This window comes from Phalangium opilio, unplaced genomic scaffold, assembly GCF_054372755.1.
Source record: "Phalangium opilio isolate 3A_F unplaced genomic scaffold, DU_Popi_V2 ptg000041l_1, whole genome shotgun sequence".
Classification (NCBI taxonomy): Eukaryota; Metazoa; Arthropoda; class Arachnida; order Opiliones; family Phalangiidae; genus Phalangium; species Phalangium opilio.
The window spans coordinates 5,649,042-5,721,130 of record NW_028324165.1 but is presented as its reverse complement, the minus strand read 5'-3'; the positions used below and the strand labels follow the sequence as shown (position 1 = coordinate 5,721,130).

Here is a 72,089-nt window from a genome sequence, read left to right as displayed (position 1 = left end):
CGCCTTGATTATATAGTTTGAATTTAAACTCTATTTTGTCTCTCTTCCGTCTCTGATGTAGTTTTTGGGAGGCGAGGTTTTATTTTTAGAACATTTTAGTCGTACCGTGTTGAACTATCGCGGTTACGAGTCTGTAGCGCATCTCACTTGTCTGTAGGTTTAACTTATAAATTGGCACTGTTTACTACACGTACTTATGGACAAAAAATGCGGGAAGATCTATGTAGCGTAGTTAGCATTCTACAAGAAGTACTGATTTAGGGGGTGAAGGGAGTATAAAGTGACAAATTAGTGAAGATGTTTGAACTTCTACGCTATTATTCACTTTATTACGTTTAAATGTTAATGTTTCGCTAAAAGGGCTTATCCATCTTTTAGCTGATTGATACTCCCTTTAATAAGTAGGATTTGAGCCTTTTTGAAAAATGACGATTTAGACCTTTGAGTTAATTTTAATTAATATCTTATATACTGCCTGATTCTGCGAACAATTCTTTAGAACAGAAAACGTAGAATAATTAAGGGCTAACCCTTACAAAAATTATTGGCTGATTTTAAAACGCAGCTGAGCTGTTTTTAGGCTGCCTGGCTAGACGTAAGCTGTTAGGGAACTGTATTGCGCTGCAAGCAATTTACAGCCAAAATTCAGCCTTTTTTGTTTTCTGTAATTTGACTACAAAGGCTGATCGGGCAAAAATTTGTCTGTAAATGTAGCTGAAACTAAGCTGGGTTACAGCCTGCAAATTATTTTTAAATTAAGCCGGCTGGTATTTGACTGTAATGTCTTTGCATTGCAGCCGACTGCAAAAGCTGCAACAGTAACCTTTTGCTGTAGGCTGATTCGTGGCTGGTGGGACGTTGTTTCTTAGCCCAAAAGCGTAGGCTACCAAAGCTGAAACTATAGCCTTTTGCTGTAGGCTAATTCGTGGCTGGTGGGACGCTGTTTTGTAGCCCAAAAGCGTAGGCTGCCAAAGCTGAAACCATAGCCTTTTGCTGTAGGCTAATTCGTGGCTGGTAGGTCGCTGTTTCGAAGCCCAAGAGCGTAGGCTGCCAAAGCTGAAACTATAGCCTTTTGCTGTAGGCTAATTCGTGGCTGGTAGGTCGCTGTTTCGAAGCCCAAAAGCGTAGGCTGGCAAAGCTGAAACTATAGCCTTTTGCTGTAGGCTAATTCGTGGCTGGTAGGTCGCTGTTTCGAAGCCCAAGAGCGTAGGCTGCCAAAGCTGAAACTATAGCCTTTTGCTGTAGGCTAATTCGTGGCTGGTAGGTCGCTGTTTCGAAGCCCAAAAGCGTAGGCTGGCAAAGCTGAAACTATAGCCTTTTGCTGTAGGCTAATTCGTGGCTGGTAGGTCGCTGTTTCGAAGCCCAAGAGCGTAGGCTGCCAAAGCTGAAACTATAGCCTTTTGCTGTAGGCTAATTCGTGGCTGGTAGGTCGCTGTTTCGAAGCCCAAAAGCGTAGGCTGCCAAAGCTGAAACTATAGCCTTTTGCTGTAGGCTAATTCGTGGCTGGTAGGTCGCTGTTTCGAAGCCCAAAAGCGTAGGCTGCCAAAGCTGAAACTATAGCCTTTTGCTGTAGGCTAATTCGTGGCTGGTAGGTCGCTGTTTCGAAGCCCAAAAGCGTAGGCTGGCAAAGCTGAAACTATAGCCTTTTGCTGTAGGCTGATTCGTGGCTGTTGGGACGCTGTTTCGTAGCCCAAAGCCTAGGCTGCCAAAGCTGAAACTATAGCCTTTTGCTGTAGGCTAATTCGTGGCTGGTAGGTCTCTGTTTCGAAGCCCAAAGCCTAGGTTGCCAAAGCTGAAACTGCCAACGCTGAAATGGGGTGGCGTAGCGGTTAGCGCTTTCGCCTCGCAGCAAGAGGATCCCGGGTTCGATCTCGGACTGTGGCACCGGGTGAAAATCTGGGAACAAATCCTTCAGCGTAGAGTTTCCAAGTTCTCTCCCCGCTTGTTAAAAGGAGTTCTCCTCCGCGGTCTAACCCGGTTTCTCCTTTCCATCAAAACTTGCAGAGGTTAACGGTAATAGTTAGTATAGGGCGCTGTAGGTTAGCTGTGGCATAGGGGCTAGCCATCACCCCTCTATGCAATATAAAGGGACCCACCTGTAAACAAGCCACAGGCTTAGTGTGGACTTCCCTTCGTAGAAGAAGCCTAGATTATTATTATTATTATTATTATAGCCTTTTGCTGTAGGCTAACTCGTGGCTGTTGGGACGCTGTTTCGTAGCCCAAAAGCGTAGGCTGGGATGGTCTGAAATAGCACTGGAAGTAGGCTGTATTGGGCTAGACTGAAATAGTGCTGCATGTGGGCTGTATTGGGCTGGACTGAAATAGCGCTGGAAGTGCGCTGTATTGGAATGGACTGGAACAGAGCTAGAAATGGACTGTAAAGCAATTAACTGAAATAGCGCTGGAAATAGTCTGTATTGGGCTGGACTGAACTAGTGCTGAAAATGGGCCGTAATGGGCTGGACTGAAAGCCCTGAATAGGAGCTGGATGTAGGCTGGAAAAGCCAGGCTGAATTGGCTGAAAATGAAACATTTTCAGTCGAATTCCAACCCTAAAGCAGTCAATTTGTAGCATTATAATTTTGGCTGTATTGCAGCCAAAAAACAGACAAACAATTTTTGTAAGGGAAGTGTAAACAACATGGCCCTGTCAATAAATACGTATAATCACTTTAAAGAGACATTATTGAAAGACACAATTACAATCGTCCTCAATCTTTAGCAGACGACGGGTCTCGGGGAGTTAATGGTGAGTTGGTGACGAGGCCACTCTAAAAAAATCCTTATTTCCCGCCCTTGGAAATTCAGCTTTTCCTACAGCATACGACTAAATATTCTCTAAACCACACGGGATTGGCTGATTTGTCTCTATCCCAAAAGAGGTTCTTATTGGCCGGTAGGTAAGCTTGCTAAAATCGCAACCCATTGCTAAGCCTAACAAATTTAAAAAAAATTAATTTTCATTGAAAAAAATGTTTGAAAAATCAAAAAAAAAAAATAGAGACTTCATATTTAATTAAAACAAACTAGCAAAAAATAAAACACGGCACTAAAATTTTCAGCTGAGAGTATCCCTTTAATTGATACAAAGGTGTAACGTGTTCATGTATTATGCTGAGTGACCAGTCTCATCACGACTCCACGAGGTTAGGTCAAACCAGGAATCCATAAGAAAATAGGGAATCATTGCTCCCCCATATCTTCCATGTTAATCTGTGGGCGGGGCCTAAGTGCTCTCCGTGACGCGTCATAATTCTGACGTCTGTGATTTCATTGGTTGGTCGTCTGCTTGCATTCCTGGCGCATGGGAAATAAAATCGTGAGCCCAAGTGACCGTCACGTACTAGCAACTCGTGGTCAGGAACGAACGAAATGCTCAACGCTAAGCGAGAAAAAATGTTTCGTGACGCAAAATTTATCATACATAATGATTAGTCTAGCTCCTCCCTCAAAGCCCACCTAGATACGTTAAGAAAATGGCTACACAAAGATTCTTATTAGCTGGTCAAACTGATAGATATGGTGAAAAACAAGCTAAAAGTCTGAGAAGAGATGTTTACTCAGGGGCGTTGCTATAAAATACTCAAATAAGAATAAATTCAAAGATCCTGCCACACTTACTAGTAGTTATCTTACTTGCTCTTTCAGCGACCGCAAATAAGGTCATTCCGTAATGTCTACACTTCCTGACGCCGATTCCAAAATAGTTTGGCAATTCTGTCCCCAGTATCATGATCTGTCACAGCTACACCTGTCTGTCTCCCAAAACATTTGTAACTTTTGGAGTCATCAAATAAGTAGTGAGAATTCCAGATCGGTTAGCTAGTTCCATGGGGCTAATCACTGTAAAATCCAGTTTACGCGTAATCGTATTTTAGAGTATTACTTTTAAAAGTTACACCAGAAGTAAACAGAGGAAAGTACTTATGAAAGGGAGTTTAACGAGGCGTCGAGTTATGGTTTTTTTATTGGCGAGTTCCCTGAATTTTGGCCGGAAGTCGCGGAAGAATACACTTCCTCTTCGTCTGTCTAGGTTGAACGATTTTAGTTAGTTTTAGGACCGTTTGATGGCGCGTGTAAGAAAATTTCTCTGGATAACTTGTCTCTCTCTGATTGGATGAATTCAAATTTTGCGCCGTGTTTTTTATGGGACAGGAACGCCTTACACTACACTAGCTTAAGCTGAAGATGCCTACTTCCCCTATTTACATCTGGTTCCCTTTAGTTCCGACTGCGATGAGTGACAGACTGACAGTCCCATTGGCTAGTACACACCCTCACTTCCTGAAAGTCGATGAATGTAATTAGACCGTAAATGCAAATATTGCGAGTCCAAGATATTTTAATTTTGAGAGAAAATATTGACCTAGACACGGGGAGTCTGGGGCAAGAAAAGTCCCCATGAATGAAGACTGCTTTATCAATTTTAAATCTTGGTATGCCTACTCTAATACAAGTTTTCAAGTAAGCAGACGATGAAAATGGATCCCAGGCTTTGTTAACTCGATAAGAGTCACAGTACGCTATTCCAAAGATTCGTGAAATAACTTTGGGTTCCCATTAATGAACCACTTGATAGATAGGGCTGTAGACGAAAGACAGTCAGAGCCTAAAGTTCGTACATCCCACGTTAATTAAGTTGGACAATGAACCTAATTTTAGGAATCCATACCCACGTGATATAAACCATCTTTGGTTTCCCCTTTCGTGAACTTGGTCCTTTCATAGTGCAACCATGAGTGTCTGTCACATTCAAAATTTGTTCAGAAGCAGTTCTCCGCCCAATTCAGTGTGTCCTTCAATACGGAATTATCAATGTCCCTATTCATGCTCATGGTCCATGGCTTCGGTTATTGTCTTCTGGACTCTGCAAGTACCAGGGCATTGATAAAGTTAAGTATACAATTCAAATATTCTTCATATGAAGTTAAGCAGACGACGAATTAGTACTTTTGGTGTAAATATTTTATAATCGTTGCTGTTTAGAGACAAAGGCCAAAAAGGTTCTCCTATTCTTTAATGGCTCCTGCAAGGTTGTAGATTCTTCCTTGTGGTCCTATGTCTTTGAAACTTCTCGCGTATGTTGCGAGAGACGGGAAATTGCGACTTCAGGAAGCTAAAAGTTCCAACTTTCGAAGAATTTCTGTCTTGGTACCTCCATAAGAAGCGCAACTATCCTAAGCCTAACTTTCCCCCTCGTGAGATTATTTTTAGATCCACGTTTTTCCAAGTTAAAGATGAGTCTAAGTCTAGTTTCTTGAAAAATTCTGTCTTTGATCTTAGAAGGTTGCGCCTACGTAGTACTAAGTACATGTACTTATAGTAACGCAATGTCTTTGAGGTTTAGGATGCAGGTACCTTGTTGTAGGTGGTCTTTTAAATTGTAGGTTACCTGGCAATGTTTAGTGTAATATTAGTAAACACTTTCAACTTATGTGGGTCAGATTCCAGCGTAAGTAGCGTCATCACAATAAGTGTGACACGATTTTCCAGGAAATTGAAGGTAACACGGAATGTTTATCTCAATGTCTCACCTTCGCTTGGATGGTAGTTAAATATCTGGGCTTGGTGATTTTTGACAGTTATGAAGGGGTATGATACTAATATAAGTATGTTATCTCGTCAAAATAACATTCCCACATGCCACCTCTTTACTTTCTTCTTTTTACAATGATTCAATGTTGGATTTCTTAAAGGGGTAGTCGCAAATGATTTTATGCTATGCTTTTATTTATAGTAGCATGATTTACATCTTTATTGGTCATTAATTGGTTGTCTCACAAGATCTTACTACTTGCCAAAATGCACTTTATTAACGATTATCTTATGAGATATTAGGTGAATATCCGGGTCTACGACAACTGGGTGACGACGACTGGGTGTCTGAAAATTGGGTGGAAATGAAATTGGGTGAATAGAAATTTGATTTTTTTAAAATACAAATTTGTTGAAAAACCAAAACGTTTGGTACTGCACCAAACCAAACCTGACCCAAACCTAACCTGTAATCACCCACCAGGACCAAACCTAACCTACCTGACTCAAGCCAAACCTAACCTAACTGAACCAAACCTAACCTAACTGAACCAAACCTAACCTACCTGACTCAAACCAAACCTAACCCAACTGAACCAAACCTAATCCAACTGAACCAAACCTAACCCAACAGAACTAAATATAACCAAAAATAACCAAACCTAACCCAACTGAACCAAATATAACCAAAAATAACCAAACCTAACCCAACTGAACCAAATATAACCAAAAAAAAAACCTAACCTGACCTAACTAAACCAAGCGAAAAATTAGCCGACCTCACAAAACATCCAAATTTTATGATTTTTAAACAAATTAGTTATTTTAAAATAAGTAGAAATTATATTCACCCTTTGTCGGTTTCATTGCCACCCAATTGTTAAATCTCCGAAATTTTGGACGCCCAATTTTCAATCCTCCAATTTGTCGGGCTCCGAATTGTCGGACACCAGAGGGAGGCCAGGAATACGCAGTTTACCGCCACGAGTCCCTACCGTTCCCGATGAATATTGCAAAGAGTGGCAGAGGTAAAATGGAATTACGTATTTTTCGCCGTCCCCGTCAGCAACGTCATCAAAACGTAGTTTAAGTGAGCCAATAAGATAATTTAAACTTTTCGTTACGTGTTGGAGGGAGGGGCTCTATACTGGGCTATGAGTCGGACTGAAGAAAATACGAACCGTTCTACATTCCTAGTACTTCTAAAATTAAATCTATCCCTTGTTATATAATAATATTAATTTTTCCGCGAGACATCAAACGGAAATTCAATTATACACGTGCATACTGTACACTGTACAGGTGCATATAATCCGAATAAACGAAACTTTTCCACGGTGTCGACGGTGGAAACGACTATTTTGGCAATATTTTTAGTCGCTCAATGGATGGATAAAAGTTTAAAACTATTTTTGATGTTCGATCAAAATGGAAAAGTGCTTTTACTTACACACGTAAGTGTATAAACTTTTTGAATAGTAAACAACTAATAACAAAATCAATATGACGAGTTATAATTACGATTACAATTACATTTATTAAATTTCAAATTACAAAGTTGAAATTAATTTTGGTTTAAAATTGCATGAATAAATTTTAATAACACAAAAAATCAAGGAAAATTCCCTAGCCCTGTTGCTGTTAATAGAGTAGATTTGACGGATTATTCGGGTTTGATTTTCGAAGTTTCAGAGCGGATCCAACTCCCAATTTCATATCCATTCTCTCATTTACCTTTTGAAAGGCCTGTTTTGCCATCTTCTTATTCGATTTCAAACTCACAGCATTTTCTATAAATAAAAATGAGTTGTATACACCTTGTTTTTTTATAGAATATTCTGTATGTGTTCAACAAAGACGTTAGAAATGACTTGCCACTTGAATAAAAAGTAAATTGCTGGACTAGTAACTTTGAAACCCTATTTTAACGTCTTTGCGTCCACATACCGGATGTTCGATTTAACCCCTAATCAAGCAGATGAAGCAGCGCCCTTTTGAAAATAGTCGATTCTACGTACAGTAGGTTTTCAATTTAGCATTATCATGTCTATTGCACGTTGGTATGTAACTATTATCACTGCACAATAAAGATCGAACCAAATAATATACTAGTTTCAAATACCGCAAATGCCACGTACTTATTCAAAGTAATTAAGTAAAATTGGCTTTTCAAAAGAGCATCGAGAGGGTGCAAAAAAAAGCTGATCAATTTGTGCGAGGTGCATAACATAGCTTTCAGACTATGAGGATTCGTATCTTTTACAGAAGGACACCAGGTTACGAGCACGACAATAGTGAAGGTTTCTTTTTACTCCAAGTAGCCTGGTCTCCTTGTGTAAATGGTATCAATCCTCCTCGTCAGAGAACTATGTATTATTTATTTAATGAAATACTATATCCACTTTAATTTGTTCAAAACGCTAAAATAAGAGAACTAAATATGTTTTAAAATGAATTTACATACTGAGGTTTGATTCAGCTGCATTCATGTTTAATACAAGTGACATAAACATGAGGCATAGAAATATTAGAAGTTTCATTTGCATGATGAATTTTTGAGTGTACTGATCAGCTAGAGGCGAGAAACTAAAGTTATAAATCGACTTTATTCTGCAAGTATATCTGTAAAATAACTTGTTTTTCTCGAATATTCCTATGAAAAATATTTTTCCAAATTTAGTTAAAATTACAGCTGGTGGGTTAAACGTCTATAGCGAAGGTTTTCATATATTTTTACACTTTCACGAAGCCCTGTTTACGTACTATAATGTTTTTCTCGATTCACTTCTTCTTCCCCTGGCTACATTTTTACTCCGATTTTTATAACCACACGGAGTTATGTTACCACATTAATATGTAATTACCAACGGAGTTGTGCACTGATACCCTGCCAGTTAGTTAGTTAGTTAGTTATTTAAATATTTGTGTCGTGGACTTTTAAAAAAGGTCTATTGCACTTTAACATAATTAAATTGTATTTAAAATGAACACTTTCTATAATCGTCAGAAATAACCTTGCAAGTATTTATTTGGTGGAAATTCAAGGAAATTACCGTCTCGGTGGTGGTTTAGTTTAGAGAAAACCACTGGATGCCCCCATAGTCGAGGGGTGGAGTTGACTGGCCCGATAATTTTAGCAATGGCTAGTTAATGCAGACTTATCAGAAACACCCAGTATATCGAAAGTAAATAATTTCCCCCAAAATGGTGTCAACGGTGAAATGATTCATAGCGGTGAAGTTTACAATAAAATGTTTTTCATGTCCTTCATGGTAGTGACGAGTTTGAAGTAATAATTCGCAAATAAACATTTTCGATGCTTTAATAATGAAATATTTACATTGTCTACAATGTCTTTTATTACCTCTCTGAGTGACGTATGTCACGGAGAGGTTCTAATTTCGACGTGTCTGTCTGTTGTTATTGACTTACACCCCAGGGGACCGCGTTCGCAGTTTTCAAATCGGAGCAAACGTTTTCCCAAATTCCGGACCGCATTTACAGTTCCCGGAAATTTGTATTCCACTTACCATAGCTATTATCCATTACCTGTCTAACAACACCATCCTCTGGCCATTTGTCCATCTCATATGGACACCAGTCTTTACCCACTGGCTTCTATAGTCCACCCTTATTTTGGCTCTTTTTCCATGCCACATGGACACCAGTCTGTACACAGTGGCTTCTACACACCACCATCTTCCAGTCTTTGTCCATCCCACATGGAACACCAGTCTGTAAACACTGGCTTCTAATCCCCACCATTTTCTAGTCTTTGTCCATCCCACATGGACACCAGTCTGTACACACTGGTTTCTACACACTACCATCTTCTGGTCATTGTCTTTGTCCATCCCACATGGACACCAGTCTGCACACCTGGCTTCTACTCCATCATCATCCTTAAGGTTAAGACATAGGCGGCGATCGGCCAGGGTTACGAGAAACGTCCGGCCTCCCTAAGGTGGGGCTTCCAACAACACGCAATTGCTCTGTTCTTATCCATAGCTGCGATTCGAAACCGTTATATACTACCTATTTTAGTAAGGCGAAGCAACCGGCATTTGCTTCATTTCAAACGCCAATATTAGTCAAGTCTCTCAAGAATGTTTAATTGTTCTTTTTTTAAAACGATGTAACGTTCAATAAGGCGAATAACTAACGAAGAAAATAATAAATATTAATTATATTTATTTTAATATTTAAGATTATCTTGTTTCTCAATTCAAAATTAATACGGAAAGGGTTAAAAAGCAGTCTATGTTATTGTCTGTGTGTGTCCGTCCGTTATTACACTAGTGCCGCAGTGCGCTGCGTTAGAAGTTCGTTTTGTTTTGATGTGTAAAGAAATCCTACAGAACCATAATATTCCCTTTATCCTTAATATAAAGTGAATATGATGAAATATGTTTCGTAATTATGATGCATTTAGTGCTTTTGTAGCTTTAAAGCTCTGTTTCATTCTGATATTCCAAAGACTTTTTTAATATTATTATTTGGAATGGCTGTTTATACAGGGTGTTTGTGAAAGGTCCATCAATAATGAAAGGGCGTATTTATTGGGCCATTTTGAGTCGAAAATGTTCTATGACATTTTTCCGTTCGGGCCACTGTTTTCAAGTTATGATTGGAGTAATTTACGGATGACCCCTTAAATTTAATTAAGAAATTGAAAGACAGCGCTAATTTAATGAAGGGGTCATCCCTAAAATATTCAAATCATAACTCGAAAACCGTGGCTCGGACGGCAAAATGTCATAGAACATTTTCGACTCAAAATGGCCCAATAAATACGCCCTTTCATTATTGATGGACTTTTCACAAACACCCTGTATATTACTTAAGCCATACTACATCTGTATATAGAATAATTCTTGGTTTAGTAATTTCATGAAGAAAGCTAAGATCTAGACTCCGGCGGGTACATCTAGTATTACTTGCAATAAGCTTAGTGAAATAAGAGCAAATAATTGAGGCCTGAGGTGAAGTAAACTTTCGGTTTTGATTTTCGTGTCTGAATTGAAGAGACATCAACGGTTCAGAGTGAGCCGAAAGTTAAATACACTCTTAAATAATAAGGTTAAGGTTTTATAATAGAAGAAAAGATCATGGTGGCAATTAGATTAGTAGGGCTCAGCTACAGAGTTTTTATTCTCTTTATGGTGCGCATTGACTATCAGTGCGTCTAGCTACAATTTAGCTTTGGTATTAATTAACGTTAACACTCATGTTGGCAAACTAAGAATATTGTTGAGGTGAGACGAGACGATAGTGTTTACACTGCTAACCAGTTGTGAATGTAGCTATCAGAATATAGGGTAAACAGCTGAAGCGTAGACTTCATTTCCTGTTCTTTTTGCCATTAACTGATTTCCATGTGTCCAAGATTTATCCTTATTGGATGTAAAATGTCGTCTGCTTTACTGTATATTCGCTATGCTTGGAATACTGATTCAATATTTCGTAAATTTTTACTTCAAAAAAGAGAAATAATTCCATATCTAGGTAAATAACTTTGTAGTAGTAGACCTCTTGACTCGGAGAGGTAATATTTTGGTTTTCCCAACCTGTTGCTATTATTACAGTAGATTAGACCAAATTTATTGCATTTTCAAATTACTTAACACATACATATAATACAGACTTGGAATTAATTTTGATTTAAAATACAACTTAGAATATATTTGAAAATTGAAGAGGATATCATAATAAAAATAGTAATTAAAATACCGATCCCTTGTCAGTTTAATAGATACGATTTGATGGATTGTTCGGGTTTGATTTTCGAAGTTTCAGAGCGGATCCCATTCCCAATTTCATCAGCCTTCTCACAGTTAGCTTTTGAATGGCGTGTTTTCCCCTCTGCTTATTCAAACTCACAGCATTTTCTATATGTAAAAAGAAGTTGTATAGAACATTTTTCAAATTTAGGGGTAAAATAGAGTCAGGTTGTTTGACTATTTTATTTTCTTAAGACAGAACATCCTATATGTTTACGTTAGAAATGGTTTCAATCATGTGTAAATTGCTGGACTGGTAACTTGAAAGCCCTATCTAACGTCTTTGCGTCCACATACCGGATGTTCCGTTTTAACCCCTAATCAAGCAGACGAAACAGCGCCCCTCCCCTCTAAGTCTACTGTATGATATAAGTTTAGCATTTCAAAGTCTGTTGCTCAGTGCACTGAGCACGTGTAAGAAGGAGAGTCAGTTAGGGAAGCTAAGTATAACGGCACAGTCCGATCTCTCCCTCACCCGCAGCTACCTCGGCGCACAGCCGAGGAGCCAGTCGTCACGTGATCCGTACTGGCCGTAAACAAACATCTCTGAATTTCTTTCCCTCTCTTTTGCGCCGACTGCGCATGTGCGGAACCGGTTTAGAAAGGTATGGGGGAGGGGGTGACTTAGCATTGGGACTCTCCGAGCCTCCTCCTAGTACGTCCTCACTGCTCAATGGTATCTAGCTATGATTGGACAATAAAGAACCAAATATTTCTTACAAAGACCGCAAACGCTATGCACTTATTCAAAGTATTTCTGTACACATCGAGACTCGAGAGGGTGCAAGAAAAGATTATCAATTCGTGCGAGGTTTTTATTTGCTTAAAACATTACAATGCGAGAGCTATATATGTTGGAAATTAATTTACATACCGCGATTTAATTTGGCAGCGTTCATGTTTAATACGAGTGAAATAAACATGATAGACAGAAATGCTAGATGTTTTATTCGCATGATGAATTTTGGAGTGTACTCAGGATGTGAGAAACTAAAGTTATATAACTCGACTTTATTCTGCAAGTATATCTGTAAAATGACTTGTTTTTCTCGAATATTCCTATGGAAAATGTATTTCCAAATTTCGATGAAAATACAGCTGGTGAGTTAAACGTCTATAGCGAAGGTTTTCATATATTTTTACACTCTCACGAAGCCCTGTTTACGTACTATCATATTTTTCTCGATTCGCTTTTACCTTGAAATATAAATGTATAGTTTAGTGCAAGCGCACTTAGCAAATAGAGGAATAACGCACATTAAATCTCAGAAGAAAATAATTTGGATCAATAGGCGATTTTAAAAATGACGTTTAAACGCGGGAGGGAAGAATGCCTTCCATCTCTGCTTCTTTTCCCTGGCTACATTTTCACTCCGCTGGTTATAACCACACGGAGTTATGTTACCACATTCGTATGTAATAACGAACGGAGTTACGCACTGATACCCTGCCAGTTAGTTAGTTAGTTATTTAGATATTTCTGTCGTGGACTTTTTAAAAAGGTCTATTGCACTTTAACATAATTAAATTGTATCAAAATGAACAATTGCTATAACTGTCAGAAATAATATTTTAATCTTGCAAGTATTTATTTGGTGGAAATTCAAGGAAATTAGCATATTTTTTGTAGATCTAAAGCGAGTCTCGATTGTGGTTCAGTTTGAGGAAATGCGACTAGACGATCCCATAGTCGAGGGGTGGAGTTGACTGGCCTGCTAATTTTATCAATTGCTAGTTAATGCAGACTTATCTGAAACACCCTTTATATCGAAAGCCAATCATTTCATAGCGGTAAAGTTAACAATGAAAAAAATGCAATCCCTCCATGCATTGACATGTTTGAAATAACCGTTATCAAACAAACATTTTAGGTGCTTTAATTTATATAGTTTACCATGTATTTTTTTGTTATTATTACAATAGATTAAATCAAAGTATTTAAATTTTCAAATCACGTAACATATGTATGCAGACCTGGGATTAAATTTGAATTAAAACACAACTTGGAATATTTTTGACAATAGAATAACATATGAAAATAAAAATAGTAACTGAAAATACCGATCCCTTCTCACTTTAATAGATATGATTTGATGGATTTTTCATGTTTGATTTCCGAAGTTTCAAAGCGGATCCTAAAAAGCCTGTTTTCATAAATTTATTGCCAGTTAACTTTTGAAAGACGCGTTTTCCACTCTGTTTATCCGATTTCAAACTGACACTCTTTTCTGCGTGCTCGACTCGGAGAGGTTTATTTGGGTTTCCCAACTTGTTTAAATGAAACCCGGGTGTTTTGGAGCCCTACAAGGTATCATATTGGAAACCATAATTTGGTAATGGCACGTTTGAAATAATAGTTGACAATTTCTTTTGGATGCTTTAATATGTGAAAATAGTTTCCCTTACACAAGTGTAAAAATAGCAACATTTGTGTTGTATATATTATGCGAATATGCAGAACCAAACACATTTACAATTCAATTACTGACATTTTTAACCCTTCAAAAAAAGTGCTCATATACAAAGTTCTATAGAAATTTAATTTACAATTCAGTTTTTCTGCATAATTTTTGAATCATAAAATAGAGAGTTTAAGAGATTTAACGAAAAATCTGAACGAAAACGCGTACCATCTTTGATGTTCTTGCATTCTAATTTAATTAATTTTAAATTTCACGGGAAGTTATATTAGTTTAATCTAATTTAAAATTGGAAACCATTAATTTTACTGGCTAAATATAGACGTCGCAGATATTTCGTCTGTGCCAAACTTTTCGGTACAAGTTTTTCTGTTGATTTCTTAAACTCTAATATTGTTAATAATCAATTGGGAATTCCAAGATTTTCTGACTGTAAATGTATAATGCCGTTGATCATCGATTTTATTGCTTTCTTGAGGAATTCAGCAGTAGCAAGAATTTCTGGTGGAAACCACGATTTAAGCTGTATACCGCTAGTTACTTTTTGAAAGTCTTGTTCTCCATTCTGTTCTTCCGATTTCAAACTGCCGCTGTTTTCTATATATAAACAAGAAGTTATATCAGTATCTCAGAGAGAAGGTATAAGATGCCTTTGTATTCGCGCGCCATAGTCCCATTCCCCCTTTCAAAATACAAGGGGGGACGTAAAAGGAGGTGCCGGGCTATTTCGCCTCTCCTCAGTCGGAAAATATGACTAATTTTCGTCACTTGCGTCGTCGCGCTGACGTGAGTTTTCAAGAACCAATGAAATGCTGGTTGTAATTTAGAGACGGGGATTGGCTCCGGACCTACATTTGGACTGGAGATAAAGCTGGAAATCTGGCGAATTTATACCTTCTCTCTGAGATACTAGATATAACTTCTTGATATAAACAAAGAATTCAAGTACAGCGTGTGTTTTCCATCTATCTGCTGAATATGCCCGCATTTATAAAGAGTAAATTATCTACCAAGTATATATAAATAGACTAGCTGTTACCCGCGGCGTCGCTCGCGTGAAATAAGAACTTCCATCAAAATAAATAAAGAATGGGTTAATTTTACTGATAATTAATACTTTTTAGCACTCTAGGAGCGAAGGCACTCGGCATTTCCTGTCATAAAGAAGGGTTTTTAAATTTCTGGCTGCCATTTAAAAAGATGGCAACAAATCGAACCCATATGACCATTCAGTCTGTCTATAGGTTAAAGGAAACCAGTGTACTAAATATTAGTGAAATCGGTTGAAACGCGCGGACTTTGTTGTATAGAGAAGATTTTTTACAATTCTGGGCACCATTTATTAAGATGACGGCGGATTAGAAAAACCTTTCTTAGTACGCGCCTACTACTTTAATATGAGTAACGTTCCTGCAAATTTCAGCTTTCTAGGGCAAGCGGTTTTGGCTGAGCGTTGATTATCAGTCAGTCTGTCAGTCAGGACTTTGATTTATATAGATAAAGATTTACTGGTTGTTTCTGATAAGTATGTCTTCAATTAAAGTGTGTGTTCTTTCGGTGAGACTGAGTGAATAGTGTCAAAGAACATGGGGTTCAAAACATTGACATTTGCCCCCTAAGTCAAGGAAATTGGCACAGATTCGGAGTAAGACATAAAGTCTGCCCACCTTGTTTAGACAATTTCAATAGCATCCAATCTTAGAATGTTCGCGAGGGCTTTAAGGAAAGCACTACTATACTTTTAAAGGTAGCAGTGTGCCAAGCTGTTATGTAAAAGCATGGAAGAAGAAGGGTGTAATGGAATGGTGAGGTGAATAGGCCGACGGCTACGCGAAATGTAGGGTCACGTGGGAAAACTCTCCTCTCCTCTCGGCACTAGCTGTAACTCGATTACTGCTCTGCGCAATATTGGCGCGCAAGCCACCTCCTTGCGCGTACAGAGAGAGGGATACACTGTTTAGATCCGCTCTCTACCGCCTCTACTACTGCGCAGAAGCTTTCAACGTTGGCGATAAACTCGGGAAGGAGGGGATGAAAAGGGGGAAGTTACGATTTTTCAACGCGCTCTCTTTAACACTATAGGACCCTTCCATACACCCTTCTTCCATCGTAAAAGTTGTTCAAAATGTAACAGCGCAAGAGTGGACATTTTGTACAACACCTCTAAATAACGATGTTAACTTGATACGAATTAAAGAAACATTAACTGGAAACACTTGTGCTATTACACTTTGAAATATTTTTACATTACCATCTTGGCACACTTGTACCTTTTTTAACTCTACATTTTAAGGAATTCCTAATGCTAATTTAAACTTCTTGGAGAAATTTTAGATAAAAACATTGTTATTTGAGAAATGAATATGTTCGGATAATGAATCTACATACCGGGATTTAATGTAGCAGCGTTGATATTTATTGCAAGCGATATAACCATGAGACATAGAAGTACTACTTTCATTTTCATTTGCATGATGAATCACAGACAAGCGAAAAACTTTCGTTACAATTCGATTTTCCAGCGTATCTTACAGCGTTAGATATACGTTGACGCACTTTCAGTTACTTTTCAGGAGTAAGCCTTTTTATACCAAATATGTAGCCGGGAGGGGGAAGCAGAGATGGAAGATTATTTTACATCCCTTGGTTTTGCGCAAGGTGAAAAGTCATTTTTAATATCACCTCTTGTCCAAGCAACAATATGCCATTAGAAATTTTGAAAGAAATATAGTTGCAGCTGGTGGGTGCAACTTCTATAGCGAAAAATATCTTCTGTTCTAGGAAGGCTCGTTTCGTTTCAGCCCTGTCACATTTCTCTCGGTTGACAATGAAACTATTATATTAAAATATAAATGTGGTAGGAGAAAAGTTCTTTATGGTTAGTACGACGTGCGCTAGCAAATAACTTAGCCGACTCTGAAGGTCAAACTTGGCTGGTGAAGGCAAGAAGTGATATCTAGTTTAGAAGGTATAAGATTCCTAAGTATTCGCCCAGTCCCCTTTTCAAAATACAAGGGGGGACGTAAAAGGAGGCCGGGCTATTTCGCCTCTCCTCAGTCGGAAAATACGGAATTTTCGTCATTCGCGTCGCGCTGACGTGAGTTTTCAAGAACCAATGAGATGCTGGTTGTAATTTAGACGTGGGGATTAACTCCTGACCTACGTTTGGACTGGAGATAATGCTGGAAATGTGGCGAATTTATACCTTCTCCCTAATAAACTAGATATCCCCTCTTATGAAGACTTGAAGGAGAGAGGGATGGAGTGGTTACCCCCTTACCAATAACGTTGCAGTCTCTACCCCCATCTACGGCAACGAAGTCCTCCCAGCATCCTCAGCGTTTTTGTAGGGTCATAGGCCTATACGGTTCGGAAACGTAAATGATGCCCCCTGCCCCTTAACAATTGAAGCTAGTTAGTTCTCATTAAAATATAATGGCGCTACGCGGCACCACTTAACAATTTTGATTTTAACACCAATTAAGTTTGATCCATATTTCATATTTTTCCGTGCCTTAATTATTTAGCGATAAATTAATACATTACTTATATATATTTTTTTAGGTTTTTAATGCGTGAACCTACTTCGTACAGAAGTATAATTAAAGATACATTGGTGTTGCGCATATTTTGTATTTATAACCAAATACACTAGAAATTATTATAATTAGGTGAACATTTAGAACAGAAACCATTTGAGAAATTATTACAATTCAATTATTAACATATTAACCGTTAAAAAAGTGTTCATATACAAAGTTCTATAGAAATTTCATTTACAATAAAAATTTTCCGCGTAGTTTTTGAATAATTATAAGACATTCAATGAAAAACTTGTACGAAAACGCGTAGCATTCTTGATGCTCTTGAATTTTGAATATCGCGAGAAATTGCTCTAATCTAACCTAATTTGAAACCTATTAGTTTTACTTGCTAAAGACGTCGAAGATACTTCGTCCAGAGTGCTAAACGTTTTAGTACAGGTTTTTCTGTTGATTTCTTAAACTCTAATATTGCTAATAATAAATTGAGAACTCTGAGGCTTTGTTACTTTAATAGACGTGAGCTGATACCGCATTTTTTGGGGTACCTTTTCGAAGTTTCATGCCGGATCCGATAACAACAACAAGGTTCCGAAACGGATCATACACCCCTCCTCGTTTTATCTTTTTACCGCTGGTTAACTTTTGAAAGACACGTTTCTGTTCATCCGATTTTAAGCTTGCGCTGTTTTCTATGTAAACAAAAAAAAATGTTAGCCAAGCGTGTGTTTTTGGATGTTATCAATCTATCTGCTGCATATGCCTGCATTTATAATTAGTAAATTTTCTGCAAAGTATGTGTATTCATTTTCAGGTTGTTCTGATAAGTATGTCTTTAAGTAAAGTGTATGTTCTATGGATGAAAATGAGTGGAAAGTGTCGAAGAACAAGGGGTTTGAAACATTTAGTTTCGGAAGTACGGGCCCCCAAACATTTTAACTTATAACAAGGAATGTAGCATAAATGAGGAGTAAGACATACAGCCTGCCCACCTTGTTATCACAATTTTAATAGCTCACAATCTAAGAATGTTAATTAGGGCTGTATGTCTTACTCCTCATTTGTGCCACATTCCTTGACGAAGTGTACTTTAAATGTAGAAGTGTGCCTAACCTTTTTATGTAAAAGTTGTTCAATGTGTAATAGTAGAAGAGTGGACATTTTTAACAACACCTCTAAATAACGTTTTTAACTTGGTACGAATTATAAAAACATATACTGGAAGCTCCTGTGCTATTACACTTTGATCTATTTTACATTACCAGCTTAGACACACTTCTGCCTTTAAATTTAATATTAAAATTTAATTCTACATTTTAAGGAATTTTTACTTATTGGTGAGATTTTAGATAAAACGTTGTTATTTGTGAAATTAATATGTTCCGATAATGAATCAACATACCAGGAGTTAAGTTAGCAGCGTTGATATTTACTGCCAGCGATAAAACCATAAGACATAGAAGTACTAGCATTTTAGTTTGCATGATGAATTATGGAGATGCGAAAAACTTTAGATACAATTCGATTTTCTTGCGAATGTTGTAGCGTTAGCTCTCTAGATATTCGTTGACGTACTTCTAGCTAAACTTGCTGTAACATGACTCGCTTTTCAAGAATAAGCCTTTTTATACAAAATATGTGGCCGAAAAAAAAACAGTGATGCAAGGAATTTTTTAAATCACCCATTGTCCTAGCAACAATATACCATTAGCAATTTTGAATAAAATATAATTGCAGCTGGTGGGTGCAACTTCTACAGCGAAAATGATCATCTGTTCTTGTAAGGGTACTATGGAAGGCTCGTTTCGTTTCAGCACCATCATATTTTTCTCGGTTTGAAAATGAAATTACTACATTAAAAAATACATGTGGTACTGATAGTAGAAAAATTCTTTATGGTTATGGTTAGTACCACAGGCGCTAGCAAATAACATAGCTGACTCTGAAGGTCAAGCTTGGCTGTTCAAGACTTGAAGGAGAGAGGGATGGAGAGGTTATCAATCCCGTAGGGGTAAGAGGTTCGGGCTAGCAGACGCCACTAAATCAATGGCCGCGTACTAGTAGTTCTCGTTTTCAAGACTAGTTAATTTCTAGATATTTTTTTAATAAGAGATCATTTATTTTTTTGATATTTTTCCTTTTAGATTTTGGAACGGGCCGTTCTTATACAAAATACCTTCGCTCACATAGTGACGGTGTAGAATTGATTAGAAACCATTAATTACAAAATTCTATGAGAGCGGTAGCTCTCTTAGATAAGACTTCATACCGACTTTAATGCATAAGGATGGTTTTTTGATTGGTTATAACTTTTTTTGTATCGTATTAACTGCTTTGAAAAAATTCCACAGAACTACAATTCGGGCCCTAAATATGTGGTTAAAATTTCAAAGAGATCCATTTAATAGTTTATTTTATAAAAAATAAAGTTGCTAAGGGTGGTTTTCATTTCCATAAAAATAATCATAGATTTTGACAAAAACCTCGAAATTTTCCCATAGAAATAACATGGGAAAATATTTTACAGATAACCATCTTGTTGTAGCCGTCATGATATAACTATACGTTTGTTTGATTTGAAAACGGTTTTAAACGAAAGCCTCATATTTAGTATTTGTGCTTTCCAGCTTTCATTGATTAATTTTAAGTTTAAGTATGTTTAATTTAAATTTTCAAAATTACCCCAATCTGCGTTATTTAAGCATGGATAATAGTCAGTTTATGATGTTAGCACGGTTAAGGCTATTTGGTCCAATTTTCGTAGTGGTAAAAAAACAAGAGAACCTAAGCTTGTGTTAGCTAACAAGTTAAGTTGGAAAAGGACCCCACACATGTATATTAAGTTAACAAGATAACCTACGACTGGTAATTAAGCTAGATTACCTACGACTGGAAATTAAGCTAGATTACCGACGACTGGTAATTAAGCTAGATTACCGAAGACTGGTAATTAAGCTAGATTACCGACGACTGGTAATTAAGCTAGATTACCGACGACTGGTAATTAAGCTAGATTACCGAAGACTGGTAATTAAGCTAGATCAGCGACGACTGGTAATTAAGCTAGATCAGCGACGACTGGTAATTAAGCTAGATTACCGACGACTGGTAATTAAGCTAGATTACCGAAGACTGGTAATTAAGCTAGATCAGCGACGACTGGTAATTAAGCTAGATCAGCGACGACTGGTAATTAAGCTAGATTACCGACGACTGGTAATTAAGCTAGATTACCGATGGCAGGTAATTAAGCTAGATTACCGACGGCAGGTAATTAAGCTAGATTACCGACGACTGGTAATTAAGCTAGATTACCGACGACTGGTAATTAAGCTAGATTACCGACGACTGGTAATTAAGCTAGATTACCGAAGACTGGTAATTAAGCTAGATCAGCGACGACTGGTAATTAAGCTAGATCAGCGACGACTGGTAATTAAGCTAGATTACCGAAGACTGGTAATTAAGCTAGATTACCGACGACTGGTAATTAAGCTAGATTACCGACGACTGGTAATTAAGCTAGATTACCGACGACTGGTAATTAAGCTAGATTACCGACGACTGGTAATTAAGCTAGATTACCGACGACTGGTAATAAAGCTAGATTACCGACGACTGGTAATTAAGCTAGATTACAGATGACTGGTAATTGAACTTGATAAGTATATGACATGTGTTGGTGCTCAGGTGTACGGAATCTTTTTATGGTATAACTATGTACAGCTTCCTCTGTATTTGCATGTGAAAATGACGGGAAAGCAATTTGAGTTTGATCGGACGTTCATTGTCAAGTCAAGCAGTCAGGAATGACAGTTTTATAATAGATGGTTGGCTAGTTCAAACGCGTTTACTAATGTATGCACAATGCCCTAATACTTTTACTCTCCTAAGGTTTCTGAATTTGAATTAATATTAAGACTGAAGTAACAGATATTAATAAAAACTGTCATTGTAGACAAAGACGGGAAAGTGTGAAAGATAAGTGTAGAAAATGAATTGCCAGAAGTAACAGATATTAAAATTTTTACTTTTGAAGACATGATCATAAAACATCGATTATTTTAAAAAATTCTTATCTTAGGTTTTTTCACAAAAATTAGTCAAAATATTTTGTCACGAAACATGTGCATCATTTCAAAACCAGTACGCGTGTACATTTTTTTTTATACCAAAAATTTACAATGAGTTTTGAGTATTCGGTCCTATAAGGAGAATAAAATAGTCAGAAAATGGTTGAAAAAAAACTGTGTGAAAATCGTAGTCGTTATTTTGAAAGTTTTAAAAGTATCAAAATTAACGTGATGTATAGGTCCCAAAATATCTTTTGAACATTAATAACTACATCACAGTCAAACGGCCTTTGTAATTTTCTGCTTGGCAATATTTCCAATTATAAAATATAAAAATTGGAGTATTTGAACTAAAACCTAGTATCAAAAAACTTGAAGATACCATTTTTTTCTGGAACTATTATATAGAGCAAAATCCTTGTGTAAATAATGTAGAAAAATATATTGAGTTTAATGAAAATTTGGTGAAAAAAACTAAGATAAGAATTTTTTAAAATAATCGATGTTTTATGATCATGTCTTCAAAAGTAAAAATTTTAATATCTGTTACTTCTGGCAATTCATTTTCTACACTTATCTTTCACACTTTCCCGTCTTTGTCTACAATGACAGTTTTTATTAATTAAGTATATATGAAGCTATTAAAATCACCTTTTTGATATGTCAAACCAGGGATAGATTTAATTTAAGAAGCATGAATGGAGAAGATTAGTATTTACTTCATTCCGAGTCATAGCCCAGAATAGAGCCCCACCCTCCAACACGTAACGAAAAGCTTAAATTATCTTATTGGCTCACTTAAACCACGTTTTGATGACGTTGCTGACGGGGACTGCGAAAAATACGTAATTCCTTTTTACCTCTGTCGCTATGACCCGCCTCTTCTTTCATTTCCCCTCCCCCCGTCCCGTGGAAGGGGGTCCGGGACTTTGACGCGCGCCCAGATTACTCTGTTCTCCATTCCCAATTCTGAAATTAAATCTATCCCTGGTCAAACAGAATAATATGAAACTTAAAAAAGTGAATCAACTTTAAAAGTTGCGTTTAATTTTGATTTCAAATAAATTGATACAAATTTTGAAGGAAAATACAGAAATCTCGTTGATTTAATAGATACGGTTTAAGTGGTTAATCTGTTTTAAGGATTTTCGAAGTTTCAAAGCTGAACCAGCACCCAATTTCAAGTATTTTCCGCCAGTTAGCTTTTGAAAGACCTGTTTACCACTCCATTCCTCCGATTTCAAACCATCACTGTTTTCTGTGAATAAAAATTTAATCTTATCATTACACGAAATTTGAGAAAGAAATATGAAGCTACATACCGAAATTTAATTCAGCAGCGTTTGTATTTAACGTGAGTGATACCAACACAATGATGCAAAGATATACTTGAAGTTTCGTTTGCATAGTCAATTATTGACTGTACTGAAAAAGAAGCGAAAAGCTCGAGTTACAACTCGATTCTCAGCTAGACTTACTTTTAGCTAGGTATAGAATAAAATGACTTGTTTTTCTCGAACTATATCTCAGTAAATGTTATTTTTGAACGTTTATATAACTTTGTTGCAGCTGTCGCTTTTAACTTCTACCATGAAATACTTGCTGAGAAACCAACGTCATAATAGGCTATGGGCGCGAGGGAAATATCTTCCCCGTTCCTGTGGTGATTGCTTCTCCTACGACATAATTGGAATGGTCTATAAAGACTTGTTTACGTACTATCGTATTTTTATGAAGTCTTGTTTATGTATTATCAGGAATGTATGGAGGGGTTGGAATGGCTTAGGTCAAATCCTAATCGGCGTGAAATGATCTTGGAAACAACTGGCGTGGCTTAATTTACGCTAGTGACGTCATAGCCTGACGTAAAAATCGTATTTACCACTTAAATTATTTTCATTCAATCATTGGCTGCCAAAAAAACTTGTCTGCTATAATTCTCCACCCTCTACCCTAGGTCCTCTGCCTAGGCTGCGAGAATCGAATATGAACGCGAACGGCGGCGAATCAGCGCATTTAACTTTAAAAAATCTAAAAGGTCACTTCTGCCATGCCTTTTTTTTAACAAGTCATGACATTTTTCGCCTTCGGTAGACAGCTAAACAAACTTAGGGGGAGGAGCTACATTTCTAAAAAAAAAAGGACTCTCCTTATGTTTCCACCATCAAGGGTACAACGAGAGCCCCCTTAGCCATTCCAGCTCCTCCATACATTCCTGGTATTATCGTATTTTGGGAACACTTACGATCGTATTTTGGGAAGACTTGTTTAAGTATGCTATCGTATTTTGGGAAGACTTGTTTAAGTATGCTATCGTATCTTGGGAAGACTTGTTTAAGTATGCTATCGTATTTTGGGAAGACTTGTTTAAGTATGCTATCGTATCTTGGGAAGACTTGTTTACGTATTTTTGTAATTTATGGAGACTTGTTTTCGTATCATCGTATTTTTATGAACACTTAATTACGTACTATTGTCGTTTTATGAAGGCTTGATAACATACTATCGTATTTTTCTCGGTGCAAGTTGGAACTTTTATCTCGAATCTATAGTGCTAGCAAAGGCACCGGGCCTTGCCCCATGGAACGTTTTTAATTGTTATTTGGACCGTCAATAGACTAGTGGCGGTAGAGGAGGGGGGTGTTACCCGTGTATCCCTCCCTCTGGTCGCGCTCTTGTAAGAGGGAATACTGTACGCGCCCAGTAGAGGGATGACACTGAGCTAAGATATAGAAGGGTGTGACGTTTGCATACGTAGTATTGCCATTACTCTATTTGAAATATGGCAACAAATGTAACGCCAAACTTTTTAAACAAGATGAGCAGGCTGATATACCTTACTTCTCATGTGTACATACCAATTTCCTTGTCTTAGGAAGTTAGGAGCCAATGTTTGGGGGCCGTAACTTCGAAACTAAATGCTTTAGACCCCGTGTTGTTTGACATTTTTCACTTAGTCTGACCCCAAAAGCACTCCATTTAATTTATGGTAGAAACACCCTGTATACTAAGGGCATACGAGTTTATGAATACCAGAGTTACATACTGAATTACATTTATGATGTTTGAGTACCCAAAATCCGAAATATTCTAACGTCCCAAATTAAACCAAAAACAAAAATAAATCATTGATTTTAAGTCAGTCTGGATTTTTACTTATATCCATTTTTTATGACTATCCATTTTACAGCACAGGTATTTTAATAATTCATCATTTTCCAGATTATTAAGTGTCCTCTTGAATAACATTGACACGCGACAGAAAGTAAAAAATACAATGATTGTTTATTAACCTCTATATTTATTTCTTTAAAGAATTCATATAAGATGTTTCATAATGTCAAATCGAATTCAATCTAAAAATGTCCTCTTACGCAACAATTTATTGAATATAACTCGCCAGTGTTTGGCTATCTTTTATTGTTTAAATCTAATAGAATCTCCTAAAAATTCGGAAGAACATATTTCTGTCTTTTGAACTTAAGCACAAGGAAATAAATCAACCAAGGATCTAGTTTACTTTGTTACGACTAAGGGTCAGGCGATCATTGTATCTCGAGTATGTATAAAGATGCTACAGCTTAAACGCGTGAACGTTTTTTAATAGAGAAGGTTTACATTTCTGACCGCCACTTTTGTAGATGGCGGCGGATTGGAGAACTATTTCATGTTGCGTGCCTACATCACTGCTAAATTTCAGCCTTATAAGTAAATCGGTTTGCGGCTGGGCCAATCTAGACTTTGACATATAAATATGTTTTATCTTACTTAACTTTAACCCCTCAATTACTAAGCCTTCGCATTTTAGGTCTTACTTGAACTAAGACTTTTTTTTTTTAATAATATTGAATATTAAATGTCAAGTGGTATTTCAAGTCCTAAAAAGTACGTTTATAAATCCCTTTCTCGGCCGTGGTTGAATTTTTCAAAAATTTAAAATGTTTTCTGGTGAGCTTCATTGGGAATTAAAACTAGTCTAGGACAAAAAAGAAGGTGCTAATCCCTTGCAGATGAATTATTACCTTGTGGCATTAGAAATTAGAATTGTTTTCTTTTTTAATCGGGATTTACAGACTTGTAGATTAGAGTACATCCTTTTTGGCTCACACTATGGAAGCCTTTTAGGTCTAACAAATTGGTGCCAAACTAGAGAAAAGGGTTGTTTTTGAAGGTCCCTATAATAAAACTCTAGTTAGAAGCTGGGTTAGAATCTGCCCCCTTGACTTAAATGATTGTATAGACTCCCGTGTTCTCATTTTATTGTTATAGGCATGCCTAGCTTGCTTTTGTTTTCGCGTTACTAGCTAAATTTAACCTCGGTTCTAATCGGCAACTTGAAAAGAAATAGGTTCTTGAATGTACCATCGCAAAATATTTAGTTTTAAAAATTTTCCATTCTATGCGTTAGGTTTTGAAAAGGGTTTATGACCTTACAATAATAGCTTAAAGGGACTATGAAGAAGGCATCGGCTTGTGGGTAAAATTATTTGAAATACGTCATAGGCACGTAATTAAAGGGAATGAGAAGCTTCGTTTGAAAAACCTCTGATTTATATAACAAAAGATAAAATTAATTTCTGTGAATTCAAAAATATCAAGCTTTTAATTCTCCGATTTCTGGTTATTTGGCCGCAATATGCATTTGAAAATGCTTCATATGAAATTTTTTGAAATCCACTTTTTATGAAAGTCTAAAACATTTCCCTTACTCCGACGTCACAGATATATTTTTCATGTGAGATGGTACGTGCCACTCTCTCTGCTATCAGACCCAGAGTTTAGACTGTCCAGAAGCTCGAGACACGTATAGGATTCCTCAACGTCATAGTGATGTCAACAAACGTGCAAACAAGCTCGACAAGACAAAATTGTTGATATATCGAAACTGAGTTTTCGTGATTTTTTAATGGATTTTAAAAATAGAAACTTTGGTTCAATTATATTAAAAACTTAATATTTTGAAAGTAGAGACTTGAAAGTGATAAAATATGATATGAAATTGAAAATTCGCATGCCCTTTAAGGAAAGGCGTGGTTCAAAGGAGCTTAGTTCGTTTTATTTCGAAAACTGCTGTATACCACTTCTTGGAATTGGCGCTGATATCTCGCGAAAAACAATTGGTGTCTAGTCACACCCCATGTGCAGTATTTGTGTCTTGGCGTCACGTGATGCCTTAGACTTGACTTGATGTGACAATCGTGGCGCGAGGTTATAGCGTGGTACGGAAATTTTGTTAACAGAAAGGCAGGGCGTTACGCGATTGGTCGGAGGTCCTTATTACAAATTATCCATAAAATCTGAACCTAATTTGAATTTTAAAATCATTCGGAGTCTGTATTTCCTGGATGTTTCACTATGCAGATTGGTCTTATAACTAGTAGAAGAATCGATAGAAAATCACTTGATTTTCCTCTTCACCCTCCCTTTAAAGAGAGCAACCCAATTGTAAAAATTTAAAACTTTCCTTATTTTATTTTTTGAAATAGGTTTATTTTATTTCTCTAAAATTTGTTTAAAGTTTGCACAACACGGTAAACTTCGTATATGTCAATATTTCTGGTAGTTAACCCAAATGTTTAACTCTTTACACCCTCAAATTTGTCGTTTCGGAAGTGTCTTCTTCACAGACAATATTCTTGCACGTAAAATGCTCGGAAAATTCTAAAATATGAACTTAAAATCGGTGCCTTTCCTAGTAATCTGAAAGGAGAGACTTGGCACAATTTCCTGAACGAAAATATATGTTTTTCTCCGCTCAATATTTTTGAAGCTGTGACGTATGATGTGACCTCATTATTGACTCTTGAACCGTTGACTCTTCGACGCAATGTCGACCGGAGTTTTAACTTAATTTATAGTTACCAAATTCTTTTGAAAAATAGTTTCTGTAGATGACATTCACAACGTCATATTTTTGTGGTAGAATGTTTTGTTTGGACTTAGAATTGGTCTAGTTCATATATTGGTCAACTTAATATCGTTTTGGAGAAATACAGATCTATGTCTAACAAATTAGATAATAATAAATGTGTTTGTTAAAGAGAATACTAAAATATCCCTGATTCGAATTCCCTAAACAATGAAGTGTATTGCCCTCATTAGTCGTATTAGTTTATGTTCAAAGTTAACGAAGGTTTTTCATTTCAAACTACCCTGACTACAGATTTTACCATGACCGTTCTAAAATTTTTTTCCACTATTATTTCTATTAAAGTAAGCAAGTTACGATTAAAAGAGACTTTATTAGTTCATACTAGTACTTTAGAAAATATGAAATTCCCTGACTATTTTCACAATTTTAAAATTCCCTGACTATTTTCACAATTTTAAAATTCCCTGACTATTTTCACAATTTTAAAATTCCTGCTGACTATTTTCACAATTTTAAAATTCCCTGACTATTTTCACAATTTTAAAATTCCTGCTGACTATTTTCACAATTTTAAAATTCCCTGACTATTTTCACAATTTTAAAATTCCTGCTGACTATTTTCACAATTTTAAAATTCCTGCTGACTATTTTCACAATTTTAAAATTCCTGCTGACTATTTTCACAATTTTAAAATTCCTGATGACTATTTTCACAATTTCTCTGACTATTTTCACAATTTTAAAATTTCCTGAATATTTTTACAGTATTAAAAATTCACTGACGATTTTGACTATGCATTTTCCCTAATATTGTAGTACTTCACACTCATTTTCCCCTGATATTTGAGTATTTCACACCATTTTTCCTGATATTTTGGTATACCACACCCATTTTCCGTGATATTTGACTATTTTATACCCATTTTCCCTGATAGAGCATTTCACAACCATTTACTCTAATATTTGAGCATTTCACAACCATTTACTCTAATATTTGAGTATTTCACAAATATTTATCCTGATATTTGAGCATTTAACACACATTTTCCCTGATATTATTGTATTTCACACCCATTTTCCCTGATATTTGAGTATTTCACACTGATATTTTCCCTCGTATTTTAAACCCATTTTCAAAATAACTGACTTTACAAGACCCAGGTTATCCAAGTACTGCGGCAACCCCGCGGTAATATACTTGGCACTGGATCCGAATTTGGAAAATTACGTTTGCATTGATTTACCGCACCAAATACTGTATCGTGCTTGACATTGCGGAGAAATTAGATTAGGGTTTGTTTACCACTTAATAACGGAATATTTCCTAATGATCGAACAATAATTAAAACCATTCGAGAAAATAATACTCGATCAGGTAAAATTAAATGAAATTGATTGGCTTCGATGGCCAATCTATTTGGGGAAATTCATTGGCTTCGATTGTCAATCTTTTGAGGACAAATAGTTCATATACTACACAGAGATCTTTGAAGGTTTATGTGTTCCAATATTGGATCTCGAGTAATCACATAAGTTATCTTTAGTTTACCAGTGAAAGGTACTATCCATGACAAATAATTACCATTGTTAAAAATTATTATTTCAGCATATAGGGAGTGAGCAAAGGGGTGAAAATCTTCCCTACTTTATGCCAGACACCCGCTTAGCCAATCAGGGCCATTCCCCCACTTGTCGGCTTCCAATCTGTCAAGTTCACGGCCATTTTGATAGAAAAGGGAGGAGAAATTCTAAGCCACGCCTCTTTGGCCTCTCCCTATTCGGGTATAGAGACTAGCCTAACATTTTATAATTTAAAATAAAACCTTGTCCCTTCACTTTAAATCTTACTTTAACCTTGAAGTCAACGTGTTAAAACTATCGAAAGCGGAGGTGTGTTAACGTACTATTTTTAAACCTTTCTTTTCGGAAAAGTTTTACAAGGCTTAATCCATATTGCATCATCGGCGTTATTTCGTTCTTCTTTACGTATAAACAAGTCAGTAAAAGTCACCATCCTTATACAAACGTTGCAGCTTGTCAAATGGTTGTCCTTTTATCAGACGCGGGACAGACACGGCTCGTTAATCTATCTCGTACAACCCACCCTCGAAAAATTGCGCCAAAACGCTAGACTATAATCCCTAGCGGATGAATGAGAATTTATCTTTTCTCTAATCCAAATTTTGTTAATCCCTTGTTATTAATGTGAAAAACTTTATCGTTGTATTTACAGGTGCGTTTTTGATCCCGTTTGTCATAAGTATTTTCTTTTGCGGAATACCACTTTTTGTGCTAGAAGTTGCTTTGGGACAGTATCTAAGTACAGGTGGTATTGGAATATGGAATTTGGTACCGATACTCAAAGGTAATTTAATTTAAGTTATTCTTAATAAGCGATAACAAACCATCATTTTTCCAAAGGAATAAAAGAATTGAAACTAGACCCCGTCATCTATTGTTGATGACACGTGATATACTAGATTCAAAAAGCCATGAATTGATTTTTAGCAAGGTTTCTTGAATTTAAGTTTGTTCTGTCACGTATGTTTCGTTAAACCAGGGATAGATTTAATTTTAGAAGTAGGAATGGAGAACGGTTAGTATTTACTTCAGTCCGACTCATAGCCCAGTTTAGAGCCCCCTCCTTCCGTCACGTAACGAAAAGTTTAAATTATCTTATTGGCTGACTTAAACTACGTTTTGATGACGTTGCTGATGGGGACGGCAAAAATACGCAATTCCTTTTTACCTCTGTCGCTATGACCCGCCTCTTCTTTCATACCCCCCGTCCCGTTCCGGGGAAGAGGGTCCTGGACTTTGACGTGCGCCCACATTACTCAGTTCTCCATTCTTACTTCTAATATTAAATCTATCCCTGTTTTACCTAATAAAGGAATCTTTGATTTAAATTCCCGGGAAAGACATGGGTTTGTTGCGTTTAGGCGTGCATATTTTCTTGGACTACAATATTGTATTAATCTTTTTGTTTCTGTTTCAGGAATTGGCTACGCGTCTATGACCATGATTGGTTTATGCAATATCTATTACATAATTCTGATTTGTTGGACCTTATTCTATTTTTTCTCATCATTTCAAAAGAACTTACCATGGGCGGAATGTGGTAATTGGTGGAATACCGAAAATTGTCACAGCCCTTATGAAAATGTCACCTATAATAACTCAGTTTCTCCGGTCAAAGAATTTTGGGAGTAGGTTTACACTGTAACATAACCCTATAATACTCTCATTAAGTGTGGGTCTAAAGGATATTTGCTATACGACCTAAGTACCCTCTATTTACGTGGTATAGTATTAGTCCTTGCTGATACTATTATCCCCTATTACAAGACCAACAATTATTGAGAGCATTTACAGGGTTTTGATTATAATGTACTAATACCAAAAGTACATTAAAACAAGAAGTATACGCAAGCTGCAGGCGCAATGTAAAATGAGAAACAAACGACCCTTCTCTCAACCCCCTACACAAACAAACCAATCAGAGGAGAGCCTTTTTTAGATCAAGTTTTATAGAAAATAGAACTCTATGGTAGAGATTCAAACATTAATCCTTGGTACTAGAACTAGCATCTGTTACCCTATGATCCTGTAACATACGCATGTTCTGTGTTACGGTTGTGACGTTAATCATACCGTACGCAGAAAAGGGGTCAACAATATTCTGAGGTTGAGGGGGGTTTCTCATATTGCACGGCACGAGAAAGCTTCAATGAAGTATATTTTTGGCTTTTATCTATGAACTTTTGCTAATTCTTTTGAAATGAACCTTCTTACTCAGGCGTCGAGTTTTGGACGTTTCAACCGGTTTAGAAGTTAGTGGCGTAATTAGGTGGGAGTTGTGCTTGTATCTTATGCTAGCCTGGTTTTTGGTCTACATGGTTATTTGGCGAGGAATTCATCAAAGTGGGAAAGTAAGTATACCAAATATCAAAATAAATTAATTTTTTGGTAATTTTAATTCAATTTTTTTTCCAGATTATATGGTTCACGGCCATTTTTCCATACATTATTTTGGCAATTTTATTTATTCGAGGGGTAACATTGCCTGGTGCGTCCGAGGGTTTGAAGTTGTTCATTACACCAAAATGGGAGAAATTGGCCGAACCACGTGTGAGTAGTTATCTTTACAAAAATAATAGTTTGTTTCACCATTTTGAACTTCATGCACAGGGTGTTTCTAATAAGTCTGCCATATTTTAAAGGGCGTTTTCTTTGTGTCAAACTGAGTATAAGTTGTCAAAGAACATGTGTTCTTTTTCATTTAGTTACGTAGATATGGGCCACCAAGCATTGTCCCCTGAAACAAGGAACTACAAACACACGAAGAGTAAGACATGTCCGCCATCAACACACCCTTTAATTTACGATAAACCTATCAGAAACACTCTGTATATAGAATCAAAACAAACAGACAGTAGTGGCACCCCAAAACATTAACAAATCTGATAAAGTCAAACCTTGGTAGCTGAAGTTACTTTAAACGCAATTTGACCTTTAACGAATGCTTTAAACCGAACAGCGAAGAACCAGTCAATTTCGTGTTCAGTGTTACATGATGCACCTCACACTGTGGTAAAAAGCTTAGGATTACGAGTAATCTATTAAATGTCCTACCCCTGACATAATTATAATAATTGGAGTACAGGGGGAATATGATTTAATAGCCTCTCGTCATTCGCCTAATAGTTTTCAATCAAAAAAAAAAAATTAAAAATAGTTAAGGTTTGAAAACCATTCACAGTTTAGGATCTAATAATAACCATGTTTAACTTTATAAACATAAATAAATCCTACCAGTTACCAGTTTAATTTTTTATGTGAATGGCCAAATAATTAAAGAGAAAAGTCAATTAGAAAAATAATCTTAGTTCTAGGGCTTTTCAAAGTCTTTAAAGGCCGACGTCCAGCGAAAATAGTTCTAGCGAAGTGAAAACCGAGCATCGAGACCGTATTGATTTTTTGGAATCCTAGCTGGGGTAACAGTTGGAAGGGTTTCAGCGAACTGAAAACAGAGCATCGAGACTAACAATGAAGCGGCCGTGCCGATTTTCGAATCCCCGCTGGGGCAAAAGTTGGAAGGGTTCTCGCTAACTGAAAGCCTTGTAATGTGGTTCTAGCAAACTGATGATGAACAACAGAAATCCTTTTAAATTTTTCCTCCCCAATTTTTTATTTCCGCTGAAGGACATTCTCTGTTGTGCATCTTCAGTTCGCTAGAACCACATTGCATGCTCGGTTTTCTATGGAAGTCGGTCTTTAACTGACCATCCTTCTTCGCTATGGGGGATTATAATAATGTATACATCAACCAAGTAACTTTGGGCTAAGGAAAATTTACCAGCGCTCGCTTTTACTGTAGCTAAGCCTAAATATTCCCCTCTCTAATTCTTTCAGGTGTGGGTTTCGGCTGGTACTCAAGTTCTATTTTCGTACGGAGTTGGGATTGGGGCCAATATAGCTTTAGGAAGTTACAACAAATACCGTCATAATTTTTACAAGTAGTTACAGCGGCTTTAATTTTGATTAAGTATAAACTTTTAACACGAAACAATTTTTCCATTTTCCATAGAGATTCAATCATTGTGTGTTTCATCAGTAGTGGAACAAGTATTTTCGCTGGATTGGTCATTTTTTCCGTGTTAGGATTCATGGCTCACGTTCAGAATAAAGATGTATCAACCGTGGCGCAATCTGGTGAGTAACATTCATGGGGTTTACTTGCATGGGGTTTTTTTTTCTCAATTTAAGTAGTTTTTATACAATCTATAATATTAAGCATACATATCGGTAAGTTTAAAATTTTATAAGCAGACGACACAATATTTATGTGTTATAATTACACCGTGGGATTTTGCGTAGTTGTACAGTACCTATTTGGTTTTTGTCTTAATTAAAATATTATAAGTATATTAGTCGTTATTAAGTCTTTAGTACTATAGTATATCCTCGATTTTGGCTTCATAAGTGCTGTATAGTCTGTAGTTTTTCTATAACTTAGAATTATTTTAACTTCATTTTAACTAACAAACATATTTCACTATAGTTCCGCATAACAAGCTTAGCCATCCGTAGAAGCTAATTTTAATTTTCCTTAGTTTTGATTGTTGCAAGCTGTAAACGTAATTTACAATAATAATTAATATAGAAGAAATATGCCTAAATTAAATAAGACTTTGAGTATACGCCTTTAATTTCGACTAATATAGACTATTGAATTAATGCCATAAGAGAAGAAAACACCACAAGCTAGGCCGCCATCGTAGACTATAGACCTTTGCGACGTACAAAAGTGGGTAAGCAACCCTCAGTATCGGGATATACATAGAATCAGAAGTAGGATAAGGGACTAGAAGTATTGAGCTAACCAAATTCTTCACTTGGCGAAAGTGAATATTCTTGATAAGACACCAACGGTTGGCCCTCTGGTAGCGGTTTCTAAATTTTCTCTCCAAAACGTGAGACGCTCGTGGCGGTAGACGGCCGAACTAGATTCAAGCACCCGCGTCCGTGTTCCGGTTGAGGGGAAGGGGGTAGTAAATATTTTTGGAACTCGACCAATTTTTTCCCTCTAGTGTAGGCTCAATGGAAGCGGCATAAAATCTTCAAATTTGTTCACTAGTGCCAGCATCTATTACCAATGCTAGAGCTCTTTAGTTCTAGTCTCTTATCCTATAGAATGGATACATTGCCGTCTCTGTCAACTCTCATGATACAAAAAGAGTGCAGCGCAGAATTGGAAGACGAAGTTTTATCTCCCTGTCTTTTCCTCTTAGTTATATCGAAATGGTCTATTCCCTAGGTAGGGCAAAGAGTTAGCCAGCCTCCCACGTGTAGTGAACGCGGACTCCGTCTGGTGTTGCCTCTTGGCGCAAAGGAAATAGCCTCCGATGACGGCCCCGCTCCTGTGGTGTTTGCTTTCTTTTTGTGACATGAATGGAATGGTCTATAGATTGGTTAGAGTTCGGAAAGGATTATAAATAAATTGAGAGGGTAATTACGTCATAATAGTGTCGCCTTATGGCGGTAAAGGTCGCAACTGGTAAAATTAATTAGAGACAGAACGACTTCATAATAGTCATTTTATGCAAGATATCGCCCTTTACATTAACTGCGATATTTAAACATGGGGAATTTATAAACGATAGGCTTTTTTAATACTCTCTTCGAATTAATGATAGATTAATATGCTACTACATCTTTAAATTAAAATTAATTTTAATTAAAACCGGTTTCGCCCAATAAATTGAATCAAAAGAGTTTTGAATTCGACAAATAGTTGCTAAAACTACAATAAGTTCTAAATTCTATGAACTAGAACCCGTTCCCATGCGCAGCATCCAGAAGCACATCAAAAAGTCATAATTTGGACATAATTTTTCTATTTAAATGTGTACTCGGAATACATACATCTAATAGGAATCATTGTGTAACCATTTTCTCAACGTATCTAAGCGGATTTTGTGAGAAGACACAAATTATATCTCGCGAATAATTAATTTCGCTGCGCACGCCTGACCTCGTGTTGCTACCAACCAATAAAATCACAGTTAGAAAGACGTTAGAGTTACGAGGCGTGACGAATAGAAGGTTCTCAAGCCCGGCCCACAAAAACCGCATTGAAATTAACATGAGAGAAATGGTGACGCAATGACTCCTATTGCTATTATCTGTATGTATTCCAGACAGCACTTAGTGCTGCTATCTATAAATTCCTGTTGAACCTTTTAAGAATCCGAATAACCTTTATAGTTGCATGAAGATATAATAAAACGTTTTAAAAATATTTTGACTGAAAGGGGTTTAAACAAAATGAGGCCACTTTTTAGGGAAGTACGCATACTGGGGAAAGCAAATTAGCATGTTCAAAGGCATGCTTTATATGTTTATTAATATTTATCGTTAGTAATTAGTCGGAAAATGTGTTAGAAAATAGTATTTATTAGCTTCGGCAATTAGCTTTATTGTTGTTGTACAATTATAAAACTCCGCCCACGACTTTCACAAAAATTCAACCGACAAAAACAAAACCACTTCTTCGGCTAAAGTCCATTCCTGATAGGATTTGGGAGGTGAAAATGTGCCGCGCGGAGGTTAAATTGACCACTCTGCGAAATTGGGACGCTTTAGGTCAGCCTTCCACCGTATCTATTTTTTAATCTTATAATTAAATTAAAAAATATCAAATTAATTAAATTTAAAGTTAAAATTTTTGAAAAAAAAATATATTAGATGAAATAACTTCACGAAAGACTAAATTTGTGTTTTCCTCTTCCGATATTTTTCCTCCATAGGACCCGGCCTGGCCTTTTTGGCTTACCCGGAAGTCGTGACGCAACTTCCGATTTCACCATTGTGGGCGGTGCTATTCTTCCTAATGTTAATTACATTGGGCATTGATAGTCAGGTATAACAAATACATTTTAAAATTCAAATGGAAACCTGCTTGGGTTTTTAATTTAAATTAAACCTATTGGTAAAGTTAAACATTCAAACATTCAAGTATTTTGCTGTTGAACCACGGTTTAACAATTTTTTTTTAATTTGAACAGTTTTGCACTGTTGAAGCATTTATTACTGGTGTTGTGGATGAATTTGCCTCAGTACTTCGTCCTCATCGTAAAAAGTTCACTGCTGTAGTGGTAGCCATCCAGTTTCTGCTGGGAATTCCTATGGTAACACAGGTAAGACATAAATCTATTACTCACAAATGGGTTACATTACAAGACACGGTAATTAACATTATAGTTTAAATGAATGGAATTCTTTTACTGTCCACAAAATGGACATACGATTTATTTTTCACATAACTTCTTAATGTGAAATCCAAAATTTATTGATCGATGAATACCTTACTATCCGTTAAAGCAGTAATACATAAACTTCTACTTGCAATCTTTCACGAAATTCACGACCCATTTTTGGGGTCTTTTTGCTTGAACTAAAGGGGAGGAGATGTAAAAACCTTCACTCCAGGCGTCATTCATAATGCATTTAACTTAGAAAACCACATGATATACTGTCGTAGCTAGTGACCTATGAGCGTTGAACCCAAATGTAAACAATTTATCTATGTTTCGTGTGAACGAGTAGACTTAGGGTCGACGGTTTGTCCTATATATGTGAATAGCCAATGAAATTCTTGGTAGGAGGAGTGAGCGGTTAAACCAAATTATAAGCCCTTCCCTTTACCTTCAATCAGATATTAATATGGGGTCTATGGCCTCTCAAAGACTCCAAGTAGAAGAAATCTATTCCTGGTTAAAGAGATGTACAATCCGTTATGTAGGAGCGTGTCTAGAACTATATTTAAAGTAGTGTTACCATTCGTAATCGTGGAACCCCTAGGCGGACAGATACAACGGAAATGCTAGTAATATTCCCAATGCACTCATAACGCAACGAAATTCACGCATGACCAGTAGAGCTCTGGAAAATAAGATTGATATAGTCCCCACCCTTACATAACGCGTTTAACTGTACATCACTTTAAATGATTGCGGAAAGCAACACCAAGAGGCGTTCCTTTCTATAATTTCCGTTTCTTCATTAAGGGTGGTATTTACTTGTTTCAAATCATGGATTTCTACGCGGCAAGCGGGGTTACATTGCTGACTGTTGTTTTCTTCGAGATTATTGGATTGTGCTACGTTTATGGTAAGATTCTCATTAATTATACGAATTTTATATTTCAAAATTTTTGTTATCAACAGGGGCCCGTAGGATATACGACAACATTAAAGACATGATTGGATTCAAACCAAATTTCTTCTTCTTCTTCTGTTGGGTCTGCGGGGCACCAGTAGTCATTATTGTGAGTTATAATTCATTTCAAAACTGTTTTTATACTATTTTTTTCTGACAATTAATGTCAATGGAATGGTTGGCACTAGAATTTTTCCACTTAATTATAAAGTGCATCGAAATAATGAATATATCAAATTAGAACTGTATCTATGGTATCAAGAATATACACAGTTAATAAGAATCGTTGTGCACCCATATCTCCAACATTCATTTCTATGCGGGTTTTGTAGTTGAGAAATGAAAATGTTTTGTCTGTAGGCCTATATTTGTTCTTTTTGCACATTCACAATTTGTTTCGTAATTTGACCAAACTTCATGCTTGTAGATATCAGTAAAATTAAAAACAGATAAAATGTTGATCAGAAGTGGCTTGGTTGAATTTCTCAAGGTTGGGCCAGCGAACCCCTAATTATTAAGCCTGCTAAGAAATACCCGTAACAATTTAGCTTTATGAACAATCAATAAGTTAGCATCGTTTTATTTAATTACGTAGTTACAGAAGTGAGATGAGACCAGAAGTACTGAGCTAACCAAATTCTTCACTCGGCGAAAGTGAATATTTTTGATAACACAAGAACGGTTGGCCCTCTGGTAGCGGTTTCTGAATTTTCCCTCCAAAACGTGAGACGCTCGCGGTGGTAGACGGCCGAACTAGATTCAAGCACCCGCGTCCGTGTTCGGCCGCTTTAGGTTGAGGGGAAGGGGATAGGAAATGTTTTTGGAACTCGACCAATTTTTTTCTCAGTAGTGTAGGCGCGTGGGAAGCGGCATAAAAACCTCAAATTTGTTCACTAGTGCCAGGATCTACTACCAATGCTAGAGCCCTTCACTTCTAGTCTCATCTCACTTCTGGTAGTTATTATCAGCTACTTCATATGGGTAGACCCAAAGACTGTGTGTTTAGTGTCTACACAGACAGAAACTTGCTTGCGGTCTCCAGAACTTTGAAACACTCTGGCAGCACCAGGTAGCTTATCTAGCCCACAATAGTAATCATGAGGAATTTTAGAAAATTACTAGAGTGCATACATTTTGGCTTCTATTCCTAGACTCCATTAAGTTACATAAATTGCGCATTTCTTTCTTAACATTTTGAAGTATTCATTATTTTATCTCTATATTCAATAACAAAATCTAGTGTGATCATTTCCCTTTTTCTAGAAAATCAGAATTTAATGATACATAACCAAGTTAATTATCTTTTAATGTCTCTTCCAGAGCATATTCTTATTCTCGGTTATCAGGTATGAACCACTGACGTATGCCGATAACTACGTTTACCCATGGTGGGGAGAGTTCATGGGATGGGGCATGAGCATGGCTTCCATCGCGTGGATTCCATGCTACGCCATTTACTATCTATCTGTTACACCTGGTACCCTAATGGAGGTAAATAAAGTTAATCAATTTGGGCGAAGTTTTTGGGCGAAGGTGGGGAAAAAGACAAATAGAAATAAAAATATTTGAAGTAGCAAGGAAAGCGTGGGTGACGTGTGATTCACGATGCCTCTGAGCTAACGAAAAAGAGTATTTAGCGCCCTCCGCGGTATGGTAACGGAAAAGTCGCGGATGGATACTATCGCGAGTACACGGGCAAACCGAATTAGACTTACCTCGTTTGAACAACGAAATTTATCATCACCAAGCACCAACGTTATTGTAACGCTTAGTTATGTCAAAGAGAATATACCAAGAGGAGCGGAAAGTTTAGCCTTTCACAAGGCTTTTGAAAAGCCCGGCCACGGTTTCGGAGTAACTAGATCCTGTTTTTGTTGATTGGCTAAGCAGTGACGCCAATTTTTTTTTAAATTATGTCGGCTGCGGGCTGCTTAATTTTGGTGGTGGCAAAGGGTTGATCTCTGGGTTGACCGTTGACATACATAAGGTAATTTTTAAGCAAACAACACTGTCACGTGAACAACCGGAACTAGTTTCTACAAATTCAAAGCCGGTCCCTATTTAAAAAGTTTCTGCTCCTATTGGTATTTTCTCTTCGGTCTAGTACACTTTGTTTCATTCAAAAAGTTTACGACAAAATTTGAGAACTGTTTGGTATTTAATTATATATTTATATGATACCGTGTTTTTACACAGTATCATATAAATATATAATTACGGTGGTATTTGGTAAATGAATTAAATTTATGGACGGTAAAGTACTGACTCACATCTCTAATACCACACTATACGACTTCGGAACGCTACTCGCTGCGCATGTTACTGCGCACAGTTTTAAAGGGAATTAAGTCTCGTTTTCCATCTTCGCGTGATAAAGATCGATGCACTCCACTTACTACTTAGAAACCAGGGATAGATTTAATTTTAGAAGTAGGAATGGAGAACCGTTAGTATTCACTTCTGTCCGACTCATAGCCTAGTACAGAGCCCCTCCCTCCAACAAGTAACGAAAACTTTAAATTATCTTATTGGCTCACTAAAACTACGTTTTCATGACGTTGCTGCTGTGGACGGCCAAAAACATGTAGTTCCTTTTTACCTCTGTCGCTATGACACGCCTCTTCTTTCATAAACCCCCCCCGGCCCGTGTAAGGGGGTTCGGGACTTTGACTCACGCCCACATTACTCTGTTCTCCATTCCTACTTCTAAAATTAATTCTATCCCTGTAGATACCATACTCTAGAATTTTCTTAAAAAATATTAATTATATTTAAAACAGCGACTATCTCGTGGCTTCACATCAGTGGCGAGTCCAGTTAACTCCGAAGACAGGAGTTTATCTCCGGAAGACTGCAAATCAGTTAATCTGAGTACAATGGATACGTACAACCCCTGAGACTGATAAAATTAATACGTTTTTTTTTAAACTGACAAAGGCTTAGCACCCAAACCATTCATTCGTTGATTAATCTTAAGTTCGAATGAAGATATATTGTTTTTATCTGTGATTCATAGAAATTCATGATCACGTGAATATATAAAATACATTAGGCTTATATTTCAAAAATAAAAGTGATACCTATAAATATATATTTTTAAAATAATAAAAGATCATTGACTTAGTGCCATATTTCGAATATTTGAAATTTAGGATGATAAAATTTTGGATTAAAAACAGAACTTGGAAAAGAGGGATTATTTTAATTGAGGCAACGAATTAAAATTTAAGGAGTTTATCATTACCAATAATATACACACGTTCAATTCTGATCTCAAATGTTAAAATCTAATGCAAATTTTAGTCTTACAACAGTGAAACTTAATATTAATAGTTCCTTAAATCAGACTGATTTTTTCCTGAGTTCACTATAATTATGGAGGTGATACTGGGAAATTTATATCCCCGTCTCCACTGTGTTAGGATGTATTTTAAAATAATAATTATTTATTGTTTAATAACATTTAAATAATAACTATTTATTGTTTAATAACATTTAAATAATATTTATGTATTGCTTAATAACATTTAAATAATATTTATTTATTGTTTAATAACCTTTAAATGATATTTATTTATTGTTTAATAACCTTTAAATAATACTTATTTATTGTTTAATAACCTTTGAATAATATTTATTTATTGTTTAATAACCTTTAAATAATATTTATTTATTGTTTAATAACCTTTAAATAATACTTATTTATTGTTTAATAACATTTAAATAATATTTATTTATATTGAATAACATTTAAATAATAATTATTTATTGTTTAATAATATTTAAATAATATTTATTTATTGTTTAATAATATTTAAATAATAAATATTAATTTTTTGATGTTTACCCATAATAATAAAATTTAAAGCTCCAGTAAATAAATCCTTAGATTAAACTTAAGTATTTTAATTTTAAAATAATAAGTATTTATTATTTTAAGTTTTAACCTTAATATGTAACATTTAAACTCTTAAGAACGTGAACTATTTTTTGTTTCACATTTTTTGTGAATACATTTTTTTAATTAAATAAAAATCGATTGTATATTACATAAAGACCATATAATATACATGACCTATCATTCACAAAAACTATCATTCTAATTATTTCTTAAAAAGTTATTATTACTACTTTATTAAATTTAATATTTACAGTTTGGTTTTTGCAAACTTTTTGCTTTCAAATATATCATTAATTTTTAAATTTGAAATTAATAATTAATTTCTTTGTCCGATTTAATGTAGTAAATATCAAACTAAGCTTCAAGGGCTAGAGACACGACACTATTTCTTCTGAACCTCAAAAATACTTTAAACTATACGATATCTCAAATATAATCTTAAGTCTCTCTAAGTGAATGGTTTTCGTCAAAATTACCCTTTAAAATAACATATTTTTCGTCAAAATTATGATTTAAAATAAACATGTTTTTCGTGAAAAGTTCCATTTAAAATAACATGTTTTTCAAGGAAAATTTTGGAGCAAACCATGAAACATTGACTTTAAAAACGATTTAATCTTTTGACAATAGTAATTGCATACAAACCATAGAACTACAGAAATAAAATTTTTTAGTCCTCTGAATGACGTCAGCTTGAGATCTTAGCTCTATAAACAATCTTCTCCATTGGATCCCATTAAATATGAAATTTGGCGATTAACTTGTCCATATTTACGAGGTTTGATAGCCAATAAAAAGTACGAAGAGTGGCTGTAGTCTGCTCGTTGGGCCTTGACCGGTTTGTCTATGGGCTGTACTGTACAGCCCATAGACAGACTAGAAATAATAATTATCATATAAACTAAAAGTGCTGCCAGTCCCTGTGAGCCATGAAAAGGTTTATTAAGTGTGCTGAGTTTGGTTAGTATCTTTAACAATAGAGTGGTACGAACAGAAAAACCTCCAGAAAAATAATGACGTCACTAGGATAATATGGTTCTAAGTAAGAGACCGACGGAAAATTTATTTAAATTCACACTTTAAAATATAGACTCTAACCCTTTAAGTTTAAAATTAAAAATAAATACTTTAGATTAGCCAATGAGATTAGTCATTAGATAAAAAAAATGTTGTAAATATAAAAATTGTTGAAAGTTGAAGTTTAAATACGAAAAAAGTTAGACGTGTTAAATTTAAAAGAATTAGTGAAAAATTATATTGTGGTTTGTAAATAATGAGTCGAAAACTTCAAAAATTTTGGTGTTTCAGGCCCCTTGGAGAAAAAACAAAAAACCCGCCAAAACAATATACGCATTTTTTTATCAAAATATGCCCCAGATAATATCATACAATTACTCATAATATTATAACATAACCAAGGCTTTTTAAAATTTTATCTATTTGAGTTTATATCTCCGATAAATCTAAAGTTTTTTTTTCTAGAATCCCGTTTATTTACATTCCAAAATCATAGGGATATCGAAAAAACATCATATTATTAAACTATACTTATAACCAACCAAATAAAGAAAAAAACCGAAATTCGTGTAAATATTTGCTCAAATTTTGTTTTTAAAAATCTCTATAAATCATTTTGGAAATGAGGAGTGAAATAGTTTGTTAATTTAAAGAATTTTTAGAATGTTGTAGCGGTTAATTTAGCTACGATTTTGTAAAAAAAAATGTTTAACACCAAGATTGTATTTTTGCTCGTTGAATTAGATTGTATAATGAAATAAAAATTAACTAAAAATATGACCTTTATGAATTTTCGTGTCATTGGTGAAATAGGGGAGTGCTTGTTAATCTATTATAAAACATGTTCCTTGGTTCAGTTTGGCAATAATTTTATTTTATTCGTGTTAGTTTAGGTTAGGTATAGTTTTATTTCGTTTCATTAAATTCTTATCACCTTTAAGAATTTTCGAGTCATTAGTGCAATACAGAACTGCTTGTTATTCTACTATAAAACATGTATTAATATTTTCATTGCTTATAAACCTTCATATCGTTTTAAAGCGTGCTTTGGGGTATTTTGTCGAAAACACATTTTGGGGGAATTTGTCCTGTGGCTGGGGGTATTTTGTCCTCTACACCTATTCAGGGGATATTGTCCTCTACACCTATTCAGGGGATATTGTCCTCTACACCTATTCAGGGGATATTGTCCTCTACACCTATTCAGGGGATATTGTCCTCTACACCTATTCAGGGGATATTGTCCTCTACACCTATTCAGGGGATATTGTCCTCTACATCTATTCAGGGGATATTGTCCTCTACATCAATTCAGGGGATATTGTCCTCTACACCTATTCAGGGGAAATTGTCCTCTACACCTATTCAGGGGATATTGTCCTCTACACCTATTCAGGGGATATTGTCCTCTACATCTATTCAGGGGATATTGTCCTCTTCATCAATTCAGGGGATATTGTCCTCTACATCAATTCAGGGGATATTGTCCTCTACATCAATTCAGGGGATATTGTCCTCTACATCTATTCAGGGGATATTTCCTCTACATCTATTCAGGGGATATTGTCCTGTACATCTATTCAGGGAATATTGTCCTCTACATCTATTCAGGGGATATTGTCCTCTACGTCTATTCAGGGGATATTTTGTCCTCTACGTCTATTCAGGGGATATTTTGTCCTCTACGTCTATTCAGGGGATATTTTGTCCTCTACATCTATTCAGGGGATATTGTCCTCTACATCTATTCAGGGGATATTGTCCTCTACATCAATTCAGGGGATATTGTCCTCTACATCAATTCAGGGGATATTGTCCTCTACATCTATTCAGGGGATATTTCCTCTACATCTATTCAGGGGATATTGTCCTGTACATCTATTCAGGGAATATTGTCCTCTACATCTATTCAGGGGATATTGTCCTCTACATCTATTCAGGGGATTTTGTCTCTTATGCAAGGAAAATATGTAATTTTTGACTCTAATGGGGGGATTATGTACTACATTCTATTTTTTAACACATTTTCGTTTTGAAAACTAGCCGGTTTTTGAAAAGGCAGCTGGCAACATTTTACAACTACGAATACGGCACAAAACGAACGGACACAGCATCAGGTAACCGAGCATCACAACCAGACACGTGAGACGACGTTTAGTACAATACCTCTACTTAATAAGCATACGAGTTTTGTCAGGATCATGCTTGTAATAGTCGTACAGTCCAACAAGTCGTTATTCATTGTCGAGAACCTTCTACCCTCACATAAAAAAACGTAATGCGCCGCGATGTTTCTGTTTAAAATCCATTTTCTTTTACAATAATTGTGGTTAGAGATAGTGGCATATCATATGTGGTTGTAACACAGCATTTTAAGGATGCCGAAGGATTATTTCACCACGGCGCAGAGGAAAGGGTAAAACTACAAGATTTTTCTATTAATTTTTATACTTGAATTATCAATATCATTGCACATATTAAGATCTTCATCAATGTAGATTAGATGGACTCAATGAATAGACAACTTCGATGTAAGTAAGAGGGAAAGACACGGGGGTAAAACTTTGTCCTCCATCCCGAGTTTTAGCGCCGGCGCTGTAGGTTTGGGGGCAATAAGGCATCAACCCAGTAACCCACATCAGTCTGGGAAATAGCACACTTACTCTGGTCCAAAACCAGTTTATTAATTGCTTGGACTAGTTTTTTATTTCAAGAAGTGGGGGTTACTGGTCCTCGGGACAAGTTTATTAATTACAAATCTATAAGAGAACAAAGGCTGGGACCACTCCGGAGACCAGTTTATTATTTCGGACGGTGGGGGTCACTGGTCCCAAGGACTAGTTTAAAAAATATCCTTATTTCCCAGACTGACCCATATGTATGTCTCTATAGAGTTATTTCAGTGGGGGAAAGGGGTAAGGAATTTGTCGTCTGCTTATTAAAAAACTAAGGAGCATAGACAAGAAAATGTATTCAGCCACCATGGTGTAATATTTCTGATCGTCGGTCGCCATTTTGTGTTAGAGAGGATCAACAGGGGAGTTGATCTGCTTAGTGAGCACATGCAGATAGGGGCTAGGAAAGACCAAAATCAATGTCAGCCCCCTTTCAAAACGGTACCTAGCACTGCTCAGTGCTCAATCTCCAGATCAAAAACACCCACAGCGCAGATGGAAGGCAGAGTTTCAGCCTCGTGCCTTTCTCTCTTATAACAAAGAGAATATACCAAGAGGAGCAGAAACTTTGTAAATAGGGATAGGCTCTGAATTTGGAGAAACTAGTTCTGGTTGTTCACGTGACCGTGTTGTCTGCTTAGAAATTACCTTTTGCACGTTAACGGCCAACCCAGAGATCAGCCCTTTACCACCACCAAAATTAAGCAGCCGACATATTATAACCAATTAAAAGGCGTCGCTGCTTAGCCAATCAACAAAAACCGGATCTAGTTACTCCAAAACCGTATTCAAAAGCCTTGTGAAAGGCTAAACTTTTTGCTCATCTTGGTATATTCTCTTTGCTTATATTCATCGAAATGGTGTATAAAAATGTTTCCTTGTTTGTAATATCCTCAACCTAAATCTTTTCTTTATGTCACGATGAGAGTATCCTAATGATCTTTCATTGAACATTGAATACTAGAACCATTTGTAAGGCCGAGCTAAGAAATTATTTTTCTGTACCATGGCCAACTTAGATTACCGGTGGTAGAAGGCCTGCCAGCTTTACCCTAGCCCCATGTTAAAAAACGACTAGCAAAATCGGCCCTAGTTCCGACTTTCGCCGTTAGGTGCGCTACCAACCCAGTTTTCCTCATAATGCTTTTTCTATGGAAAAAAAATTCGGAAGTGGACTCGGTTTAAGAGCATTTTTAATATATTTACCGATTTTTTTCGTGGCCGAATTTTAAATGAGAAGTCAAGTAAGTTTAATTTATATTTTGAGACCAATTTCATAATATTCTGTCCGTTATTTGACGAGTAATCAACATTCAAAGTTGGGGTTGTTTTTAAGGCGGAGAAATTAAATTTCTCGGAAAACCTAAGCCTTCGTCCAACTGCGACATTAAATTTTAATGTAAACTTCCTTCAAGACCGAGGCTTGACTCTAAACGGCGCGTTTCTCCGCCTTAAAAACAACCCCAACTTTGAATGTTGATTACTCGTCAAATAACGGACGGAATATTATGAAATTGGTCTCAAAATATAAATTAAAACTTACTTGACTTCTCATTTAAAATTCGGCCACGAAAAAAATCGGTAAATATATTAAAAATGCTCTTAAACCGAGTCCACTTCCGAATTTTTTTCCCATAGAAAAAGCATTATGAGGAAAACTGGGTTGGTAGCGCACCTAACGGCGAATGTCGGAACTAGGACCGATTTTGCTCGTCGTTTTTTAACATGGGGCTCGGGTAAAGCTGGCAGGTCTTCTACCACCGGTAATCTAAGTTGGCCATGACTCGGGCAACGGTTTTCATACGCAACTTTGCCGCCAGGCTCATTTACCCGCCAAATTTTGTTAATCAGTAAAATAGGAACCACGTTTATTCGAAATAATATTGAATATAACTTAAATATTATTACTTACTTGTAAAATATGGGCTTAAATCATGATCGGAGAATTTAACTCGCGCACCTTCGTTCCTTAAACGACATGTAAAACTTCGCTAATGCCCATTTTGGCCACCAGCCGTGCGAATAGTCGGACAAGGAATAAACACATTATACTAGGAATAAATAGCTTTCTCCGTTTCCACGCCGATTTAAACGAAGGCGGAGCTATTGTTGGCGTGTAAAGTAATTATTATTGACGAAAATCAATAGAAATAAGTATTTTTGACAACTTGAAAATGATTTTGTTTTATTTCTGAACAAAATTAGGAATAAAAAAATGGCTTAAAAATAAAAAGACAATACAAAAAAATGTGAAATTCAAATATCTGGCAAAGAAAGAGCGGCACTGGCTAGCCTATCAGCTAACTCATTGCCTAAAATCCCACAATGGGAATTGACATGAACCCATTGTATATTCAATCCCTGTATAACAACCTCTAGAATTTCGTAAGCGTCGCGTTCAGCTACCTCCTTTTGGTTACTATTCCTCCAACCAATGTTTTTCCACATTTTAATATTTCTTTCAACGCCTGAAGGAAATTCAATGTTAAAATAAAATAAAAGAAATTTTATTTTCGGGAAAAAAATAAAAACCAAGTAATTAAAACATTAAAATGATTAAAATGATTAAAATAATTAAAATATATAAATAAATAAATAAATTGGTTTAAGATTATTTACTTTGAATAACAGTTAAACTATCCGTGTGTAAAACTATTCGCTTGTTCATTATTTCGGGAAATGTTTTCACCTGCTCTAAGGCTCTAACAACCGCCTGTATTTAATAAATAAATTAATTAAAAAACCAAAATAATTGGATAAAAAAGAAAACCCAGAGAAAACTTTAAACTAATGAAGATAATTAATTAATTAATTAGGGTTTAACAATGCTATACTAACGATAATTTCAGCTCTCATACTAGTTTGTCGCCCTGGTATTCTTTCACTTAAATTTCTGAAAAAAATAAATAAATAAATAAATAAAAAATGTGTAATTTAATTCAATTGCTAATTAAGAAGCATTTAACATAAGTTAACATAACCTACAACAAATGATTTTCTTCAAAATAAACACCAATACCAGCCTTATTGTCTTTACACGCGCCGTCAGTGTAAATATAAATAGTATCCATTTCTAAAACTTTAATTTTTAATGTTGAATGAAAATTAAACTTTATTTATTTAATTTTAAAAATTAATCATTGGATGTATTAATTTTTTCACCTTCTCCAGAATTAGTTTCGAATTTTTTTCTCGTCAAACTATCATATAATTGAGCCTCTTAAGAATCAAATTAGCAATTAAAAAATTAAATAACTGATGTCCTAGCTAATATCAGGAATTGATAAATATAAAAAATTATACTTACTCCTCTTCCTTTCACGACTGCTCGCAGATTCTCTATTTACATTCAATGTGGAATGTTGGGGAACATCATTTACATTCAATGTGGAATGTTGAGGAACATAGGTCGAATTCACTGTGTTATGTTGAGGAACATAGCTCGAGTGTACAGTGTAATGTTGAGGAACATAGCTCGAATTTACAGTGTAATGTTGAGGAACATAGCTCGAATTTACAGTGTAATGTTGAGGAACATAGGTCCAATTCAGTGTGTTATGTTGAGGAACATAGCTCGAATTCACTGTGTTATGTTGAGGAACATAGCTCGAATTCGCTGTGTTATGTTGAGGAACATAGCTGGAATTCGCTGTGTTATGTTGAGGAACATAGCTGAAATTCAATGTGTTATGTTGAGGAACACAGCTCGAGTTTACAGTGGAACTTTGAGGAACATGTGTTGAGTTCACAGTGGAACTTTGAGGAACATGTGTTGAGTTCACAGTGGAACTTTGAGGAACATGTGTTGAGTTCACAGTGGAACTTTGAAGAAGAAACTTTCAAAATTGTCGGATATCATACCTGATTGATCGCATTCGCTGGTGAACTCTTACTATTAAGGGACCACGGTGTTTGGCAAACGTTAGAAACATCTGTTATAGTAGTATCGACACGATTCAAATTCTCACGGCCTAATCGCCTGACACTTAATATTATTTATAATCCGTGCGAGAATTGAAAATCATCCAAATTTATATAGACAAACCAAGGCTTAGCTTAGGCGGGCAAAAAAAGGCCGCTAAACTCGGGCATGGCCAACTTAGATTACCTGTAATCTGATAAGTTGGCCATGTCTGTACAAATGATCAGTGCTACTTTCATATAGCAGTTAGTTTGGCATCTCTTCCCATTAAAGGCTAGTTCCATTAGTATTAGACAAATTAAACCCTGATTAAATTGTACGAAAGTGATTTGAAATGCAGGATAAGTTCGAGTATCTTAGAAAATCAAATATCAAAATTATTGTGTTTTTGCGTACCATAATGGTACATAGTAGAAATTATGGTACACTGTGAATTTCGAGGTGAAATTATGGTACTGTACCATAATTATGGTACATCTGGCAACGCTGCTCTGAACCGTTAATGTCTCTGCATTACAGAAACGAAAACCAAGCGTTTACTATTTGGTTCACTAGGCCTATTGACAAATGATAGTTCATTTGACCAATATAGTGGCGTTCTTCTTGAAATCACTTTAGAAAGGATTATGCTATAAACAGATGTAGTATAGCTTAAGTAATATATAAACATCGATTTCAAATAATAATATTAAAAAATATTCTTGGGATATCAAAATGAAACAGAGCTTTATAGCTACAAAACCACTAAAGGCATCGAAATTACGAAAAATATTTCCATATATTAATTATACATTATGAGAAAACCAAATTTTAAGGTTTTGTAGGATTTCTTTCCACAAAACAAAGCGAACTGCTAACGCGATGTACTAACGGACGGACATACACAGACTAAAACATAGACTGCTTTTTAACTCTTTCCGTATTAATTTTGAATTGAGAAACAAGATTATCTTAAATATTAAAATAAATATAATTAATATTTAATATTTTCTTCGTTAGTTATTCGCCTTATTGAACGTTACATCGTTTTAAAAAAGAACAATTAAACATTCTTGAGAGACTTGACTAATATTGGCGTTTGAAATGAAGCATACGACGGTTGCTTCCCCTTACTCAAATAGGTAGTATATAAGGGTTTCGAATCGCAGATATGGATAAGAACAGCGCAATTGCGTGAACCTTTGGTGGAAGCCCCACCTTAGGGAGGCCGGACGTTTCTCGTAACCCTGGCCGATCGCCGCGTATGTCTTAACATTAAGGATGATGATGGAGTAGAAGCCAGGTGTACAGACTGGCGTCCATGTGGGATGGACAAAAACTAAGACCAGAAGATAGTGGTGTAGAAGCCAGGTGTACAGACTGGTGTCCATGTGGGATGGACAATAAGAACAGCGCAATTGCGTGAACCTTTGGTGGAAGCCCCACCATTAGGAGGCCGGACGTTTCTCGTAACCCTGGCCGATCGCCGCGTATGTCTTAACCTTAAGGATGATGATGGAGTTGAAGCCAGTGTGTACAGACTGGTGTCCATGTGGGATGGACAAAAACAAAGACCAGAAGATGGTGGTGTTAGAAGCCAGTAAGTACAGACTGGTGTCCATGTGGGATGGACAAAGACCATAAGAGGGTGGTGATTAGAAGCCAGTGTGTACAGACTGGTGTCCATGTGGGATGGACAAAGACCAGAGGCTGGTGGTGTTAGACAGGCAATGGATTAATAGCCTGCAAGTGTAATACAATTTCCGAAATTTCCGGAAATTGAGAACACGTTTGCTCCGATTTTCAAACTGCGAACGCGGTCCCCTGGGGTGTAAGTCAATAACAACAGACAGACAGACAGACAGACAGACAGACACACACACAGACACGTCGAAATTAGAACCTCTCCGTGACATACGTCACTCGGAGAGGTAAAAACGGGTACGGCCAAGGTCTTTTATATTTTTTTGTCAATAGGTTTATGAAGAATCACAAAAGACCGCATGGTCTTGAGTGTTCCCAAATTCACAGCCCCTGTCTCTTCCCCCGATGCTACGCTAGAGAGGGCTCGGTTTATACAGCGGAAGGCGGGCGTTTTCCTGTCCCTTTAGAGATCCAGCTTTCATGGTACAACTTTTCCCCCTCACTGATAATTTTTTTACTTTTGCACGCCAGATGGCGTTCAAAAGTTATATTTTTATAAACGGAAGACTTAAAGCCCGTCGAGCACGCTCGGGTGTCAATTGAAATATACGGGCCCACGAGAGGGAAACGATGAAAAATTCCCCAGTGGAATACCGGCGGTGGTTTGCTGACGTCATGGTGTAACCAAGAATCTGATACGCATGCGCGAGCTTTATAAAAAAATACCCCTAGAATATGAACTTGATTAACTACGCTCGTGGTATGGTGGTTAGAGCCGTTGCCTTTTGCGCGGCAGAACCATGGGTCGCAGTTCGAATCCACACGAGGAAATATTTTTTTTTTTTTAAGTTTTATTTTAATTAAGGATATTTTGAGACGAAATTCATCTTAAAATAACGAGGAAAAAGTTTTAAAGTTTTAACAAAAGTAAATTTATTATTAATACAGGCCTAAGCGCGCTATCTCAGGGAAGGCAGTCAAGGTGTATTTGGTCACCACGCATAGTGGCTTGGATAACTAGGCTAGTGGTATGGTGGTTAGAGCAGTTGCCTTTTGCGCGGCAGAACCATGGGTCGCAGTTCGATTCCACACGACGAAATTTTTTTTTTTTTTTAAGTTTAATTTTAATTAAGGATGTTTTGAGACGAAATTCGTCTTAAATTAACGACGAAAAAGTTTTAAAGTTTTAACAAAAGTAAATTTATTATTAATACAGGCCTAAGCGCGCTATCTCAGGGAAGGCAGTCAAGGTGTATTTGGGCACCACGCATAGATGTCGCTTTTCAAAACCTCAAATCTAGAAAATCCCCGCGAATTTTTAAAACCAGCAAAACTTTGAGATTGAGGAATTTTAAAAATATAAATAAAATATTGCCACATTTTAAAAATTGGAATAAAATGGAGTCATATTTTAAAAATAGGAATAAAATAGAGTCATATTTTAAAAAAAGGAATAAAATAGAGTCATATTTTAAAAATAGGAATAAAATAGAGTCATATTTTAAAAAAAGGAATAAAATAGAGTCATATTTTAAAAAAAGGAATAAAATAGAGTCATATTTTAAAAAAAGGAATAAAATAGAGTCATATTTAAAAAAAAGGAATAAAATAGAGTCATATTTAAAGAAAGGAATAAAATAGAGTCATATTTTAAAAAAAGGAATAAAATAGAGTCATATTTTAAAAAAAGGAATAAAATAGAGTCATATTTAAAAAAAAGGAATAAAATAGAGTCATATTTAAAAAAAGGAATAAAATAGAGTCATATTTTAAAAATAGGAATAAAATAGAGTCATATTTTAAAAATAGGAATAAAATAGAGTCATATTTTAAAAATAGGAATAAAATAGAGTCATATTTTAAAAATAGGAATAAAATAGAGTCATATTTAGAAAAAAGGAATAAAATAGAGTCATATTTTAAAAATAGGAATAAAATAGAGTCATATTTTAAAAATAGGAATAAAATAGTGTCATATTTTAAAAATAGGAATAAAATAGAGTCATATTTTAAAAATAGGAATAAAATAGAGTCATATTTTAAAAATAGGAATAAAATAGAGTCCCATTTTAAAAATAGGAATAAAATAGAGTCCCATTTTAAAAATAGGAATAAAATAGAGTCCCATTTTAAAAATAGGAATAAAATAGAGTCCCATTTTAAAAATAGGAATAAAATAGAGTCCCATTTTAAAAATAGGAATAAAATAGAGTCCCATTTTAAAAATAGGAATAAAATTGTTCACATTTTAAAAATAGGAATATTATTGTTTTAATGTGGCACTATATTAATACTAGTTTTAAAATGTTTTAAAATAATCTGAATCAGTTTTGTTTGACTTACGTAATAAAAATTAATGTTCCGTTTTAACATTCCTGTTTTTAAAATGAGATAAAAAAACTTAGGCATTCGGCGAATTAAAAGGTACCGAAAAAATTCTCGGGGGAGCGCGCTCAGGCTGGGCGCGTGGTATAGGTGGTATATCGGTTAGAAATATTGAGTTTTGCTCGGCAGAACCATGGGTCGCAAGTTCGATTCCACACGAGAAAATAATTTTTTTTTTTCACGTTTTATTTTAATTAAAGATGTTTCGGGACGAAATTCATCTTAAGATAATAAGGAAAAAGTTTGAAAATTATAACTTAAGTAAATTATTTGAATGATTGCGCTGTTAAAGAATTCACAACGAGGGCATACTCACTCACTTCTATTACTGTGTTGCACTATTAGAATAATAATAGAAGTAAATAAATTAACGTTAGAATTACGGGTAATCGTTTTAGCATAGTTACGGCTATTCACGTAAATTTTCTATACGCCTTTTAAGTTCGGTACGCTGTGGCTAATATTATGAGTCCATCCCTGGGCCATTTTTTGATAGTAATAATAGTAATTCGACAGTTGCCGTGCAAAAGTATTCTGTGCCCAGCCGGGCACATCTTGTTTTGTATTGTGGAGGTTTCAATGTAAGTAGGGCACATACGTCCGCGACAAGGATGCGATTAGTCAGGGTTCAGTATGTGTTTAAGCAGTGAAGGAAATGAGGTTTACTTGGGAGGTGACGGAAGGGGTGTGGGGGTCAAGTCACCTCCGGCGGACACGGGGCAGTCGGCACCTATAGGGTAGGATCGCCGACATGTGTCTTATTCCCTCAAACTTTGCCGCCCAGAAGCTTGGCTTACAGGAGTGTGCCACACTCCCGACCACTGATAATTTTGCAAAAAATAAATCTCTCTTCACTATGATTTAACTCTCTTAGAATATTACCAAATAACTTAAAAAGTATTTAGTCTTTAGCTTGGAAATTGTCTACAAAAAACTATAAAAACAAATAGGCTTGGCTACATTGTTCTCTGTTTGTACATAATTTAATCAATTTCCAAGTTAATTCGATGTCCAAGACTTTTTGAGTCCTGATATTTGAGTTTCGACTTTCGAGTTCAGCTTTGAGAAATAAAAATCTGGACTCGGCGATTATAGAGTCTGATTTCCAAATACTGGTTTGAGTCCTCGAGTCCTGTAAAGCCTCAAAACTTGTTTTCGAGTCCGATTTAAACGTCAAGTTCAAAGCTAATAACTCATAGTGTAAAAATGATAGATAACATTATATCAAATTACTTTCAATACGAACAGACCAACTTAGTATCGAACTTTGACCCTGGGTATAGATAACGCGATGCCTAACATGACTATGTCATAGCTGAATAAAAATTTGTTTTACTGAGTTCCAAACAGATATAGAGCTATCTCATAAGCCATAGTGTGACCGTCACCCATGCTAATTGCCCATAGAACAAAGCGGTACCAAACATGGCCGCCCGCTGCCAAAGCTAATCAGGTGTGTCGTTTTACCTGGGCACTGACTTCACAACTGAGATAGCTCTTTATAGGTGTACATTATTTGCAACAGCTGGCACATATCCATCTACTATTACAAATGTATGATAGCAGACGGAATAATTGCACTTAAAATCTCATTATTAATACTTGTTCGCATTGTCGGCAATTATACATCTACGATTACAAATGTATGATAGCAGACAGAATAATTGCACTTAAAATCTCATTTTTAGTTTTTAGCGCCATCTATTGATGGGCTAAAAACTAATGCATTTATACCGAAGATTTACTACCCCCACTTTTACCCCTTTCACCCCCACTAGTTTTTAGCGCCATCTATTGATGGGCTAAAAACTAATGCATTTATACCGAAGATTTACTACCCCCACTTTTACCCCTTTCACCCCCACTTTTTCCCCCTTTCCCCCCTCTTTTCCCCCCATTTCCCCCTTTTTTTAGTGCCTTTCCCCCTATATTACCCCCTTTTTTCCCCCATTATATCCTATGTTACGGCTGGTTGGGCGTCTTAACCCCGCCTTTTCGCGTTAATTTATTCAAATTTATTCATAATTCATAAATAATGCTCTAAAACGCTAACAGACGGACCTAGGGTAGCTAAGCTTCATGTTATTTTATTTCGCAAATTTCCAAATCCCCGACGGGATTCGAACGTACCAACGTTAACGCTACAGTTCGGAAACCCGGTACGCTAGACCTGAGCCACAGAATGCTTATATAAACCTTTGCTTTCATGAGATATAAGCTGGGATAGAAATCCATCTCGAGTCTAGGCGCGTTTGCGGCGTTTCGCGCTAAGAGAGAGAAATTAAATAATCGCCCACTACCACGTTAATATGACGTTAAGTCGGCCTCAAAGTCACGTCTGAAGCTTAGAGTTCTTTTCCTAAAACCTTATCAGTCTTGAATGTAGAGAGAAACGAATTAGCAGGCAAAGTTCACCATGAGTTAACCAATGATATCGTCTCTTGAAAACTCGTCTGCTACTCTACTTAGTTAAGCGAGCAGTCCACGTTTACAAGTGAGATTAATGATAACTTTATAAATAATGATGTAGTTTAATTAAGTTTAAAATTAACCGATTGAGGAAGTTACAATAGTTCAATATATATTATTCTGTAATTTAATTAAGATTAAAATAAATATATATTCACGAGTGAGATTAATGATAATTATAGATAATGATGTTTCAAGTAAGTTAATTGAGGAATTCACTGTAGATTAATTAATATTATACTTTAATTTAATTAATATTATACTTTAATTTAATTAAAATTGAGGAAGTTACAATAGTTCAATATATATTATTCTGTAATTTAATTAAGATTAAAATAAATATAAATTCACGAGTGAGATTAATGATAATTATAAATAATGATGTTTCAAGTAAGTTAATTGAGGAATTTACTTTAATTTAATTAATATTATACTTTAATTTAATTAATATTATACTTTAATTTAATTAATATTATACTTTAATTTAATTAATATTATACTTTAATTTAATTAATATTATACTTTAATTTAATTAATATTATACTTTAATTTAATTAATATTATACTTTAATTTAATTAATATTATACTTTAATTTAATTAATATTATACTTTAATTTAATTAATATTATACTTTAATTTAATTAATATTATACTTTAATTTAATTAATATTATCATGATACTATAGTTTATGATAACTTTACAAATAATGATGTAGTTTAGTTAAGTTTAAAACTAACCGATTGAGGAAGTTACTATAGGGTTGGTACTGGTAATTATGGACACTTTTTGCAAATATTTGAATAACTTCCGTGGAGCTAACGTTAGACACCAGAAACTTTCAGGATATGAAATATGATTCTTTATACACAATTCGCTGTTTTCAGCTTTTTAACTCTCTTAAATTTTGCACAATATCCTATTTCCCAATCCCCTCGGAGGACCCCAATTGTGAACAATCACTGGTAAATGTAAACACCCTGACCCTAAATACTGAAGGAGGTAGTGACTGAACACTGGACCCAAATGTGAACAACAATGATAATCAAATGGGAGGAATAAAAAAGGCCCTAGGAAAGGACAGGGTTGCCACAGTACCTGGAAATCCTGGAAAATCTGGGAAAGTCAGGGAATTTAAAAATGGGCCGAAAAGGTCAGGGAAAAGTCAGGGAATTTGATTTAGTGGGTAAAACTTCTGGGAATAAGTCTTTATTGAAAGAGTAATGAAAGTTTCTCCTCATGCTCTCTCAACAAAGAAAACTCTAGATTAATCCTTAAAAATGTCTAGAATTGTTTTTGTAAAGTAAATGCTCTTTTAGACTGTTATTTATAGTTAAAATGTTTCTTATTTGTATTGGTGCAACAAATACATGGGAAAATTTAATGTTGAGAGTTTATTTAATTATAACCACTTAAAACGTGCAGTAAACATTCACTTTTTCGGCCTAAAAGGTCAGGGAAAATCTGAGAAAAAGGTCAGGGAAAACCTGGAAAAGTCAGGGAATTTGGTTCTGAAAATTCCGTGGCAACCCTGAAGGAGCTACCATTACGTGGGGCCTAAATCCATGCACCTAGATTAAAGTTTACGCAGATGTGATAAGTGATAATAGGATAATATAGTTAAATCAATACCCGAGTCAAAATGTTCAATAATTTGTTGAGAAGTCCTATTTATTTCGATACCTCGCATAACAGCTGTCTCGTTTTCTCGCTTTCCCGCCCAATAAGTAGTCGTAGCTACCGCCCTCTTACCGCTAAATTGATAAACTTACTAATGGCGCGAAATTTGAGTCTTTTTTGGGTCAATGATGTATTTTAAAGTTAATATTATAACTTTTACTTTTATTTTTTAGTAAAATAGCTTAAAAAGGATTCTAATTAACCTTGAAACAATTGAATTTTTACCTGGTTTTTTCCAACTCTAAAATCGAATTCCGAATCGAAACCACAGATATTAATATCAATTTTATAGTGAAAAACGTGATCTATCTAACGATTAAAGGTTTGTTATCGTGGGATTATTTTAACTCTTCCTAGAGCTTATTCCCCGATGGTATTGTATTAAGCAACACCTAAAATTGGCATCAACTTAAGTTGATTAGTCCGAGTTGGTGTGTATATAGGTTCGTATCTTTCATCCACGTATTCCTACAATGTTCATACCATTTTTATCGTAATCCTCAATATTCAATCTACAAATAGAGCCCTTTAAAAGGAATTTAAGCCGCCCAAAAATTAGCTACAAAATGTTAAAGAAAAAATAGAATCGTTCACATTTACCAGTACCGACCCTAGTTTAAAAAATATTATTCTGTAATTTAATTAAGATAAAGTTCTGTAGGTTAAGTTTAAAATGAACCTAATAAGTAAGTTACTGTAGTTTATTACTAGATTGATTTTATTCATAATAGGAATGCTATTTTACAAACAATGAAAAAAAAACCCGAAATGCTAAATTAGCTGGGGTCATCTTATAATGCATATAGTAATACTAATTCTTGTCACTAGAAGGCGGTAAAAACTATATGACTGGGTCATCTTGTTAATACTTGTTCGCATTGTCGGCAATTATACTTAAATAAAGAAGAGAACTCTTCTTGGACATACACAATTTCTCTCTTCGTTCTCATCTGCAGTTCTAAGATACTCGAACTTATCCTGCATTTCAAATCACTTTCGTACAATTTAATCAGGGTTTAATTTGTCTAATACTAATGGAACTAGCCTTTAATGGGAAGAGATGCCAAACTAACTGCTATATGAAAGTAGCACTGATCATTTGTACAGACATGGCCAACTTATCAGATTACAGGTAATCTAAGTTGGCCATGCCCGAGTTTAGCGGCCTTTTTTTGCCCGCCTAAGCTAAGCCTTGGTTTGTCTATATAAATTTGGATGATTTTCAATTCTCGCACGGATTATAAATAATATTAAGTGTCAGGCGATTAGGCCGTGAGAATTTGAATCGTGTCGATACTACTATAACAGATGTTTCTAACGTTTAATTAATTTTGATATTTGGTACCATAAATTCAATAATTTTTTAAATAGTACCATAAATTCAATAATTTTACTGTTAGTACCATATTTTCAATAATTTTTCAAGGTGTACCGTAAATACTATTCCTAGAAATTTATTGTATACTACTTCTTGGAAGCTGCGAGACGAAACCCGATAGAGGTCTCACGGCAAGGATGGATGATAGGGTAGGATAGGAAGGCGGCTAGCACGTCCTTGAACATAGCCCACATGATCACGCTATGCCTAAAATGGCTTTACCAGCCGTACCATAATTTTGCCAAGAATTCAATAATTTTGGAGCGAGAATACCATAATTTGGTTTTTTCAATCTGGCAACGCTGGTTCAGAGTGAGCCGAAAGTTAATTACACTTTTAAATAATCAGGCTTAGATTTTATAATCATGGTGGAAATCTGGGCCGCGTTAAGCAGAGCTCAGCGCTGTTAGCAGTGACCTACAGAACCATAGATAATAATGTGTATATTATCTATGGCAGAACGGGATTTTGGTTTTGAATTTTGACGTCACGGTGCTCAGCGCTGAGCCAGCACGGTCACCAAAGACATTAGTCGGGTTGTTGGATAACGTGTCGTAAAACGCGTAGTTCTCAGCTTGGCGAAAAAAAAACATGGAGGAATTAATACAAATAGCTCTTGCTGATTCTGATGGGGCTATAGCTATTCATTTGACGTGAAACCAGTTGATCACGCGAGAATTTTAAGAGATATGTTAGTTTCTATGTTTAGTTATAAAAGTTGTTCTTATCTATCTCCATAAATATGTTATCATACAATTTTTGTTAAGCCTTTGTACCTTGCACGCTTTATTGCGCTAGCTTATTTTTAAAACACCGATGACCGGAGAAAAGCTATGACGACAGATCTCACCGGTAAACGTTTTCCAAAATCCGCTGTCTTTTTTGGTGAGCTCTGCAGAACGCAGCCCAGATCAGTGAAGGTCTGATCGTTATCGGATTATAGCTTCGTGTTATCATGATTTTAATGGTGCACGTTTACTTTCAGTGTGTGTAGCCACAAATAAGCTTTGGTGTTATGTAACGTTAATCGTCATGTTGACAAACTAAGAAAATTTTTGAGGTGAAACGAGAGGATAGTGTTTACATGGCAACCCTGTTGTGAATATGGCTTTGAACATAGAGGGTATACAGTTGAGGAGTAGCAAATTGGGCCTTTACAAACAGGTAAAGGTAATATCCCTCCAAAGTTTTATCTCTTCATTTCCCGTTTTTCCCCCATCGGATGATTTTAATGTGTACAAGTATATCCTTATTGGATGTAAAATGTCGTCTGATTTACAGTATATTTGCTATGCTTTGTATACTGCTTTAATATTTCATAAATTATAACTTCAGTATTTGTTCATAAAAAAAGAAGAAACATTTCCATATCTGGGTAAATAAGTTTGTAAGTAGTTCTTCTCTTGACTCGGAGAGGTTATATTTTGGTTTTCCCAACTTGTTTTTTAATTTACCAGTCCCTTTAGAGATCCAGTGTTCATGGTTGTTCATTAAACTGGGGAGATTTTGTTCAGATTCAGATATTTCTGGAAAAACGTAAAAATGTCATATTTATTTAACCTTTTATATTTTTTACTAGGGATATGCAATACCAACGCAACACGTCAAACCACAAGATCTTCATAATGAATACGATATTAATGGGATTGTGTTTGATACTTTTTATATATTTCTTCACGATTCAAGACAACTTCAAAATGAAGTATAGTTTCTTTTACAATAACCATTCGATCGAACCGAAAGTTAGTCATCAAGGTTTTCTAGTTGACACATCTGGATGTCAAATGCCAGAAATAGACCCGTTTCACCCGTCGATCAAAAGATTTTACAAACAAGTACCAGAAGAGTACAATTGCTATGGTAAACCATCCTTCATTGGGGTTTCCAACAGTACTTTGTATTTAAACGAAAATATATTCAAATCTTTCTACAAATACCTTAATTCAAGCCAAGTAACTTGCAAGTACAAGTCAATACGTCGAAACCCTGGTACTCGTACCAAACCAAGTGATAACAAAGTTTTTATCAGTACTGAGTGGTCCAACTTAATTTGGGGAAAACGTTTGGATGAAGACGCTATATTAGTGACTTGTGACAGTGGTAATAACAAAAAAGTACACGAGGAATACCTTCCACTTGTTAGGATTAAAAAAGAGGTTGAGGATCGCTGTGCCACGATGGATAGCTTAAATAAACTTAATGTGATATTTATTGGTATCGATTCAATATCGAAACTCAACTTTCAACGTCACTTCCGAAAAACTAGGCAGATTCTGCGTAATCTAAACTTTATGGAATTTCATGGATATTCGAAAGTGGGGGATAACACCTTCCCAAACATATTTCCCATGTTAACTGGCCAGGAACCCGTACTCTTGAAAGCCGAATCTGGCCTATTCTACGACCATTTCGACTTTGTCTTCAAACATTACGCTGAAATGGGATACCGAACTTTAATGGTAGAGGATGCCCCTGAAATAGCTACTTTCAACCTCGAGAAAAATGGTTTTAAAAGACCAATTACGGATTATTACACCCGACCCTTTTCGCTAGCCGTTGAACGTTCAAGATGGTTCAAAAATAGCCAAGCGTTTTGTTTCGGAAGTAAAATGGAAAACAGGGTGTTTTACGATTATTTATTAGACTTCGTTGATACTATGAGTTACCGGCCATTTTTCGCATTTGTCTACATGGCAAGGCTAACACATGATGTTCTGAACAACGCGGGTTACGCGGACCTACCAGTTTACGACTTATTGAACTCTTTGTCAAAACGAAATGCCTTTAACAACAGCATTGTCGCATTCTTCAGCGACCATGGTTTTAGATTCGGTTCAATTCGAAGTACTTACGTTGGAAAATTGGAAGAAAATTGGCCCATAATGCACTTGTCGTTCCCGGAATGGTTTCTAACAAAGTACCCGAAATTTGCTGCTAACTTAAACACCAATACGCGGAGACTAATAACGCCATACGATATACACGCGACATTAGTTCATCATTTAAATCTAATTAATTCCACAGTGAAACTAAATGAACGTGAAGTCGGTATTAGTTTGTTTAACGAAGTCAGAGAAAATAGGACTTGCGAAGACGCCGGCATAGCGAGTCATTGGTGTACTTGTCGAATGTTCGAACGAGTTTCCGTTAATACCTCGATGGTACGACAAGTTGCGTTTGAGTTGGTACGGTTAGTTAACGATATGCTTAAGGTGAACCCTCAGTGTGCGGAACTGAGATTAAAAGAGGTATTCGAGGCCCGTGTTGCTAGAAGTAATAATATTAATAAATCATCGGTTAGTTTTAAAAACCCTGAAGTACTGGTTAGGATAGCGGTGTCTCCCTCTGACGCCCATTTGGAAAGTACTTTAAGAAAGGTTGAAGGTCAATTGGTTATTTTAGGTGATGTGAGCAGGATTAATCGCTACGGTAATCAAGGTGATTGTGTGAATGACGCGGTCTTGAAGAAGTATTGTTATTGTAAATAAATAGGTCTTGGTTGTATTTAGAAATAATGTGCAAATTGAACGAATTTATTGAATGTTTTAGTCCAAATTATTTAGAACCAGTAATTTCTGAATTGGCAAACATATCTAAATATAATTAAAAATGATGTATAACATTTTTAGTCTCTTGTCTGACATTTTTGAGCTGAAAACGAAGTGTGTTGTTAACTTGTTGTTATTCCCGGTATTTGACTCTGGTCAAAAAGCAGCTCTTTCACAGAGGTCTCACCTTGGTTGATTCTGTAAATTTTCTTTTTATTGAAATCGATGGCCCTCGTCATATTCGGGACCCTCGAGTGAATTACAACGGAGGGTTGCTCTGCAATTTCGGGAATGTGTACTGTACTGAAATGTTCTTCGCATAGATCATTCAATTATTGACATGGATGAAGTGAAGAGGGCGTGGGGATACGTCAAAAAGCACCACCAGAGGCCGAAAGAGTTGGCTAGTCTCCCGCGTGTGTTGAACTCTGGCACCATCTGACGTTGCCTCTTGGCGAGTCTGAGGAGACTCCTACGCCCCTGCTTGTTGGTTTCTTTACAAGTAATTACTGGTTTCTTTACAAGCAATTACTGGTTTCTTTACAAGCAACTACTGTTTTCTTTACAAGCAATTACTGGTTTCTTTACAAGTAATTACTGTTTTCTTTACAAGTAATTACTGGTTTCTTTATAAGTAATTACCGGTTTCTTTACAAGTAATTACCGGTTTCTTTACAAGTAATCACCGGTTTCTTTACAAGTAATTACCGGTTTCTTTACAAGTAATTACCGGTTTCTTTACAAGTAATTATCGGTTTCATTACAAGTAATTACTGGTTTCTTTACAAGTAATTACCGGTTTCTTTACAAGTAATTACCGGTTTCTTTACAAGTAATTACCGGTTTCTTTACAAGTAATTATCGGTTTCATTACAAGTAATTACCGGTTTCTTTACAAGTAATTATCGGTTTCATTACAAGTAATTACCGGTTTTGTTACAAGTAATTACTGGTATGGTCTATTGGGGAAGGTTAGTAGGAAACTTTCCTAGCCTTCCGTCAAAGATTTTTGGCGTCATCTAGTGGTAAAAGTTTCGCCACATAGACGCTAATGTTAAAAAGAAAATTTGAAAACGTACTGCAGAAACCCCCAAACGTTTTTTTGCTGAAAACCTTAAAATGTAACGAAAAAATACAATTGCAGTTCTTAAAGTATCCACAGTCTAGCCTACTCAACCAACCCAAAGGAGTCGCCTTTGTTCAAGCCGAAGTTAAAAATCAATATAGAATCTCGCTTGTTCCTATTTTGGTGAAGCCTCGTGGGGAAATATTTCTTTAGGTTTTTAAAACACATATTATTGACATACTTTGATTCAACCGTTTAAACCTGGTTTAAACTAAATAAAATTAGGCTAATAGTATAAAAAAGTCTGGGCCATTTTATCTCAAACAACTGTATGTAATGGAAAACCAAACCAGATGTCGATCGTTTTTCGTTCTTTTTCTAATCAATTCATACGTAAACAGGGTGTTTCTGATGAATCTGCCCTAAATTAAGATGGATGTTCTTTGGGTAATTTTGAGTCGAAAATGTTCTTAGATATTTTGCTGTCCGGGCCACTGTTTTCGAGTTATGATTTAAGTATTTTACGGATGACCCCTTTTAATGAAGAAACTGATTAAGACAATTATTTCTAATTTAATTAAGGAGTCATCCCTAAAACACCCATCAAATCATAACTGGAAAACAGTGTCCCTTGTGGCAAAATGGCGATAGAAGTTGCGACATTTTCGACTCAAAATCGATTTCCCAAACAACATCCCCCTTAATTTATGCCAGACTTATTCGAAACACCCTGTATATTCTATTTTCAAATAGCAACACATAGACCATTTCATTAATCACAGAAGAGAAGCAAACACAGGGGCGGTGTTATTTCTCTGGCGCCATGCAAGAAGCACCACTATATAGAAGGTATAAATTCGCCACATTTCTAGTTTTATCTCCAGTCGAAACGTAGGTCCGGAGTTAATCCCCGCCTCCAAATTAGAACCCCCATCTCATTGGTTCTTGAAAACTCACGTCAGCGCAACGCGAATGACGAAAAATTCGAAAATTACGTCCTCACTTGTATTTGAAAGGGAGACTGGGACTATGGCGCACGAATACCAAAGCATATTATACCTTCTCGCTAATAAAGTAGATATCACTTCTTGGTCCATCCTTGCCTCTTGCACCGCAAGGGAAATAATCTAAGAGGGTGAACTCCGCCTGTGTGTTGGTTTCTCTGTAAGTAATGTATCGAATGGTCTATAGGGCTCAATTTTCACATTTTCAAGCAGTCTATGCTAGACGAAATTAAACGGTACTGTACAAGCCAATTAAAGAAATTAATGCCAGGACACGAAGACGAGAAAACAATGGATCATTTTCTTGTGTATAATTTGCATTCCATATCATTTTCTGTTAATTTCACCGCGACGTGGGAATGACATTTTTTTTAAGATTCCAAAGTTCTTAAATTGAACAGGGAACTTTAAGTATTTATTTTCGTTTGTTTAATATAAATAAAACGGCTTTAAAGACGAGACTAAAAGTTAAATGAAACTCCTTTGTGCGGATGAAGAAAAAATAGGTGGATGTTTGGAAATTTCAAACTCTGCAGGCTTTGGCTAGACCGACAGGCGACATATTGTCAGATGTAAATTTATTTTAATCAGCAGTTACGTAAAATGCGGTAATTATAATTATTTTTTTAAACTATCTATATCTACATAAGTAAAAATCATGACTGACTGATAATCAACACCCAGTCCTATCCTCTACTAAAATTTTGTAGCGAAGTTACTCTGAAATAGAAATTAACACCAAGAAAGATTTTATGAACAAGCGGCCATGTTCAAAAATGGCAACTAAATCCTCAATTCGAGACGGTTTTTAAAGACATCTAGTGTCCAAAGAACAAGTAAAAAACCACCTTCTGAAATATTGGGCTGGTGAATCCAATGACTTTAAGTTATTTTTTTGTTAATTCTCATAGATATTACGTATGTTTTTCAACACAATAATGACAAGTTGGTGTAGAAAATGTTCGGTTCTTGTTTGAAGTGGTTATAGGGATTTAAGGGAGTGGAGATAGCAAGTTCTTCATTGTGCAGGGTAAAAAGCTACTTAGAACGCCCGTTTTCAATCAACATTTTCCAAGCTTTTCGCTGTGGCTTTTTTGGGAACTTTTGACGGGCTTTCGATGATAAAAAAATCTTCAAAAAAATTGAAACGGAAAAGCTGAAATTCGTATCGTTTTCAAACAAGCTTCAAATGAATAAAAAATTACAAGTGGGCGTGTTTTCATGTGTGTAGACGTCATTTTCTTTTCAAAATAAAAAGTCCTAAACCCGTAGCACACGCCAAAACTGTTTGAGCGGCAAAAGCTTGAAGAAAATGAGAAGCAAATATCAAACTCATTTAGATATCTGCTTCTCGAAGGTTTAAAGCCTGAAAAGCCGAAAAGCTGAATTTGAAGCTTGTTTGAAAACACCAAGATTTTTTGTTTGGGCTTTCCGCTGCTACTTTTGAAGCAAAAGCTTAATTTTTGTTCAAAAAAATCTTGATTGAAAACGCGCCTTTACGCTGCCATTTTCAAAATACGTATATAAATCAAAGTACAGCATTCGCTCACTAGATGTTTCTTACCAAAAACTACTAACGTATTATATTGGTTCCCAATATGACAGACTTTGTTAATTTTTGGGGTTGAACAAGGTTATAAAAATGTCCTGATAGTAGAAGAGTTGTGACGTCAGTGCCTTATTTTTGACAGTGGGCGGCCATGTTTGGTACAGCCTTGGTTCTATGGGAAAATAGCATGGGTGACGTCACGCTAAGGCTCCCATATTCTACAGAACGTTTTTAATAGTTTTCGAAATAGACCTGAAGATGTGTATGAAAAAAAAAAACTAGCGCTCTAGACGGATAAATTTTCGAGCTCCGAGAAAATTCACATGTGCATTTCAGTTTTCAATGGTAGTTAAGTTTAACTTTAACTCGTAGAAGCTAAGAAGTTTCTATTAAATTTAAACTGAGTGAAATTAAAGTGGAAAATGTCTAGACGCTACACGTTTAGACTCTACTACTAATATCGGTATTCTAGGAGAGCGGTCGCTCTCTTAGATAAGACTTGATACTCCCTCTAATGCTAAAGGAGGGTTCTTTGATTGGCTGTAACTTTTTTCGTATTGTGTTTGCCGCTTTGAAATTTTGCCAGTGAACTAAAATTTGGGCCCTACTTTTGTGGTTAAAATTTCAAAGAGATCCAACTAATAGTTAATTCTATAATGAAAAAAGTTGTTAAGGGTGGTTTTAGAATCCATAAAATTATTAAGACATTTGGTGAAAGATACTATATTGTTCCATAGAGATAACATGGGATTTTTTTGAAAAATGACCTTAATTGCGATCGTGTATAAAGAAAACTATTCATTCGTTACGTTTGGGAACCATCTTAAATGAAAGATAACAGTCCATAGATGTGCCTTTTCTTAGTTTCATTAAGATAAATTAAGTTTAAGTATTGATTTTTATCATTATTAACACATACTTTGACTTACGTTGTTTTGGGTATTGGAATTACGGCGTTTTACCACTGTAAGAGACACGCATTTTAGCCCTAATTTTTTATGTTGGACTTACGGTGTTTTTGTTGTGATGCACTTCGTCAGAGGGATATTATCAAGAAAAACATGGCGTTTGAGCTCTTGTAGGTGCTTTGCCCGGGTTCTTGTGGGTACTTGTGGGTTCTTGTGGGTACTTGTGGGTTCTTGTGGGTACTTGTGGGTTCTTGTGGGTACTTGTGGGTTCTTGTGGGTACTTGTGGGTGCTTGTAGGTACTTGTGGGTACTTGTGGGTGCTTGTAGGTACTTGTGGGTGCTTGTAGGTACTTGTGGAACATGTGGGTTCTTGTGGGTACATGTGGGTTCTTGTGGGTACATGTGGGTACTTGTGGGTTCTTGAGGGTGCTTGTAGGTACTTGTGGGTTCTTGAGGGTGCTTGTAGGTACTTGTGGGTTCTTGTGGGTACTTGTGGGTTCTTGTGGGTACTTGTGGGTTCTTGTGGGTGCTTGTAGGTACTTGTGGGTTCTTGTGGGTACTTGTGGGTTCTTGTGGGTGCTTGTAGGTACTTGTGTGTTCTTGTGGGTACTTGTGGGTGCTTGTAGGTACTTGTGGGTGGTTGTAGGTGCTTGTGGATACTTGTAGGTACTTGTGGGTGATTGTAGGTACTTGTGGGTACTTGTGGGTGCTTGTAGGTACTTGTGGGTGCTTGTAGGTACTTGTGGGTGCTTGTAGGTACTTGTGGGTGCTTGTAGGTACTTGTGGGTGCTTGTAGGTACTTGTGGGTGCTTGTAGGTACTTGTGGGTGCTTGTAGGTACTTGTGGGTTCTTGTAGGTACTTGTGGGTGCTTGTAGGTACTTGTGGGTTCTTGTAGGTACTTGTGGGTGCTTGTAGGTACGTGTGGGTACTTGTAGGTACTTGTGGGTACTTGTATGTACTTGTGGGTGCTTGTGGGTACTTGTTGGTACTTGTGGGTACTTGTGATACTTGTGGGTACTTGTAGGTACTTGTGGGTGCTTGTAGGTACTTGTGGGTACTTGTGGGTACTTGTGAGTTCTTGTAGGCACTTGTAGGTACTTGTGGGTACTTGAAGGTACTTGTAGGTACTTGTAGGTACTTGTGGGTACTTGTGGGTACTTGTAGGTACTTGTGGGTACTTGTAGGTACTTGTAGGTACTTGTGGGTACTTGTAGGTACTTGTGGGTACTTGTAGGTACTTGTGGGTACTTGTAGGTACTTGTGGGTACTTGTGGGTACTTGTAGGTACTTGTAGGTACTTGTGGGTACTTGTAGGTACTTGTAGGTACTTGTGGGTACTTGTGGGTACTTGTGGGTACTTGTGGGTACTTGTGGGTACTTGTGGGTACTTGTGGGTGCTTGTGGGTACTTGTGGGTGCTTGTCAGGGTTGGCAACTACCTATCCAGTCCGGTTTAAACCACCTGGTTTAATCCGGATTAATCCACTTTAAAAAATCCACCTAAAATATCCGGCTTAATTATGAATGGGGAAAAATCAATTTTGTGCCATAAAAATAAAATAAAACCAGAAACAAGGCAAAAATATATGAAGCGATAACTAAAGATTACTTATTATAAATGATAAAACTAATAGTTATGTTAGCAGTTACTGTCCAGTTACAGCTTACAATATATTACCAGTATTACTCGAACTTAAAGCATAACGTGGTTCCAGTGGATCCCCTACAAGTTGACTTTCCTTACGAACTCCAGTTTTGGCTTGGGAAAGCTAGAGGCATTAGTGGGCGGGATTTATACGTGCATGTATAAATCCCGCCCACTAGCCTTTGCCAAGCCAAACCCGGAGTTTAGAAGGAAAGTCCCCTTGTAAGGGATCCACTGGAGCCGCGCTAGTGTTAGGCTCGTGCACTCAGGAAAGAAAATTAAGAAATAGATTTCATGAAAACATTTTAGCAGAAGACGATTTTGTATTGGAACCTGGGCTAGGGGTCGGGGAGTGCCCCAAAACCCAAATAAGAGCTAAACAGAAGTACTTTGCCTTCAAAAAAACCTAAAATGACTCGTGTTTTTAAATAATCCGGATAAATCCAATAAAATCCGGTTTAATCCAATAAAAACCACTGGTCTGGATTTTATTCAAATTATCCGGATTTTTGCCAACCCTGGTGCTTGTGGGTGCTTGTGGGTGCTTGTGGGTACTTGTTGGTACTTGTGGGTACTTGTGGGTGCTTGTGGGTGCTTGTAGGTACTTGTGGGTGCTTGTGGGTGCTTGTGGGTGCTTGTGGGTACTTGTGGGTACTTGTGGGTACTTGTGGGTACTTGTGGGTACTTGTAGGTACTTGTAGGTACTTGTGGGTACTTGTAGGTACTTGTGGGTACTTGTAGGTACTTGTGGGTACTTGTAGGTACTTGTAGGTACTTGTGGGTACTTGTGGGTACTTGTAGGTACTTGCGGGTACTTGTGGGTACTTGTGGGTACTTGTGGATACTTGTAGGTACTTGTGGGTACTTGTAGGTACTTGTGGGTACTTGTGGGTACTTGTAGGTACTTGTGGGTACTTATGGGTACTTGTGGGTACTTATGGGTACTTGTAGGTACTTGTGGGTGCTTGTAGGTACGTGTGGGTACTTGTAGGTACTTGTGGGTACTTGTATGTACTTGTGGGTGCTTGTGGGTGCTTGTGGGTACTTGTTGGTACTTGTGGGTACTTGTGATAGTTGTGGGTACTTGTAGGTACTTGTGGGTACTTGTAGGTACTTGTGGGTGCTTGTAGGTACTTGTGGGTACTTGTGGGTACTTGTGAGTTCTTGTAGGCACTTGTGAGTTCTTGTAGGCACTTGTGAGTTCTTGTAGGCACTTGTAGGTACTTGTGGGTACTTGTGGGTACTTGTGGGTACTTGTGGATACTTGTAGGTACTTGTGGGTACTTGTAGGTACTTGTGGGTACTTGTGGATACTTGTAGGTACTTGTGGGTACTTGTAGGTACTTGTAGGTACTTGTGGGTACTTGTGGGTACTTGTGGGTACTTGTGGGTACTTGTAGGTACTTGTGGGTACTTGTAGGTACTTGTGGGTACTTGTGGGTACTTGTAGGTACTTGTAGGTACTTGTGGGTACTTGTGGGTGCTTGTGGGTACTTGTTGGTACTTGTGGGTACTTGTAGGTACTTGTGGGTACTTGTAGGTACTTGTGGGTGCTTGTAGGTACTTGTGGGTACTTGTGGGTACTTGTGGGTACTTGTGAGTTCTTGTAGGCACTTGTGAGTTCTTGTAGGCACTTGTGAGTTCTTGTAGGCACTTGTAGGTACTTGTGGGTACTTGTGGGTACTTGTGGGTACTTGTGGATACTTGTAGGTACTTGTGGGTACTTGTAGGTACTTGTGGGTACTTGTGGGTACTTGTGGATACTTGTAGGTACTTGTGGGTACTTGTAGGTACTTGTAGGTACTTGTGGGTACTTGTGGGTACTTGTGGGTACTTGTGGGTACTTGTAGGTACTTGTGGGTACTTGTAGGTACTTGTGGGTACTTGTGGGTACTTGTAGGTACTTGTAGGTACTTGTGGGTACTTGTGGGTGCTTGTGGGTACTTGTGGGTACTTGTAGGTACTTGTGGGTACTTGTGGGTGCTTGTAGGTACTTGTGGGTGCTTGTGGGTACTTGTGGGTGCTTGTGGGTACTTGTGGGTGCTTGTGGGTACTTGTGGGTGCTTGTGGGTGCTTGTGGGTACTTGTGGGTGCTTGTGGGTACTTGTGGGTACTTGTGGGTACTTGTAGGTGCTTGTGGGTACTTGTGGGTACTTGCGGGTACTTGTAGGTACTTGTGGGTACTTGTGGGTACTTGTGGGTACTTGTGGGTACTTGTAGGTACTTGTGGGTACTTGTAGGTACTTGTGGGTACTTGTGGGTACTTGTGGGTACTTTTAGGTACTTGTGGGTACTTGTAGGTACTTGTGGGTACTTGTGGGTGCTTGTAGGTGCTTGTAGGTGCTTGTGGATACTTGTAGGTGCTTGTGGGTGCTTGTAGGTACTTGTGGGTACTTGTATGTACTTGTGGGTACTTGTAGGTACTTGTGGGTGCTTGTGGGTGCTTGTAGGTACTTGTGGGTGCATGTGGGTACTTGTGGGTTCTTGTAGGTACATGTGGGTACTTGTGGGTACATGTGGGTACTTGTGGGTACTTGTGGGTACTTGAGGGTACTTGTGGGTACTTGAGGGTACTTGTAGGTACTTGTGGGTACTTTTGGGTACTTGTGGGTACTTGTGGGCGCTTGAACTTTTAGGGTAGCCCTGACTATATATTGTTTAAGGTTTTAAGCTTAATATTAAACAGACGTTAGTTTATGCTGCAAAAAAGTTTGAAATTGACAATCTCGGATCGTCTTTATGAAGTTTTAAGGATATCCGAATTTCATATTGGGCTTATGACAATTTTGAGCTAAATGTTAAACGGACATAAATCAGCATTTTTAAAAATTTTGTAAAATTGTCAATTTGGTCCTATTTCTGGAATTTTTAGGGGGGGCGCATCGCGTTTCAATAAATGATTGGTAAAAATTGTATTATGTTAATTACAATAAGAATACAAACTTTTATTGATTTACTTTTTTTTTTGAAGTATCATTATAACTAAATGTCTGATTGAGCTAAAGTTATGGTCCCCTTTATATATGTTTCTGCTTAGTGCAGATTTTGAAAATGTAATACAGTTTCTTAACATTCTTAATTAAAATGAAGACTGAAGGAACAGATATTAATCAAAAATGTCTTGATTAGAATCAAGACCTAAAAAGTATCGATAAGACTGAGGGTATCACTTGTCTGAAGGATCAGATATTAATTTTTCTTTTTAATTGAAACTTAAATGCATGCTTAAGAAAAAACAACGTTCCATTACCGTTTTCCGTTGAAATAAATTATTTTACTGGTAATCAATTTCAAAAATTTACTTATCTCGGCTTTTCGACCACAATTCCATTCCCCGAAAACATTTTATCATTACATTAATTACTTTTGGGAGATAACGTGTCAAAAAAACCTTGAAAACAATAAAAAGCTGTAATAGCGGTCTGTTTAGCCATGACAACAACCTTTTAAAAGTTACCAGGGAAAATTGATGTAAACTGAAGTTGAAATTTCATCATGTGCGACCTGCGGCCCAGAAACTCTCCCATAGTTCCAGTGTGTGTAGAACATAATTTTTTCGCTGTTATCTGCCAAAATAGATCTTTCTAGGTAGTGCCGCCTCCTCACTTGAATTTTACATGATATATTAAGGTTTGAACGAACAAAATTCTAGATTACTATTTTCACTACCATGTCCCTCTGCTACCTTGAAGCAAACTTTCCTCTCTTTTTGCTGCTCATTACCGGTGCCATTCTCTTGACTTTCTGTTCGTTATAACTACTATGATGTTACTGTCCCTATTGAATTTGGCGCCATTGGTTTTAGAATAATTATAATGTTCCACTGCGAAGAGTGCCGGTCACGAATGGGGATGTAACGTCTTTAGGAACCTTTTAAAACGCAAAACCATACACGTACTCTCCCAAAAGTAATTAATGTAATGATAAAATGTTTTCGGGGAATGGAATTGTGGTCGAAAAGCCGAGATAAGTAAATTTTTGAAATTGATTACCAGTAAAATAATTTATTTCAACGGAAAACGGTAATGGAACGTTGTTTTTTCTTAAGCATGCATTTAAGTTTCAATTAAAAAGAAAAATTAATATCTGATCCTTCAGACAAGTGATACCCTCAGTCTTATCGATACTTTTTAGGTCTTGATTCTAATCAAGACATTTTTGATTAATATAATTCGGCTTACGCAAGATATCTATGTCTGTCTTGCGTATTTCCGCAGTAGAACATTTAACGCTGTTAAGCATGGTTTTCACTTTTCGTAAATCACGACGTTTTCGCCCGACGTCAAGTGACAACCGAAAAAAAAAACATAGTTACGTTGGACCGAAATTAAGTTTAGTTTGGCGATATTTGCTTTCTATTTTTTCGGTCGCG

At 36.3% G+C, this 72,089-nt stretch overlaps 3 protein-coding genes and 2 long non-coding RNA genes across 8 annotated transcripts; 2 read left to right on the top strand and 3 right to left on the bottom strand.

Annotated features, from left to right (window-relative positions):
* The first annotated feature begins 29,044 nt into the window (after window positions 1-29,044).
* On the top strand, window positions 29,045-40,467 carry LOC149679553 (sodium- and chloride-dependent GABA transporter 1-like). Its single transcript, XM_089835333.1, has 12 exons — window positions 29,045-29,590; window positions 30,224-30,434; window positions 31,025-31,157; window positions 31,222-31,356; window positions 32,641-32,744; window positions 32,816-32,940; window positions 35,538-35,650; window positions 35,796-35,927; window positions 36,798-36,900; window positions 36,957-37,057; window positions 38,269-38,439; window positions 39,729-40,467. Exons 2-12 carry the CDS (start codon window positions 30,241-30,243, stop codon window positions 39,843-39,845), a joined length of 1,428 nt encoding a protein of 475 aa, XP_089691459.1. The 5' UTR covers window positions 29,045-29,590; window positions 30,224-30,240; the 3' UTR covers window positions 39,846-40,467.
* On the bottom strand, window positions 35,479-36,597 carry LOC149679554 (uncharacterized). The gene is made up of 3 exons (XR_016365825.1): window positions 36,568-36,597; window positions 36,436-36,500; window positions 35,479-36,357 (listed from the first exon to the last, which is right to left on the bottom strand). It is a non-coding gene; the product is annotated as an uncharacterized LOC149679554 (long non-coding RNA).
* A 6,230-nt stretch (window positions 40,468-46,697) lies between the features above and the next one.
* LOC149679552 (uncharacterized) lies at window positions 46,698-48,713 on the bottom strand. 4 transcript variants are annotated; one of them, XM_089835329.1, is made up of 7 exons: window positions 48,403-48,713; window positions 47,849-48,363; window positions 47,704-47,760; window positions 47,527-47,620; window positions 47,380-47,434; window positions 47,161-47,254; window positions 46,698-47,009 (listed from the first exon to the last, which is right to left on the bottom strand). In XM_089835329.1, the coding sequence occupies exons 1-7, from the start codon at window positions 48,471-48,473 to the stop codon at window positions 46,798-46,800; spliced, it is 1,098 nt and encodes a 365-aa protein (XP_089691455.1). In that variant the 5' UTR covers window positions 48,474-48,713; the 3' UTR covers window positions 46,698-46,797. The 4 variants fall into 4 exon arrangements, with proteins under 4 accessions (XP_089691455.1, XP_089691456.1, XP_089691457.1 ...); XM_089835330.1 differs by having other exon boundaries at window positions 47,527-47,614; XM_089835331.1 differs by having other exon boundaries at window positions 47,849-48,330.
* A 10,925-nt stretch (window positions 48,714-59,638) lies between these two features.
* Window positions 59,639-61,485, top strand: LOC149679551 (uncharacterized). Its single transcript, XM_089835687.1, has one exon. It carries the CDS (start codon window positions 59,695-59,697, stop codon window positions 61,483-61,485), a length of 1,791 nt encoding a protein of 596 aa, XP_089691813.1. The 5' UTR covers window positions 59,639-59,694.
* A 9,142-nt stretch (window positions 61,486-70,627) lies between these two features.
* Window positions 70,628-71,880, bottom strand: LOC149679550 (uncharacterized). Its single transcript, XR_016365823.1, has 2 exons — window positions 71,387-71,880; window positions 70,628-71,322 (listed from the first exon to the last, which is right to left on the bottom strand). It is a non-coding gene; the product is annotated as an uncharacterized LOC149679550 (long non-coding RNA).
* Between the last annotated feature and the right edge of the window lie 209 nt (window positions 71,881-72,089).

What these genes read in the sequence shown, in the direction of transcription:
- LOC149679553 (XM_089835333.1), top strand. Translation starts at nt 30,241, where the DNA reads ATGACCATGATTGGTTTATGCAATATCTATTACATAATTCTGATTTGT. An exon ending in CCGGTCAAAGAATTTTGGGA is followed by an intron (nt 30,435 to 31,024) that starts GTAGGTTTACAC and finishes CTTCTTACTCAG; the next exon opens with GCGTCGAGTTTTGGACGTTT. An exon ending in TGGATTGTGCTACGTTTATG is followed by an intron (nt 36,901 to 36,956) that starts GTAAGATTCTCA and finishes TGTTATCAACAG; the next exon opens with GGGCCCGTAGGATATACGAC.
- LOC149679552 (XM_089835329.1), bottom strand. Translation starts at nt 48,473, where the DNA reads ATGTTTCTAACGTTTGCCAAACACCGTGGTCCCTTAATAGTAAGAGTT. An exon ending in CAGCGAATGCGATCAATCAG is followed by an intron (nt 48,364 to 48,402) that starts GTATGATATCCG and finishes TCTTCTTCAAAG; the next exon opens with TTCCACTGTGAACTCAACAC. An exon ending in CAGTCGTGAAAGGAAGAGGA is followed by an intron (nt 47,761 to 47,848) that starts GTAAGTATAATT and finishes TTGATTCTTAAG; the next exon opens with AGGCTCAATTATATGATAGT.
- LOC149679551 (XM_089835687.1), top strand. Translation starts at nt 59,695, where the DNA reads ATGAAGTATAGTTTCTTTTACAATAACCATTCGATCGAACCGAAAGTT.